Source organism: Tetrao urogallus (assembly GCF_951394365.1).
Source record: "Tetrao urogallus genome assembly, chromosome: 17".
In the NCBI taxonomy this organism is placed as follows: domain Eukaryota; kingdom Metazoa; phylum Chordata; class Aves; order Galliformes; family Phasianidae; genus Tetrao; species Tetrao urogallus.
Window position 1 is genome coordinate 7865528 of NC_136830.1, and position 52891 is coordinate 7918418.

General features: G+C 53.5%; 3 protein-coding genes and 1 pseudogene across 4 annotated transcripts; 1 reads left to right on the forward strand and 3 right to left on the reverse strand.

Annotated features, from left to right (window-relative positions):
* Positions 1–3054: 3054 nt before the first annotated feature.
* Positions 3055–6469, forward strand: LOC306952902 (carbonic anhydrase 15-like; the record flags this gene model as incomplete). Its single annotated transcript, XM_079543678.1, has 9 exons — positions 3055–3121; positions 4135–4170; positions 4689–4859; positions 4946–5106; positions 5212–5304; positions 5388–5454; positions 5557–5723; positions 6202–6334; positions 6441–6469. 9 exons carry the CDS (start codon positions 3055–3057, stop codon positions 6467–6469), a joined length of 924 nt encoding a protein of 307 aa, XP_079399804.1.
* Positions 6470–12884: 6415 nt separating this feature from the next.
* LOC306952903 (immunoglobulin lambda-1 light chain-like) lies at positions 12885–17064 on the reverse strand (the record flags this gene model as incomplete). Its single annotated transcript, XM_079543679.1, has 5 exons — positions 12885–13198; positions 14775–14925; positions 15238–15247; positions 16601–16898; positions 17019–17064. 5 exons carry the CDS (start codon positions 17062–17064, stop codon positions 12885–12887), a joined length of 819 nt encoding a protein of 272 aa, XP_079399805.1.
* A 23095-nt stretch (positions 17065–40159) lies between these two features.
* LOC306952905 (vacuolar protein sorting-associated protein 29 pseudogene) lies at positions 40160–41807 on the reverse strand (annotated as a pseudogene). Its single transcript has 3 exons — positions 41580–41807; positions 40819–41054; positions 40160–40277 (listed from the first exon to the last, which is right to left on the reverse strand). The product of its transcript is annotated as a vacuolar protein sorting-associated protein 29 pseudogene (transcript).
* A 1029-nt stretch (positions 41808–42836) lies between these two features.
* Positions 42837–43431, reverse strand: VPREB3 (V-set pre-B cell surrogate light chain 3; the record flags this gene model as incomplete). Its single annotated transcript, XM_079543881.1, has 2 exons — positions 42837–43165; positions 43383–43431. The coding sequence occupies 2 exons, from the start codon at positions 43429–43431 to the stop codon at positions 42837–42839; spliced, it is 378 nt and encodes a 125-aa protein (XP_079400007.1).
* Between the last annotated feature and the right edge of the window lie 9460 nt (positions 43432–52891).

Consider the following 52891-nt stretch of genomic DNA (forward strand, 5'->3'; position numbering starts at 1 on the left):
GTTCTGAAAAGCGCTGCTTGGAGGTTTCTCCTGTGCCAGTGGTTGGGACTGGATGGAGCTGTGGCTGCGTACAGAAGATTCTGATATTCTGTGAAAATATGGTGCAGAACTGAAATTGGGTGCTACGACGATTGGTTCCCGTGAGGATCTTCTCGCTGCTTTTAACTCCTATCTTGGCACTAAGGGTTGGCACTAAGCTCTCTTTTTCTCAAGATGCTGTGAGAACCATTTCATCCCCACGCCAAATAAATGCTTCTGTAAGACAAAGGTGCTGTGTCGGCATCTGTTTTTTTGGATTTTTGGGTTTTTTTTCTTTGCATCGATGCATTTCTTCGGCATCGCGATGGGAAATCCCGTCCAGCGGCGATTCGGGGCAGCAGGGGGCAGGAGCGGAGCGCGGAGCTGCGGCAGCCCGAGCCCGGCTCGTTGGGGCCGGCGGACTCGGGAGCTGTGGGTGCCCATCCCCGGCGGTGCCCCGTGTCTATGGGGCTGGGCAGCCCGTGCTGGTGGGGGTATCCAGCCCACGGTGGGCTTTAGGGATCTGTCAGGTCCCCTCCAGCGCAAGGCGTGCTACGGTTCTACAAAACGAGGTTTAGCAGTGTGAGTGAACATCTCTAGGTCGGGTTTCCGTGCTCTCCCACGTGCTGCCGGCACCGGTCCTTGGGATCAGAGTTGCTGTGCGTGTCCCTGTGCTGGTGCCACCCCTGTGCCCTCTGCACCAGGGTTCCTGCCTTCTGCTGCTGGGATCCAGCTCTGATCGCAAACACCGGGGTTCTGTGCGGGGTCACAAACCTGCTTTGCCTGGGGAGGTAAGGAGAATTTACAGCCATAGCCCAGGGCTGAGCTCAGAGCCAGGAAAGGAGCGGGGGCTGCTGGCGAGGGGCCGGCTGGCCTGGCTGAGGCCGGGGCTGAGCTCATGCTGTCCAGCTGCCCAGTGAGCAGCAGGAGTGCAGCCCGAGCTCTGCTGGTGGCTGCAAGATGCGCTCATCACTGAATGCTGTCCAGCACACGACGTCACCGCGGTGCCACCGGGCTCCTTGGCCCCTGCCCATGGGGCACAGCAAGGAGCTCACAGAGTTCCTCCAGCGCCTGGAGTTGTGCGCTGCTGCACTACAGGGCAATAGGAAGTAAGTACCACACACTGCCCGTGTCACAGATAGACAGAGGTCTCTGGGAGGCTGCAGGGCCCTGCGTGGCTCCTCTCGGTGCCCTGGCACAGCCACTATGCTGCACCCTCTGGCTGTGCCCACGCCCATGGATGTCAGTGTCTGGGTGCTGCAGCAGGAGCTCCTGCCAGCCCAAAGTGCATCACTCAGGGCCACGCTCTGCTCCCAACACTGGCAATCCCCCTCCGGGTGCCGGGCAGTGCCAGGGCCACATGCAGCTGCTGCCCACAGTGCTGTCTTTGTGTGGGCACTGCTGTGCTCCTGTCCGGACACTCTGGCTGCACCAGAAACAAACAAAGCTAGGACTGCCTAGGGTTTACTCTGCTTGGTCTCCATCTCCCCACTTTTTGCATGCCTACAGCCCTCATGCACCCATCCCTGGGTGAGCTGAGCTGTGCAGCTCCTCTCCCCCTTCTCCAGTCTCATCCCAGTCCCCCAGGTCCTCAGGCTGTGTTCCCAGCTGAGGATTCACCTCCAGGAACAGCTCCTGGCACTGCTGTGCACAGTGGGGGCTCCCAGCAGGGAGGCACGGTGCCCACGTTGGATCGATGGATGCCGCAGCAGTAACTATTTATATTTTTCAGCAAGCCCTTTTTTATCCCTGTAATGGCTCCTGCACCCGTGCGTACGGCTGTGGGAGCTCCCTGTCCTGCCCAGCACGACGATGGACATAGCCCCTCTGAGAGGATGGTGCAGCCGTGAGCATGCAGCAGCAGCAGCAATGGCAGCAGCAGGCTGGGAAGCACAGCGCGGTTCCTTGAAGGTTTGTTCTGGTTCCTATAGAAACTGGAGGCTGCTCCCAGTAGGAGGGCAGCAGGGACGGGTGGCAGTGGGTGTCCAGCAGGGCAGGGAGATGTTGGGATTCTGCTTGGAGCATGAACCGTGGGTGCTGAACGTGCCCCACAGAGCCCCCTGGCCAGCCCAGCCCTGTGCATGCAGTACACGGTAGCAGTGCTGAGCCACAGTGCCGTGGCCAAGATGCCAGCAGAATGTCCACTCTGTGCCCTGTGTGGTGCCAGGCTTTGCTCATCCTGGCAGCAGCTCCGAGTGCTGAGCCAGGTCAGTACCTGCGGGAGGAGAGGAGGAACATGCCCCGTGGCCTCCTTTTTTCTGCTGCTTTCAGGCAAGTGGGGATATTTTAGGATGATGTGACAACGCCACCATCCCGCGCACTCACCCCCTTCCTACCTCCCCTCTGCAGGAGGAGAACTTTTCCATTGGGATAACGGCTGCCCTGCACCACGCACCTGGGCTGTGCTGGGGGTATGGGTGCTGGGCTGGAATGCTGCAGTTCCCCAAACCCACCCTGGCTGAAGGATTGTAGGGTTAAGGGGGTTCTACCTGTGGGTCCCCGTAGCACTGCTCACTCCCAGCTCCTTCCCTGAGCTCCAGATCTGGGGGTGCCAGAGCTGTGCCAGAACCAAAGATGTCACACGTGGATCCCCATTGGCCCTGCAGAAGCCTTCCATGGCCCCACACAGGGCTGGCAGCACAGTGGGAATGCCGCAACCCATACCTTTAGGGATGGAGAGTAGCAGCTCACTGCAGCCCTCATTGCCACCCCCTCGGCCCCACAAAGCTCAGTGCAGCCCTGAGGAGCTCAGAGCAGCCCCATGGTGCCGGGAACTCCCACTGCTGCCTGCTGCCCACACGTGCCAGTCCGACCTGGCACAGCACACTGGGGCTGGCTGGGGGCCGGGCGCTCCCGCTCCCTCCTAGCAGGCGAGGAGTTAAAAACTCAGCCCTTGTGATGAATATTTAAAAGCAGTGTTCAAGCTGGAGCCGAGGATTTCTCCAGGGCTGGCAGCGCTGCATCCCTCTCCCCAGCCCTGCCGCCCGCCCGGGCGCACTGCGGAGGAGGACGGGGCGTTGCAGTGGGGCTGCCAGCATGGGGCCGCTGGGGCTGGGGGTAACTTTTGTCACTTTGCCTCTTGTCATCCGAGCGGCTGCAGGAGGTGAGATGCGCTGCCTGTCTGCTGCACCGTCGTGGTTGGGGCTGCGGAGGGATGGGCACGGGGTGCAGGTGGCTGGAGGTGATGGGGTGGCATGGTGCCGGGCAGGGGGTACAGCAGTGCCAGCCAGCCATTCTCTTTCATTACATGTGGGGGGAATGCATGTCTGTGGTGCTTGGGGTTTGGAGATGTGGTTCAGACCAGGAGCTGTGTTCTGTGCCCTCCTCATGGGACATCCCTGTCCCTGCTGTGCCGCTGGGCTCAGGGAAGTGTCAGCCCTGCTGGGAGGCATCTGGGATGTCAGATGGTCATTCAGACAGCTGGGATTGAGGTTTCAGCCCCTCTGCCCCATGTGCTCATAACCGGGGAAATGCCACTGAGGATGACTCCTCAGAGCAAGTGGGGCTGGGGCGTGCAGCACTCTGCTGTAGAGCAGAGCGCCCACCTGGCTCGTGCCAGGGATGCTCACAGTTGGGTGAAGGCAGCGCTTTGTGGCTCTGAGGGTGTGCAAGAGGCTCAGTTCCCACTGCATGGGAAGAAAAGCCTGAAGTCACTGCCCTGGGACAGTTCCCATTCCCAGCCCTATGTCTGCAGCCTCACATAGCAGCGCGGTGAGGAGCTGGATGCGAAGCCAGCAGCACAGGCGGTGCACACAGCACTGCCTGCGGCCTGTGTAACAAAAGCGGGGTGACAGGGGAACCATCCCTGCAGGCAGGGAGTGCTGGGGTGGCTGAGTTCCCCCACAGGGATTCGGACGGGTTGGTGGGACACGAGTGGAGCAGAGCGGTCGTGGGCAGCAGCGGCGCTCCTCACCACGCTCCCAGCGCAGCACAGAGCGAGCTGTCCCTGCACTGACAGCAGCGAGGTGGGAGGGAAGCGGCTCCGTAGCGCTGCTCCGGGCGGTGTGGGCGCACCTCTGCCCACGGCCACGCTGTGTGCTGTGCAGAGATCTGCAATATGGGGGGGCTTAGGGAGTGGGGGCCTCTGCAGCCCCTGATTACAGCTTTCTCCTGCAGGGCAGTGGTGCTACGACTCACAAGACCCGAAGTGCGGTGAGTGGGGATGGTCACAGTTCTGTTTGGTGCTTCCCTGCCTGGTGCCCGAAGGCACTTTGGAAGCACACATATAATAGCTTGTAAGAGGTTAATTAAGGATCAGGGAGCATGTAATCAGCAGTTACAGCCCAATTGCTTTATAGCCCTCAGGTGTGTGCTCACTGTGCTGCAGGTCAGCCGTGTCCGGCAGCGCTCCAAGCATTGCTGCCCGGCACAGACCCGGCTCCAGCAGCAATTAAACCGTGCTGGGGCTGGCGGGGGGCGGTTGGGACAGCACAGAACAGGCACGTGTTGAGGGCACCATCCCTTAATGAGGGCAGTGGGTAATAGGGAGCTCATGGGGTGGGCTGCAGCTCCACAGGTGTCCAAGGAAAACCTTCCTGGAGTAGTGGGGAGAGAAGGCATGGAGATGGGGCAGGGCCTATGGTGGGGACAGGGCTGCCCTTGGCTTTGTGTTCCCCTTGAGGGTGGTGGTGATGGCACTGCAGGTGCACCCATGGCTGTGCTCCCTGCAGGCCCCAGCCACTGGAAAGAGCTGCAGGCCACCTGCGGCGGTGACAAGCAGTCTCCAGTTAACATTGACCGGCGCTGGCTGCAGCGGGACGGCAGCCTTGGGGACATCATCTTTGAGGGCTATGACCAGGCGCCCCCCGGCAAGTGGCGGCTGCTGAACGATGGGCACACGGGTGGGTGTTCTGCTCCAGCCAGGGCTCAGCTCCACAGCGGTGCTGCCCCACGGCACCCAGCCCTGTCCCTCTCCTATCATCTGCAGTGATGCTGAGCCTGGAGAGCGAGCCGGGTGCTGAGCACATTGCCATCAGTGGGGGGGGCCTCCCGGGCCGGTACCGTGCACTGCAGCTGCACTTCCACTGGGGCAGCCCATCTAGGAATGGCTCTGAGCACACCGTGGATGGGCATCAGCTCCCCATGGAGGTAGGCAAAAAGCCCGTTAGCACCACAGCCCTTTGATTTCCCATCCTGGTGCCTGTCTGCTGGAAAGACTGGGTGTCCATGCTGAGCTCTCCATACTTTCTCCAGCTGCACATCGTCCACATCAACGTCAAGTACCGCACCTTGGGGGAGGCCAAGGGGCACCCAAGCGGGCTGGCTGCGCTGGGCTGCTTCTTCCAGGTTGGCTGCAAGTGCACTGGATGGATGCTGCCGTGCATTGGTCTTAGCTGAGCACAACTGCAGGGCACGCTCACTCTTTGCAGGTCTCAGAAGCCGCGAACTCCAACTACAACACTATCATTGGGGGACTGAGGAACATCTCCCATGCTGGTGAGGTGCCCTGGGGCTCTGTGCTGGGGCACGGTGGGGAGGGGAGAGACCCTGGGGCATGCTGAGGGTGGTGGGGCTGAGTGCCCACGTCCTGCTGTGCAGGGCAGGCAGTGGACCTGGCCTCCACCTTCCGCCTTGGCACGCTGCTGCCACACGTCGCACAGCTCTCCCGGTACTACCGCTACCAGGGCTCCCTGACCACCCCTGACTGCAGCGAGGCCGTCATCTGGACCGTGTTTGAGGAGCCCGTGGGCATCAGCAGGGAGCAGGTAATGGGATTACCTGCCGTGGGATGGAAGGGCCCATCTGGCCAAAGCCGTGCTGTGAGCATCCCCAGTCCCTGTGCATTTTCTTGAGCCTTGCAGGCAAAGCAAAGGGGGACATCTGCAGAAATGTGGGGATGGAGAGCTTGAGAGGGGCACCGAGAAACTGGTTGGGTTGCTGGATGGCAGGGGGGCTGGGGAGGGGACTGGTGAGGATGGAAGAAGACCTCCTGCCTTTCCAGGGTATCTCAGTAGATGCATTTCCTGGCCGCTCTGTAAACGCTCCGCTGGGCTTCCTGCACCATCAGCTGCGAGGCGGCACAAAGCGCAGTGCGTGCAGAGCCGTGTGCTGGCCGTTAGGGGGAAAGACGGGGCTCCTGCGCTGCGCTCTGCTCGGCAGCATCTGCGTGTGCGCCTCGCTTCACCCCGTGAAGAGCCCGCAGTGCCCGCGGCGCTGCTCCCACCCGCTCCTCTCCCCCCGCAGCTGCAGGCGTTTGTCAGCACCGTTCACTTCCCGGCCTCGGGCGCTGCGCCCCTGAAGATGACCGACAACTTCCGTCCTCCACAACCGCTCCACAGCCGCAAGATCTTCTCCTCCCGGGATGCCACGGCCAGCTGTGGGTGTCCCCGCTGTCCCCTCGCCCCGCTGCTCCTGCTGCCCCTGCTCGGCCCCTTCTTGTCTTCCCTTTAGGGCCCGGGTTCCCTGTTGCCTCTTCTTTGCAGCGGTGAGGAAACTTCTGGTTTATGGGTGATGGGGAAAAAATGGTAAAAAGCAGCTGGGGCCATCAGCCGGGTGAGGATGCGGCAGCTCTGGCGTGGGCTCGGTCATGGGGCTGTCAGGGCTGCAATAAAGGTGAGCTCCTGGCCCCGTGTGCGGCCCCTGGCTCCGTGTCTCTGTGCAGTGCCGGTGCAGGGACACGGGCGGTGTGTGGCCATGGGGGAGCTGGGTGCTGCAGGAGGATGGGACGGCACCGGGTGACACATAGCGTGAACCCCAGCGAGACAAATCCCGGCCCAGCACGTGTCCTCGTGCTCAGCATACACACACACGGCCACGTTGCCTTCCCCAGCTCTGGCTTTGGGGACGTGGCACATCTCAGCCCTGCGCGGTGCAGCCTGGGGCCCTTTCTCAGGAGCTGATTTTAGGCTGCAGTTATGTCTGCCCCAGGTCCAGGCACTTCAGCCCCCTAAGTTATGGAATAAGGGCACAGGTCACAGTGGGACTGAGCAATGCCCTGGTGTGAGGCAACTTAGGTGCGCAGGTGATCCAGACAGTGTCTGGCAATGGTTCCCATGCACCCACTGCAGACTGGAGCAGGGGCCCAGCCCTCCACGTGCTGCTCCACAGGGGGCTGGGGGGACCCTGCTGTCACCCCTGCGTGGCTCTGCTTGGTTGTGGCTGCCGAGCTCCAGCCGCCTCCGGTTGGGAGCCACGGCCATGTTCGGGGGTTGTGGGTACTGACCTGCCCCAAGGGCTCCATAAGCACAGGGCCCAGCTGTGTGCCCATGCTGTGCTGCAGGTGGGAGTTCAGCTGGGGCAGGGTGAGCTGAGATACAAGGGGCCAAGCTCGTCCTTATGGAGCTGTGGTCACTGCTGGGCTTCTTGCCTTGGGCACTGCTGGGGATGGGGCACCTACAGCTTCTCTGGGCAGCCTGTGCCAGGGCCTCACCACCCTCTGAGTGAAGAATTTCTTCTTTACATCTAACTTAAACCCACCACCTTTCAGTTTAAAAATGTCATTGTTTCTTAGCACTACGTTTTGCAGCATTTGAGGTATTTCACAGAGTCACGGAACTGCTGGGGTTGAAAGAGACATCCAGAGATCCTCCAGTCCAACCCCCCTGCTGAATCAGGTTCCCTGCAGTAGGTTACACAGCAGAGTGTCCTGGCAGGATCTGAATGTTTCCAGAGGAGACTCCACCACCTCTCTGGGCAGCTTCTTCCAGTGCTCGGTCAGCCTCAAAGCGAAGCAGTTTTTGCTCATGTTCAGACGGAACTTCTTATATTCCAGCTTGTGCCTGCTGCCCCTTGTCCCGTCAATGGGCAATGCTGAAAAGAGCCTGGCCCTGTCCACTTGGCTCCTGCCCTTTGGTCTTCTCCAGGCTGAACAGTCCCAGGTCCCTCAGCCTTTCCTCATACGGGGGGTGCTCCAGGACCCTCATCATCTTTGCAGCCCTCTGCTGGGCTCTCTCCAGCAGTTCCCTGGTCTGTCTTGAACTGAGGAGCCCAAAACTGGGCATGGTGCTCCAAATGTGGCCTCACTTCTCTCACACTGCTGCTCACTCTCATTGCAGTGCTCCCCAGGATACCACTGGCCTTCTTGGCCACAGGGGCACACCACTGTCAGCAGACACCCAGGTCCTTCTCTTAGAGCCCGTTTGCAGCAGCTCAGCCCCTAACCTGAACTGATGCATGCTGTTATTCCTTCCCGGGTGTAGGATCCTACACTTGCTTTTGTTGAACCTCATCGGGTTACTCTCTGTCCAGCTCTCCACTCTGTCCACATCCTGCTGAATGGCAGCACAGCCTTCTGGTGCGTCAGCCACTCATCTAGGTCACTGTTGAAGATGTTGAACAAGACCGGAGCCATGCTGAACATGACAGGAGCCATTTCAGGTGTTTCTGTGAATTGCTGCAGTGCAAATGCCCTGGTGCCCTGCAGTGAGATGGGACCAGAGCCTGCTCTGGAAGGTGGGCAGTGGCTATTTCCTCCCCACCATTTCTCCAAGCCCCAACTACCAACACTGGTGAGCTTCCTGGAAGCTTCTTCTCTGAGCCATTACCAAAATGGGGCCCAAATCAGCGTTTCCTGCTCCTGGCTCTGCTTGCTGCTGTGCCGGGCAGTGGCACTCATGGTGCCACGTGCTGGAATGTTTGTGCTGAGGAAGCAGAGCGTGCCGTGGCCACGGCTATCTATTCCTGTCCTCCAGCTGCTGTTTGGCCAAAGTGGCCGCATGTTTTCGGCCCGGCTACAATTTTTAGCAAGAGAAACTGCTGCCCCCGGGCCCTGTGGCTGCGGTCAGCACATCTGGGAGATTGCAGGCTCAGCTGCGGGGCTGGCTGCACGTGGCAGTACCCACGCACCCACACCGCCCCTCCAAACATGCCAAAAACATGGCAGAAACGCTTAAACCTTGCATTCAGCCCATGCAAAGGCTGCGGAAGGATAGGAAGGCCATCTGCAAGCCCACGGATGGGGTTTGCTCAGCGCAGGGCAGCTGCTGGCTGCATCCTCCCGCCTCCTCCGTGCATGCTGTGATTGCCCCAGGGCTCAAACCCCTCCCCAAAAAGCTCAGTCAGACACCCCAGGCCAGCCCATGTCACCAGCCCTGTGCCATCCCCTGCCCAGCCCCTGCGCCCTGTCTGCTCCCAAGCCACAAGCCCTGAGGTGGGGGCTTAAACAGAGCTGAAGCTCAGCTCACGTTGTTTTCATTGCTTTGTGGCCCACCTGCATCGGGAAACATGGCTTCTAACAGGCAACATCAAGCAGAAAACAAGTGTTTGCTTCCCTTCCAAAGCAGGTGTGTCGCTCTTTTGGGAGTTTTATTTTATAAACCTGCTAAAATTGAGATGATAAATATTTTTCCGCAGCACAAAGGTGTTTATTTCAGCCTGTTTACAACCTGTTGACAAGCTCGGGGTCTCAGTTTGGAGCTGTTTACCCCTCACAGGCTGTGTACATTTCCAGATAACACCATCCCAGCTGTGCAACAGGCGGCTGCTGTTTTGCCACAGCCATGCAAATGCTCTCCTCTTTGCAAGCAGGCTGTTTCGGTCAGGTGGTGCTGGCAGCTGAGCCCGCCTAAAACATTTATTGATTTAATTTAATTTCTCTTTAATTGCGGCACTGATGGCTCTGCGATTCCTACAGCTGAGGCTCTGCTGCAGGGGAATACCCAAAACTCCGTTTCATCTACCAGATTCAGGGAAACCTGCTGCGTATTTTAGGCATCTCCAGCCTGCCGTGGACGGTGGAAACAGGCAGGAATCACAGGATTAACTCAGGATTTGGGATGACGCGTGATGGGAGTGGGCAGGGGTGGCACATAGGGGCAAAAGACACAGATGGAGCAGTGTGGACCCAGCCCCACATGTGTGGGTCTGCCTGGAGGGCACCCATCACCTGACGGTTTGGGGTTGTGTGTGTGTAAGCGTGTGTAAGCGTGTGTAAGTGTGTGTAAGTGTGTTTACGTGTGTACATGTGTGTAAGTGTGTGTACGTGTGCACCTCATGCCGTGTGCCCGGGCCGTGGGCACCCACCCAAGCAGTAGCAAGCTCAGTGTGGCAAAGCCCCAACCTGAGGCATGTGGCATGGCGGCCAGTTTGCGCGGCACTCGCTCTGCTTTACACGTCAGTGCTTTCTGGAGACTGTTTCATTTCCTTTTTTTGGCCAGCGTGGGCCCCCCAGCTTCAGTTTCTGATTGGAGACTGAGGAGTAAATTTAGCTCGGGGATGCCCCGGCCGCACAGCTGCACGGTGGGGCTGAGCGTGCTGCACCTCGGCAGAGCTGTGCCTTCCTGGAAGGGCTGGGTGGCCCTGGGCCTGGTGCTTGCCTTCACCCCAGGCCCTGCCTGTTCCCAGGGCTATTATGAGCCCCCAAGCTCTTGCTTTCGGGTTTCAGCCAGCTGTCCACAGTAACCCAGCTCTTTGTGTGGCCCCAGCTGTGCTGATGGAGCTGCACCACGCACCCTGCTCTGCTGCTGCCATGTCGCCAGGCGAGCTGAGCCCCATGTGCTGGTGGGATGTTGGGGCTCAACGGCTGCAAGACTGGGAGTGATGTGTGGGGAACAAAGCGCATCCCCTCTGGTCTGGGGCACGAATGTGGAAGGGACCCAGCCTGACTGTATTCTGGCAGTGGGGGTGCGCAGCCCCCTGTGCGATCGGGGCCCATGATAGCACTGCCTGCCTCCATCTGTAGCTAATTAAAGCCTTCCTGAAGCATCTCATTTACTAAATTAGGTCTCTCTTGGTTTGAAATTAATGGCAAGCCAGAAAAGAGAAGAAAAAAGAAGGTGACTGTTTAAAATTTCACCAAAGGACACGACAGAGCGAGAGCTGCAGCTGGGTGCAGAGCCCCAGGGTTGCTTTCTATCTGTGTTTCTGCTCGTTAGCAAAGCCCAGCACTGTCCAGAGGGCTCGTCCTGGGCTCAACTGTGTCCCCACTGCCAGACCCGGCTGTCCCAGCCCTGAGGTCCCACTGAGTGCCACTGTAGGTGCCATGCAGCCCTGCTGTGAGGGCCGGGGCCGTGGTGCGGTGATGAATAATTCAGCACGCGCTCCTCAGTGTGTTGTTGCTTCTGGAAATGGTTTAGCAAAATCTTTTAATCAATAATTAGTGAGGTTGTCCTCATGAGTGCGAGGCGCGAAGGCAGAGCTTGGCTTGCAGTCTGCAGCTTTCAAAGTGGAGCCCATGAGAAATCTCTGCCCAGCGCCTGGTTCCCCGTGCTTTGGTGATTTTATCCAGCATGAGCAGCTGCCTCAGGGCACAATTTGGTAAATCCATCACTAAGAACTAAGCTTTCAGCTTCCTGAGTGTGGAAAAAGCCCCAAAGTCACCATTTCTGTGCCACTCTCAGGGCTCATGTCAATCCAGCATGACAGTCTGCAGGGCTCAGCTTGGCAGGCATGGGCAGAGGGCAGTGATTTGGGCACAGGGGCATGAGGACAGCACAGCCCTGTGTGGTAGAGAGTCTACACACAGCAAGGGGAGAATGAAGACTGCTGATTCCCTGTGCAAATCCTGAAAAAAAAACAAGCTCATAGAGCAGAAAGCAGGAATTCACATTCCACTGCAAAAACTTTGTTGCTGGGGAAAGAAAATGAAGTTCAGCCACATCCCACCCATCAGACACTAAACCCACTGTCACAAATGCCTGCCCATGGAGCTGGGAGATCCCAGCTCTTCTCCAAGCTGGATAAAAGTCCCCTAGATTACAGAATTGTCACAACTCTACTGCAAAGAAAATGGCCAGCCAAGCTTTCAGTGCATATGCGGCCATGTAGAAACCTCAGTTCTGACAGCAGAACTGGCCCCATGTCCTGTATCCCACCAGTGGCTGGATGGAAACATAGGGTGGGTGGGATGGCTGGAGGTGCTGGAGTGGCTGGGATGGATGGACATCGGTGTAGACAGAATGGATGGTTGTGTAGGATTTGCTGAGGCAGATCAGCATGGTGGTGTAGATGGAAGGATAGGAGATGCTGGAGTGTGCAGGTTGGATGGAGGTGCTGCGATGGATGTGATGGACAGACGTGTTTGGGTGGGTGGGATGAATGGAGATATTGGTGTAGATTGAATAGATGGATAGATGTGTCAAGGTGGGCAGCATCGATGGAGATTGAGTGGGACAAGACTGATGGACTCAGTAAGGACAGATCCTCCTCAGCAAGGAGGACACACAGCTGGCAAGCTGTGCACAGCAGTGCTTTCTGCTTGCTGGCTTGCAAGCTGTGCTCAGAGCTGCCCTACAGGGGCCACTGCAAAATCTCCCTGGGGAATAGGGACGCGGATAGGGGACAGGGCTGGGGTGTACACAAGGCAGGTGGTGTGGAGAGTCAGGCTGCTGCAGGCACAGGGCACAAAGGAGTATTCACACTGACATCCCACCCAGGAGACACCAGGGTGTCTGAACACAAGGGTACAGAGCCAGAACTACTCGTGTTCCCAGCATAAAGTAAATCTCTGCAAAGGCCCTGGCGCAGATGGCAGTGGGTGGGAGATGAGGACAGCACGGCCACAACCACGTGCTCAGTGCCAGCACAGACCTTAGACTGCCCCCATATTGCCCCAAAGCATCCTGCCTTAGATGTTGGTGGTGCCTGGGTATACAGCAGTGTCTCCAGTGCTGAGCCATGGACCCCCCAACATTACCAGTATGTGTGTGTGCACCCCAGCCCTTCCCCATACTGGACCCCAGTCTGTGAGACGCAGACAGCACGCAAAGGGACACAGAGACATGGATGCAGAGTCAGCACTAGTTCAGTGTCATGTTTATTAATGTGACATCTGGAGGGATGGGGGCAAGAGGAGGCGACAGGCAGAGGCGGATGATGGGGGCACAGTGGGGGACATCTGAGTGGGAAGTGGGGGCTGCTGCCACCAGCAGCGGCCCAGGGGGACAGGGAGGGTGAGGAACCACCGTCCTCACATCGCATCCCCAGTGGGACTAAGAGCACTCGGACCTGTTCAGGGTCTTCGTGACAGTGGAGACTTCGTGTGTGACCTTGCAGGTGTAGGTCTCGTGGCTTGTCCAGTCGCTGGCAGTCAGTGACAGGTAGCTGCTGGCCATGTACTGGCTGTTGCTCTGCCGCTGCGCCGCTGTGGTCTCGCCACTGCGGGTGGAGCCATCGACCAGCCACTCCACAGTCACCGGGCTGGGGTAGAAGTCGCTTATCAGGCACACCAGGGTGGCCTTGTTCTGTTCCAGCTCCTCCTTTGATGGCGGGAAGATGGTGACGGTGGGGGCCACCTTGGGCTGGCCTGCAAAAGAGAGGCAGAGCGGCCACACGTGTGTGTATGGGTGTGCATGTGTGTGCATGCGCGTGTGTGCGTCTGTACAGCAAACACATCCACCCAGCCGTACCTATTTTCATGGATATTACACATGCATATACGTATATGCACATGTATATACATATATATCTGAATATGTATATGTATATGCATATATGAGTTTTATATTGTAGTTTTTTCTACAGATAAAATATATTATAGATATATAATCTATACACATAATATACATTACATCTATAAAAGTTACATAAAGCATACAGCCGACTACACATATACATATAAATGTGTTATATCTTATATACATATCTATAATAAATCTATATAATATATATAAATTTTTAAATATATAAGCAATTTTATTTTGTATACATATATATATTTATATATATGCACACATAAAATTTCAACCATATGTATTTGGGTGAATCTGATTCAGCTTCGGAACTCTGGTTAATTGCCATAGTCCCCTTTCTTTCCTGCTGCAAGGCTACTTTTAAATTTTAATTAAAGTTTTAAAGAAAAGCATTCAATTTTCTGGCTATTTCTGCCTCAAGACGTTCAGACTTGCCTCAGAAAAAGTACAATTAAAAATTGCCACGAGGAAGGCAAGATTTACTCTTTCTCAGAGCGTTCATCCAACAAATTACAGCCAAATCTTTATCTATATACACATCTATATCTTCATTCACATCTACACCAGAAAATGGGGGAGAACTGCCCCATTAAAAACTTTCCACTGAGGATTTGCTGAACTGCACTTTTTTTTGGACTTATGCCCTAGGTAATTTGGATCAGATTGGCTTTTTTTTCAGCCAATTTTTTCAAAAAGTCAAAAAACATATTTTTCTCTCTCTCTCTTTATATATATATAATATTTTATATATATACATATACATATATATATATATATATATATATATATACACGTATATATATATATATATACATACACACACACAAAAAAAATTACAAAATATTCCTGTCAGTTTTTTCAGCAGAATAACCTTTGATTTTTGACAGCACTTACCTGGACAGTGTGCTTGAAACCTCAGAAACATTGAATTTCACCCCAAGGACACTGTTTCAGTGACACTTGGGCTCCCCATGGCACTGGAGCCAACCAAAGTCCCCAGTGAGAGACCAGACCGGGGACAAAGGTCTTTGTCCTTCGGACTAAGAGGGAAGGACTAACAACTCACAACTAATTTCTTGACAAAGACAAAAACTTTGTCTTCTGATCAACCTAAACACAATTTCTGAAATCGTGTGTCAGAGACAGACCTCAGGCACATTTTCTGGTCAAATTTTAAGAATTTTCCATTGACAAAATAACCCCAAGTCCTCCAAGGCGCACATCAGAGTCCTCCTGGTCGGCAGGGACAAGACTCAGCCCAGGCTGCCGCGCTGAGCGCCCGTCCCTGCGCTGGGGGCAGACCCCAGCCTGCCGCCAAGACTGGGAAAAATCCCCAAATCGCCAAAAATCGGCCAAATGTCACAATTTCACAACGGGGGAAGAAAGACCGAGACGAGGTCAGCGACTCACCTAGGACGGTCAGGGTGGTCCCGGACCCGAATATACCACACAGTGATACGGAGCAATGCAAAAACCTCCCACTTTGTGGCAGGAGCAGCTCTGGGTCCCGTGGAGGTGGCAGGATGAGGGGACGTGTCAGAAGTGATGGGATGGCAGTGTCCTGATGGACAAAGCAGAAGGGAGATGATGGGCTGGACACAATAGGATGAAGGTGACTGAATGGACACAGGATGGTGGTGCTGGGGGCTGGTACTGGAGGCGTGTCCCTATGGCAGCCACGCAGAGCATCCAGGCGCTGCAGACAAGAAATGTCCCCGGGGATCCTGGTGCCATGCACTACTGCCTCCAGCCCCCCAGCTGCCTTCTGACAAAGTGAATAAGGATGTTCAGTACCAAGGACGCAATCAGGAGGGACTGCAGATTTCAGAGAACCAGAAGACACTTGCAACAGCACAGAGCATTCAGACCGTACAACCTTCTTTCTGCAAATCAGGGAAAGGTGCAAGAGCACATTTCAGTGTGGCTAGGCAGACCAAGGATGTACTGCCACAGCCACGGTTGGATAAAACAACAAAACCAACCAAAAAAAACAAAGCCTGTGAAGAGCCCAAGCACCCACTTGGTGCTGGGGAAGACTGTAAGTGAACACAGAGCAACTTCCTGAGGATGATCAGTTGATTCCTGAGGCCCACCAGGGAAATACTTGCAGTGATACACGGCCATGCAGAAGCAGCCTAAGCAGTGGCCCATTCCCAGCCTCATGAGTGGCTGAGCCCTGCTGCTTGCTGTAAATCACGGAGCGCAGATGGTGTTCGTGCACCCTCCTCATCTCTTCCAAGGGATTTCCAGTAGCTGTGCCATTGTTGGTCAAGGTCTTTACTGAAGGCATGTCAACCTGCCACAAGCACCCACCAAAAAATGTTCTTGCCTGTCAGCCAGTTTTAGTGCAGCCCCTCCACTTCAGGCCTGTCTGTTTTGATAGCTTTACTCTCATTGATGTTGTCCTTCCAGCTCACTGGGCCCAGCTTTATCCCATCGCTGCACCACTGCCCTGTCCCTGCTGCCCACATCTCCCCCAAGAGAGGAAAAGAAAATGTGAAGAGGATGTTGATGCCTAACCAGAGCTGCTAGAGCCAAGGCACTGGCTTAAAAATGAACTGACAAATGTGCAAATGTTGTGGTTTGTGCAAGTGGTTATAGAAAGAGGCAGAGTTGGTGAATCTCCTGAGTCACTAGAAAATGAATGATGCATCAAAGATTTTGTGGTTGGAAGCACTTTCTGTTACAAATGTTTGGTTTTTCTCTGGGAAGGCTTAGGTGAAACTGATTGCACCAAGTGACACAGATTCATTGAAACTGACTGTGCAAAGTATATAACTGAAGTATGTGATGCCATATGCTATGGATAAAAACAGTTTCTGGGTATTTCTGAGACTTTTGTGGGGTTTCAGTTTGATTTTAGGGGAGGACTCCAAGGGTACTCAGAAGTCCAGCTCTTTTCCTCAGAGGAATGCATGTAAGAGAACCAGTGCTGTGCTGATGTACCAGCTGAGTAGTGGTGGCCCTCCAGCAGGGACTGGGCAGGTGGTCTCAGTAGGAGCAGGGGCAGATGAGGAGCTTCCAGCCCAGTGCATGCAGGGAACGCTACAAATTGTGGATGTAGGATTGGAGGGAGGCAGCCAGCAGGGGCCAGGGTGCAGCCTGGCAGCACAAGAGGACATGCAGCACAGGGCAGAGATTGAGGTGGGACTTCTGAGACAGACAGTAAAAACCAAAAGCTGCTCCTTGCACTGAAAAGGAGGTTTTTGTATCATTTCCCCATTGCTTTGTGTCACCGTGCAGCAGTATTGCTGCTGTCGTAGCTCCCACAGTAATAGACAGCCTCGTCCTCGGCTTGGACCCCAGCGATGGTTAATGTGGCTGTGGAGCCAGATTTGGAACCGGAGAATCGTGAAGGGATGTTTGAGGGTCTGTTGGTGTTGTAATAGATCACAGTGACAGGGGCACTGCCAGGTGACTTCTGCTGGTACCAGCCATAGCTGTAACTACTCCCGGAGCAGGTGATCGTGACGGTGTCTCCCGGGTTCGCTGACAGCGAGGCCGACTGAGTCAGCGCTGCCTGCACCAGGGAACCTGGAGAGGGAGAGGAGAGAGGGAGAGGCCATCAGCGATTGCCCGACACGCACAGCCCTCCCCGCGCAGCAGTGGGACAGAGCCCCGTGCCCAAAGTCCCCGACCGGGCGCAACGAGTACCTGAGCTGTGGGCGAGCACCGCCAGGAGGAGAGGAGCCCAGGCCATGGCGCAATCCCAGTAGCTGTGTGTCCCCACGCCGATGGGGCTGCGCTGTGGACCTCGATGCCCTTTTATACCCACGTCCTTCCGCAGCACGCCCCCCATGCAAATAACTCCCTGTGCTCCCAGCCACATCCTACGCCTCTCCCCACACCTCCCTGCCCGCTCCTGGCCCAGCCCCTGCACTGTGGCACAGCAGGGTTGGCCAGGCGTTGCAGCAGGGACACGTGGCGGCACCCAGGCGCTCAGCAGCCCTAAAGTGAGCCCAAAGTGCTGTGGTGCCAAAGTGCCGGGGAGAGCCGGACCAGCGGGGCATGGCGGGAACAAGCCATGGCTCCCTTCATAGAATCACAGAATCACCGAATCACAGAATCACTGAATCACCAAGGTTAGAAAAGACCTCTAAGATCCTCCAGTCCAACCATCCACCTATCACCGATATTGTCCATTAAACCACATCCTCCGCTACAACATCTAAATGTTTCTTGAACCGCTGCCTGCAGCGCTGCCCCATTTCACCCTCAGACATGTGATGCCCTGCCCTGGGCATGCTGGGTTTTAGCAGGTGGTAGTGCCTGAGCAGAAAAGGCCCTGGGGGCTGGCAGGACCCTCAGCAGCAGCAGTGCAGCCAACAAAGGGCTTGTACTGGAAAGGAAGCTCTGTGGTGAAGGCCTCAGAGCATCACTTATCCATGGGATTACTGCTTTGGGGCAGGAATGAAACAGAGCTGAGTAGAATTATCCAGCAGTGGCACCAGAGTCAATAGGCAAAGGCTGAAATACAGGGAACAGCCAGAATATAGAATAGTTGGGCTAAGAGGGACCTCAAAGCCTACCCAGCTCCAAAGCCATGCCAGGCAGGGACACCTCCCACCAGAACAGGCTGCCCATAGCCCATCCAGCCTGGCCTTGGGCCCTGCCAGGAAGGAAGCATCCAATACTTCTCTGGTCAACTTGTTACAGTGCTTCATCACCTTTGAGTGAAGAATTTCTTCTTCATAGCTAACCTAAATCTACCCTCTTTCCATTTTAAACCATTTCTCCTTGTCATATTGCTACAGGTCCTTGTATAAAGTCTCTCTCCATCTTTCTCATGAGCCTCCTTTAAGCACTGACAGGCTGCAGGGAGGTTGCCCCAGAGCCTTCTCCAGACCCAGCTCTCGCAGCCTTTCTTCGTAGAAGAGGTGTTCCAGCCCACTGATCATTTTTGTTGAACACTGTTCAATAGAGCAAAACACTCTTTTTTGCTGCAAGGCTGATCAAACGTTGGAACACGTGTCCCAGATAGCTGTGAAGTCTCCATCCTTGGTGACCTTCACAACCTGCCTGGGCAGGTCCTGGTCAGCCTGCAGCAGCTGCCCCAGCATGGAGCGGGGTGCGAGGAGACGATCTCCAGCGGCTCCACCAGCTCCAGCCATTTGGGGCTTTCCCCAGCCCCAGCACCTGCACTTCTTCCTCTTTGCTCTGCTGCTCTCTTGCCTGGGCTCACAACCCTGGTATCAGCCCCATCTCAATGCCTTCCCCTCTCTCCAGGCCTCTGTCTGCCTGAACAACAGAGCCCTTGGTCCCAAAACCATGTCCCACACAGAGGCCAATGGGCCGGGGTCCCAGGGGTGATATCCCTGTGAGTGGCACAGAGGAGATGTGCTACAGTAGGTTCACAGGCAGCACAGCCTGATCCTCCACACAGGTACAAATGTTGCTCCGTGACCACGTCCAAGCTGCAGCAGCAGGCACCTGAGGAGCCCTGGAACCTCAGCAGCTCCGTCTTTCATTTCCCTGTTGCTAGAACTCTCTATGGCCATGGCCAGTGCCTCTTTCTCTGCCAAAGCAGTAAGAAACAGCTCTGTCTTGGGCTCCTGTGAAGATTAACATGACCACAGAGCAGAGCAGGTCTCTGTTGGTGCCAGGGTTATGGTCTGAGCAGAGCTGAGCCCTGGAGCACTGTTCATGCACAGGGTACTGCTATTACCCCAGGCAGGTGCTGCTCAAGCACAGCCAGAAGCCCCCACTACTACCGATGCCTGCAGGTCTCCCCAGGCACGTGCACACACCCCGGCTGCCAGGGATGGCTCAGCAGCCATGTCTGCCCTGCTTATGGGCTGTTGGGTATTTATGCACCAAGCTTGCCCAAGGCCTGGCTTTTGGCCACTTTCAGGAGGAAGAAACCAGCATGAGGCAGAAGCAACACTGCAACAGCAACACAGGGAGGCAAGATGGGTGGGCAGCAGGAGATGGGGTCCAGGGGCTATGTGCAGTGCAGGGCAGGGACAGGGATGCTGGAACCATCCCCTCCCTGAGTGATGGGCACAGTCCTGAGGCGCTACAGGAGGACAGAGCAGGGCACCTAGCGTAGCCACCTGCAGCACAGCACTGGGCCATGCCTGGGACTTGTGTCACCAGAATAATGGCACAGCAAAGGCTGCCAGCTGCTCCCTCAGATGTCAGGTTTGTGTATCCTTTTCCATTACTCTGTGTCACTGTGGCACCAGTACCACTGCTGTCTTCACTCCCACAGTAACAGACAGCCTCGTCCTTAGCTTGGACCCCAGTGATGGTTAACGTGCCCGTGGAACCGGAGAATCGTGAAGGGATACTTGAGGGTCTCTCATCATCATAGCAGATCACAGTGGCAGAAGCACTGCCAGGTGCCTTCTGCTGGTACCAGCCATATTTGTTGATAATCAGATTCTGATTATCTTAGATGTGGGTGTCTTGATATCCCATATGTGACTGTGGGCACAGGGCCTCATCCCACAGCCTGGGGAGGGCTGTGTGTGTCAGACACTGGCCGAGCTCCACTTTCTCCCCTCTCTCCTCTCGCTCTCCAGGTTCCCTGGTTCAGGCAGCGCTGACTCCGCCAGTCTCGGTGTCAGCAAACCTGGGAGGAACCGTCAAGATCACCTGCTCCGGGGGTTACAGCAACTATGAAGGCTGGCACCAACAGAAGACACCTGGCAGTGTCCCTGTCACTGTGATCTATGATAGCAGCAGCAGACCCTCAAACATCCCTTCACGATTCTCCGGTTCCTACTCCGGCTCCACGGCCACATTAACCATCGCTGGGGTCCAAGCCGAGGACGAGGCTGTCTATTACTGTGGTGGCAGGGACAGCAGCATCACAGCAATAACGCCACTGCCAGGTTTATGCTGCTGTAAATATGATGCCTGTTAACTGTGGATAGAGTTGGGAACCCTCACTACCAATCATGCCTTCAGGTCTCCTGGGGCATCCTCACAGGAACAGCAGAGACTGACAACTGCTCCCTGTGATGTTGTAGTGGAAATGCTGAGTCACAGCCTGCAGCAGTGATTGAGCACCTGGTAGAAAGACAGGGCCAACCCAGGGGAACTCAGGTGCATGCAATGTACCTGAGTGACCTGGGTCCTGGCTTCACCCCTTCTCAGACCTCATTTAAGGGTTGGCAGTGGAGGTGTGGGTACCTTGCTGGTGATCCCTGTGTTCTTGAGGTCTTCTAAAGGTAAGTAATTTTTATTTATCTGTTTCTGTGGCTGCTGCATTTGGGCTTGTTCTCATTTGCTGTAGCCTACAGTTGTGATGCTCTGCTTTTATTGCTTACTTCCCATCAGCTTGAGTGATACTCATTACAGATGTACAAAAGGTTATGTATCATTTTCCACTGCTCTGTGTCACCGTGATACCAACATAGCTGCTGTCGTAGCTCCCACAGTAATAGACAGCCTCGTCCTCAGCTTGGACCCCAGCGATGGTTAATGTGGCTGTGGAGCCAGATTTGGAACCGGAGAATCGTGAAGGGATGTCTGAGGGTCTGTTGGTGCTGCTATAGATCACAGTGACAGGGGCACTGCCAGGTGACTTCTGTTGGTACCAGCCATAGTTGTAGCTACTCCCAGAGCAGGTGATCTTCGTAGAATCGCTCAGAGTGATTTGGGCTGGAAGGGAGCTTTAAGACCATTTAGTTCCAATGCTTTAGGCAGGGTCACCACCCCCTAGAACAGGTTGCTCACAGCCCCATCCAGCCTGGCCTTGAATGCTTCCAGTGAGAGGGCAGCCATAGCTGCTTTGGGCAACCTGTTTCATTGTCTTGCTATCCTTACTGTAAAGACTTTCTTGTTATTATCTAAACTAAATCTACCCTCTTCCAGTTTAAAGCCATTTCTCCTTGTCCTGTTGCTACATGTCCCTATAGAAAGTCCCTCCCCAGCTTTCCTGTAGGCCCCCTTCAAGTACTGGAAGGCCACTGAAAGGTCCCCTGGTACCTTCTCTTCTGCAGGCTCAAAAACCCCAGGTCTCTCAGCCTGTCCTGTAAGGGAGGTGGTCCAGTCCTCTGATCATCTTTGTGGTCCTCCTCTGGACCTGCTCCAGTAGCTCCATGTCCTTTTTGTGTTGGTGGTACCAGAGCTGGATGCGGTACTCCAGGTGGGGACCCACGAGAGTAGAGCAGGGGGGTGGAATCGTATCAAATCTTAATGGCTTACTGCAGTTTTATTGACAACAAGGTGCAGCAAGCCTTCCCAGGATACCAGAGCTATGGGCAAGGGCCACCAGGAAAGGAGCCCAAGCTATGGTGCAATTCCTACAGCTGTGCATCCCAGTGTTGTTAGGGCTATGCTGTTAGGGCTATGCCATGGACCACAACTCACTCTTAAAAACTGCCCACTGTACAGGACCCTATGATCACTATTAGCTCCTACTGCAGTGCTCTCCCTGCTCACTACGCTCTTTTTCTTGGCTTACAGGAGCTGGCTGATCATGGTTAGCTATCACTGGGTTCCAAATTGGGGAACAGTGACACAGTGAGATGGACAACTCAGTTACTGACCTGAGTTCAAAATGGAGGCTTTCTGCACTTACTGACTTAAAGGCTGATCAGGGCTGTGGGGCTGAGGCAGATTTCTCCTCTCTGTGTGGCCATGTTCATAAATGCTCTACACCTAGATGTATGAGATATCACTCTGCCACTTAGCCACATTGTACCCATCCTTGCAAAGACACAGCAGTTTGTCATCCCCAGCCCTCCTCCATGGAGCTGCCTCTGTGCTGGGATGCTCTGGGCCGGGTTCTCTTCCTTTAATGAGCCTGTGGCCATGGCTGAAGTCCCTTCTCCTTTAATAGTGGTGTTCCCCATCCCACTGCTGCTTGGGAGGGCTGTGTGTGTCAAGCGCTTCTTGAGCACCATTTTCTCCCCTTGCTCCTCTCCCTTTCCTGGTTCCCTGGTGCAGGGAGCAGTGCCTCAGCTGGCCTCAGTGTCAGCGAACCTAGGAGAAACTGTCACGATCACCTGCTCTGGGAGTAGCAATGCTTATGGCTGGTACCAGCAGAAGTCACCTGGCAGTGCCCCTGTCACTGTGATCTATGGTAGCACTGGTAGACCCTCAAACATCCCTTCACGATTCTCCGGTTCCCGATCCGGCTCCACAGCCACATTAACCATCACTGGGGTCCAAGCCGAGGACGAGGCTGTCTATTACTGTGGGAACTACGACAGCAGCGGTACTGGTTATGGTGATACAGAGAGATGTTGCACTGAATTGATGCCAAGTCTTAAAAATGCCAGCAGAGGTGGGATGGGGCCCATTGCCCAAAGACCCCAGCTGGGCACAGTGAATCTTCCTAGGGCACCAGAGCTGTGGGTCAGCACTGCCAGCAGGAGAGGAGCACAGGCTGTGGCGTTATCCTAGCAGCTGCCCATCCTCATGGCAATGGGTCTATGCTATGGAATCAAACTCCTTTTCATATCCTGGACTGCCCACAACACAGCCCACTCGTGCAGAAGCTGCCCTCCCAGTGGTAGCTCCCATCAGATGCTCCCCCTGCCCAATGCAGCCATTTCCCTGGACCCCTGAAGACCAATTGTGGTTAGTTGTCACTAAGATCAGAAGATGAGGCTGTAGTGGCTAATATAGTAGCACTAATGCTGGTATAGAAACAAAGGAAGATGCAGAACTGAGCTGCAGACCTGAGTTAAAAACAGAGGTCTTCTGCACTTGCTGATGGGCTGAGCAAGCCTTTGGTGCTGAGGCAGATTTATGTCTTCTCTGCATGGCCATGTCTGTAAATGCCTGCCTTGGTGTACCTACGTGTATGAGAGGTTACTCTGGGTACTAAATTGCATTACCTGAAAAGGCACAGCTCTGTGTCTCCCCTCCCCCCCAGCCCTGCTCCATGTTGCTGCTACAAGCCCCATCCTCCCACTGCTGGAGCTGTCTCTGTATTGAGCTGGTCTGGTCTACGCTCTGTTCCTGCAATGTGCCACCGCCATCAGAGTGGAAGGGACCTCAGCTACTGCCGTGGGCACTCTAGAGGATCAGAGCTCGGCAAGGAGCCCCCCAGTATGGAGGCAGCTCCAGCAGAAACTGGACATGGGCATCAGCTGCTGATGGGCTCATGGGCCCAGCTACAGGCAGGGCTGGGTGTGCTGCAGTGCAGTGCATCTTGCTGGGATGTGCTCAGGACACTGCACAGCAACCCACGTTGCAGGACAGGGAGTGTAGGGCTGTGGTGGGGACCTGTGCCACCATCAAACAGAGGCAGCTAAGACTGCCAGCTGCTTCTTGCGCTGACAGGAGGTTTGTGTATCACTTCCTCACTGCTGTGTCACCATGGGACCAGCATCACTGCTGCCCTCACTCCCACAGTAGCAGTCAGGCTCAGTGATGCTTAATGTGGCTGTGGAGCCGGACCGGGAACCGGAGAATCGTGAAGGGATGTTTGAGGGTCTAGTGGTGCTAGCACAGATCATAGTGACTGGGGCGCTGCTGGGTGACTTCTGCTGGAACCAGCCATGGTTGTTGACAATCCTGGTGCAGATGTGGGTGTCCTGCTATTATATTTGTCCCTGTGGAATCAGGTGCCTTATCTGACAGCCTGGTGCGGGCTATGTATGTTGGGTACTTGCTGAGCCATATTTTCTCTCTTCTCCCTCACACAAACCTGAAGGGAGAATGTGAAGTTAACAGAGCCAGGCTTTTTCCAGCAGAATCCAGCAGCATGACAAGAGGCAATGGCACAAAATGCAGAGGTTCTGCCTGGATGGAGCCAGGAGTTCTTAATCCTTAATCCACAGGTAACGTAGCACTGAGAGGTTGCCTAGAGAGACCGTGGAGTCTCCTCCTTGGAGATCTGACAGCCACCTGCACACAGGCCTAGGCACTGTGCTGTTGGTGTTGCCACTTAAGCAGAGGTAGGAGTAGATCACAACAATCATCCTGACCTGAAAGATTCTGTGGCTGTGTTTCTCTTTTGGCACAAGAGCAGCCAGCCCTGCTCTATGCCAGCAGCCTTGTGCTATGGGAAACATACCCTCTAAGTGGAGAGCTTTGGCCTGCTTGCTCAGCAGCCCACATGCTCCTCGCTGTCAGTGCTGCGGTGTGATTTTTTGCCCTGCCATGTATAGTCCAGGGCAATGAGGGAAGGGCCTGAGTGGCATGGCTGAGTGTGAACCTGAGAGAGAAAGGCAGGAAACATCCATTTTTAATTCAAGGCTGTACTTCAATTTCATACCTCGCTGTGTCACTACCAGCAGTACCACTGCTGTCCCTGCTCCCACAGTAATCCCCTTATCAGCTTGGACCCCAGTGATGGTTAATGTGCCCGTGGAGCCGGAGTAGGAACCGGAGAATCGAGAAGGGATGTTTGAGGGTCTCTTGGTGTTTTCATAGATCACAGTGACAGGGGCACTGCCAGGTGACTTCTGCTGGTACCAGCCATAACCATAGATGCTGCTACCCCCAGAGCAGGTGATCTTGACAGTTTCTCCCAGGTTTGCTGATACTGAGGCTTGCGACTTACTGCTGCCTGCACCAGGGAACCTGGAGAGAGCGAGGAGTGAGGGGCTTATTGTGGAGGTATTATAGATTAAAGTGGCATAAAGTCAGGAGTCTTCTGCTTGTACAAGTCATAGTTGCTGTTAACCACGAAGTAGAAGTTGGGAATATTCTGTGTATGCCTGTGTGCTCAGGGGTGACCTCCCCATGAGGAGGAGGAGGGCTGTGTGTGTCAGGCACAGACTGAGCCCTGTTTTCTTCCCTCTCCAGGTTCCCTGGTACAGGCAGCGCTGACTCAGCCGGTCTCAGTGTCAACTAACCTGGGAGAAACCGTCACGATCACCTGCTCCGGGAGTAGCTACAGCTATGGCTGGTTCCAGCAGAAGTCACCTGGCAGTGCCCCTGTCACTGTGATCTATAACAACAACAACAGACCCTCAAACATCCCTTCACGATTCTCCGGTTCCTACTCTGACTCCACGGCCACATTAACCATCACTGGGGTCCAAGCTGAGGATGAGGAAGCTTGCATGGCAGTGTTGATTATAGCGGTGGTGGCCCAAGGACAGTTTCCCTCCTCCTTGTTGCTGTGTTCTTCCCTGCATGGGCAGAGCTGTTGAGAGGGCAGTCAGTTCTGCCCTCTGGGGCCTCAGCTGTTGTGTTGTTGCCTTTGCAGAGCCTCATTCATGTTCCTGTCCTACTGGGGTCTATGACAGCAGCTTTGTGGATATAAAAGCACAGGGAGACATGCAGTGACATGATGTCTAGGGATAAAAATGGCAGCCTTCTGTCTGTCTCCATTATGGCTGTGTTTGAGGTCTTGTCTCTTCCTCCCAGTGGTGTTCCCTGTCCCATGCTGCTGGATGGACAGTGTGTGCTGGGGAATCGCAGGGTGGCTCTGGGGGCAGCTCCCACTGCTGTGGTTAGAAGGAGCAGAAGGCATGGCAGGGGTCTTGCTGGGAGAGCTGGTGCTGGCAGGATAGTGGATGCCCCAAATGGAAGAGAGGGACACAGCTATGACCATTTTTGATGAGGGGTGTCCAGAACAGAGCAGCGCATCCCAGTGCCTCAGACATCTCCTGTGCCCCACGGTGTGAAAGGGAGGGCATCCATAGCCATGCGGATGGAGCAGGAAACTGTTGCAGCCACAGTTCTGCATGGCCAAAAGGAAGATGGACAGAAAACAGCCGTATTTATGTCAGTTCCTTTTAATCATTGTCACCACACAGCACTGGAGCAGCATTCCCAGCTCCCACAGTAATAGACAGCCTCGTCCTCGGCTTGGACCCCAGTGATGGTTAATGTGTGCGTGGAGCCGGATATGGAACCGGAGAATCGTGAAGGGATGTTTGAGGGTCTACCAGTGCTACCATAGATCACAGTGACAGGGGCACTGCCAGGTGACTTCTGCTGGTACCAGCCATAATAATAATTGCCAGCATAGCTGCTACCCCCGGAGCAGGTGATCGTGACGGTTTCTCCCAGGTTTGCTGATGCAGTGGCTGGCTGAGTCAGTGCTGCCTGCACCAGGGAACCTGGGGATGGACAAGGGCAATGGGGTCTAGACCCAGTATCATCCTCGTTGCTAGAATATTATTTGGGGTAACAGTCAAGGTCCTGGCCATTCAGATAGGACAAGGGCCTCTTGAATTCCCATCACAGTAATTCCCACCATGTTCTCACTACATACTGTCAAAATACAGCACAGCAGCTGTTCAGTCTCCACAGTAATAGACAACCTTGTCCTCAGCTTGGACCCCAGTGATGGTCAGCTTGTGCATGGAGCCAGATGTGGAACTGGAGAATTGTGAAAGGATGTTTGAGGGTCTCTTGGTGTCACTATGGATCACAGTCACAGCACCATTACCAGGTTTCTCCTGGAACCAGCCATACTGATGGCTACTCCCAGCGTGACCAATCCCTGGTCTTGATGCAGGGCCCCAGGCAATGCCTGCAGGAGCAGAAATACAGCGAAGCCATGGGACCTGAAGTGCAGGATGAAGGAGAGCAGTAGGAAGGAGGGGAGACCCTAGAGCCAGGCTGAGAGGAAGCAGCAGAGAAAAAAAGAACTTCTTTGTCTCACTACCCCAGGGATCGGTGTCATCCTCAGGCCACCATTCCTGTCATTGCCACCGCAGTAATGGGCAGTGTTGTCTGCAACTTGGACCACAGTTACAGTTAATATGTTAATGTGGTAATGTGATAATTCATGTGTGTGGGCCTTGACTGGACCCCAAAGAATTTTAAGGGAATGCATGTGGGTCTACCAGTGTTAGCATGGATCCCAGTGTAAATCGTAGAAAATCACAGTGACAGGGACACTGCCAGCTATCTTCTCCTGGTACCAGCCATAGATGATGTTAATCCTGGAGCAGATGTGGGTATCCTGTTGTCCCATGTGTGTCTGTGTGCTCAGCAGCCTCATCCCTCTGCTAAATGAGGACGCTGTGCATGTTGTAAGCTCACTGAGCCCCATTTTTTCTCCTTCTCCAGGTTCAGGCTGGTGCAGGCAGTGCTGACTCAGCCTGCCTTGGTGTCAGCAAACCTGGGAGAAACTGTCAAGATCACCTGCTCTGCCACTAGCAATAGCTATGGCTGGTTTCAGCAGAAGTCACCTGGCAGTGCCCTGGTCACTGTGATTTACTACGACAACAACAGACCCTCGAACATCCCTTCGTGATTCTCTGGTTCCAAATCTGGCTCCACAGGCACATTAACCATCACTGGGGTCCAAGCTGAGGATGAGGCTGTCTATTACTGTGGGAGCTTGGACAGCAGCACTGATACTGGTATAGTGTCACTGGGAGATGAGCAACTGATGGATTGATCAGGATTAAAAATAGAGGTTTTTCACCCTTGCTGGCTTACAGCTGAGCAGGCCTGTGGGGCTGAGGCAGATTTATGTCTTCTCTGCGTGGCCATGTCTGTAAATGCCTTCCTTGGTGTACCTACCTGTATGAGAGGTTACTCTGGGTACTAAATCACATTAGACCTGTCCCTGAAAAGGCACAGCTCTGTGTCTCCCCTCCACCCAGCCCTGCTCCACATTGCTGCTGCAAGGCCCATCCTCCCACTGCTGGAGCTGTCTCTGTATTGAGCTGGTCTGGTCTACGCTCTGTTCCTGCAATGTGCCCCCACCATCAGAGTGGAAGGGACCTCAGCCACAGCTGTGGCACACTAGAGAAACTCTGCAAGGAGCCCCCCAGTATGGAGGCAGCTCCAGCAGAAATAGGACAAGGGCATCAGCTGCTACAGGCAGGGCTGGGTGTGCTGCAGTGCAGTGCATCTTGTTGGGATGTGCTCAGGACACTGCACAGCAACCCACGTTGCAGGACAGGGAGTGTAGGGCTGTGGTGGGGACCTGTGCCACCATCAAACAGAGGCAGCTAAGACTGCCAGCTGCTTCTTGCGCTGACAGGAGGTTTGTGTATCACTTCCTCACTGCTGTGTCACCATGGGACCAGCATCACTGCTGCCCTCACTCCCACAGTAGCAGTCAGGCTCAGTGATGGTTAATGTGGCTGTGGAGCCGGACTGGGCACCGGAGAATCGTGAAGGGATGTTTGAGGGTCTTTTGTTATTCCAGTAGATCACAGTGACTGGGGCACTGCCGGGTGACTTCTGCTGGAACCAGCCATAAGCACTGCTGCTGCTACCCCCGGAGCAAGTGATCTTGACAGTTTCTTCCAGGTTTGCTGACACTGAGGCTGGCTGTCTGTACTGCCTGCACCAGGGAACCTGAAAAGGAGAGAGGGAAGAAAATGGGGTACCGCAGAGAGTCCAAGGGAGGGCCACCAAGGTGCTGTAGGGATGCTTGGGGAAGAACCTGTGCTATGCTGATATATCAACTGGGTGACTGTGGCCCTCCGGCAGGGACTGAGCAGTGAGGAACTGTTGCCCCAGTGCATGCAATGGACACTGTGTGTCCAAATAGTGATGTAGAAAGACAGGGAGGCAGCCAGCAGGACCTGGTATGCAGCCTGGCAGCACAAGAGGACCGGAGCCCTGCAGCATGGGGCAGAGATGGAGTTGGAACTTCTTAGACAGAGACAGTTAAGGGCATTAACTGCTCCTTGCACTGAAGGAGACTTATGTGACTTCTGAGTCACTATAGTACCAGTACTGCTGTCTGCACTCCCACAGTAATAGACAGCCTCGTCCTCAGCTTGGACCCCAGTGATGGTTAATGTGTTTGTGGAGCCGGATGTGGAACCGGAGAATCGTGAAGGGATGTCTGAGGGTCTCTTGGTGTTGTAATAGATCACAGTGACAGGGGCACTGCCAGGTGACTTCTGCTGGAACCAGCCATAAGCATAGCCACTGCTACCCCCGGAGCAGGTGATCGTGACGGTTTCTCCCAGGTTTGCTGACACTGAGGCAGACTGAGTCAGTGCTGCCTGCACCAGGGAACCTGGAGAGGGAGAGGAGAGAGGAGAGAGGGGAGAAAATGGGACTCAGCAAGTGCTTGACGCACACAGCCCTTGCCTGGCAGCGGTGGGATAAGGAACACCACCATTGTAGAAGAGACCTCACAGTCATCCATGCCTCTTCAGAAGCAGGAGGATGGAGCTGCCAGCAGTAACAGCAGACACAGTCTGGGCATGACACAGTGCTGTGTCTTTGCAGGGACAGAAAGAGGTGCCTTCTATACCCAGAATCTCCTCTTGCACCACAAGGTACAAGAGGTAGGCCATTTGCAGACAGCACTTTGCAGAGAGGTCAGGAACCTGCTTCAGCCCAGCTTGGCTGTGAGACAGAAGAGCAGAAATCCTCCATTTTCAACCACTCTGTATGCCTTTTTTTCCCCACGTCTCCTTATCACCATACCAGGATTACTGCTGCTGTCGTAGCCACCACAGTAATAGACAGCCTCGTCCTCGGCTTGGACCCCAGCGATGGTTAATGTGTTTGTGGAGCCGGATGTGGAAGCGGAGAATCGTGAAGGGATGTTCGAGGGTCTGATGGTGTTCCTATGGATTACAGTGACGGGGCACTGCCAGGTGACTTCTGCTGGTACCAGCCAAAATCATAGCTATCCCCAGAGCAGTTTCTCCTGACGGTTTCTCCCAGGTTTGCTGATACTGATTCTGGTTGAGTCAGTGCTGCCTGCACCAGGGAACTTGGAAAAGGAGAGGGGAGAAAATGGGACTCAGCAAGTGCCCAATTTGCACAGCCTCCCCCAAGAAATAGCAGGGGAGGGAGTGCTATCATTGGAGGAGAAGGGTTCACACCAATTGGAGGGTTAGAGCCCAGCCTGGAGCATCTCAGCACAGAGGCAGCTCCAGCAGGAGATAAGGGCTCACAGCAGCAACAGGGAGCAGGGCTGGGGCTAACAAACTGCTGTGCCTTGCTAGGGACAGGTACAATGTGGCTAAGTGCTAGAGTAATCTCCCATACATCTAGGTACAGAGAGGAGGGCATTTACAAAAATGGCCGTACAGAGAGAACGGAAACCTGCCTCAGTCCCACAGCCCTGGTCAGTCAAAGTCAGTAAGTGTGGAAAGCTTCCATTTTGAACTGGGGTCAGTAACTCAGTTTCCCATCTCCCTGTGCCATTCTGCCACCATAAGTGCTGTTTCCCAAGTCATCACAGTAGTACATATGCTTGTGCTCATTTTGGATCCCAGTAATGGCTAATCATGATTAGTCTTTTGGGATCAAGGAAAATGCCTACAGTAGGCAGGGGGAGCATGGAATGGGGAGGTGGCCAGTGTCCATCAGTGCCAGCTTTGTGCTGTGGAAGGGTGGGAGGCTAAGAGGGAGTTGGAGTCCATAGCACAACTGTTGGAGTAACACCATTCTCCTAGTGGTGGTCACTAAGGTCACCTGGGCAGTTGACCTGGGCATAATCACTGTGTGCAGCTGGGGCCTTATGGGCTTGGGGCCCCTGACCCACTGCTTTGCTGGGAAGGCTGTGTATGTCAGGCGCCCACTGAGACCGTTTTTCTTTTCCTCTCTCCACTCCCTTTTCAGGTTCCCTGTGCAGGCAGCACTGACTCAGTCAGACTCGCTGTCAGCGAACCCAGGAGACACCGTCACGATCACCTGCTCTGGGAGTAGTAGCAGCTATGGCTGGTATCAGCAGAAGTCACCTGGCAGTGCCCCTGTCACTGTGATCTATTGGGATGATGAAAGACCCTCAAACATCCCTTCACGATTCTCCGGTTCCACATCTGGCTCCACAAGCACATTAACCATCACTGGGGTCCAAGCCGAGGACGAGGCTGTCTATTACTGTGGGAGCTACGACAGCAGTGCTGGTTATGTTGGTTGCAGCACTGCAGGGTGGAACTGGAGAATTGTGAAGGGATGTTTGAGGGTCTCTTGGTGTTGCTATGGATCACAGTCTCAGCACCATTACCAGGTTTCTCCTGGAACCAGCCATATTCATGGCTACTCCCAGAGTGACCAACCCCAAGCCGCAGGGGCCCAGGCAATGCATGCAGGAGCAGAATGCAATGAAGCCCTGGGACCTGATGTACAGGTCAAAGGAGAGCAGTAGGAGGGAGGGGAGACCCTAAAGCCAGGCTGAGAGGAAGCAGCAGAGAAAAAGAGAACCTTTTGAACATGCACGGTCTCATTGTCTTAGGGATCAGTGCCATCTTCTGGCGCTGGGTGTTGTGTGTCAGGCACTTGCTAAGCCCTGTTTTCTCCCCTCTCTTCTCTCCCCCTCCAGGCTCCATGGTGCAGGCAGCACTGACAGCCAGAGTCAAGGTCAGTGAACCCAGGGGAAACGGTGAAGATCACCTGCTCTGGGATTAACAGTGCTTATGGCTGGTACCAGCACCTGGCAGTGCCCCTGTCACTGTCATCTATGGTAACACTGGGAGACTCTCAAGCATCCCTTCACTATTCTCCAGCTCCACAGCCACATTAACCATCACTGGGGTCCAAGCCGAGGATGAGGCTGTCTTACTGTGGGAGCAAGGACAGCAGCATTCCTGCTGTTATAGTGATATGGAAGTGAGGCAGAGATCACAGCTATAAGCAAAGGTTTTTTGTTGTTCTCTCTTATAGCTGATCAGACTAATGGGACTAAGGCAGATGACCATCCTGAAGATGGCCACAGTTCTTTATGTCCTCCCTGCTGTGTTTTTTGTTGCAGGTGATTCTGGGGACAGAGCACCTTGTCCTCCTACAGCCGTTTGGGTGGAAGATATCTTCATGATCATGAAACTGAACCATCAGCCTGTTACAACGAGACCCTTCAATAACTCATCTCTTGTGCCTCCACTAATGCTTCGGGTTGTTATGACCTAAGTGCAGAACCTGGCCCTTACCCTTCTTGAATGTCAAGGGGTTGGACATAGCTCATTGATCTTGCCTATCCTGCTCTGTCTACAAGGCCTTCCTACCCTCAAGCAAATCAATACAGTTTGATGCCTAGCACTAGTGTTTGTAATGTCATGTCAAACAAAGAGGAGTCCTGGGGACTATCTGTGCTGACAGCCTGCCAGCTGCTTCACGATGATTGAACTCCAGCTGTAGCCATTCCCACAAAGGACGTGCAGGCACTGTGCCCAGCCCTCGTCCTTGCTGCTTTTCTGATGTTCTGTGTTTCAGCGATGCAGAGCTTGTTGTAGGCACGTTCCTGTTCCCTCGCTGTGGTCATGGCTTTGACTGTTCTCACTTCCACACCCTAGGGCACTGCAGAAGTAGACATCACAGCTATGTTTCCCTGTGTCACTATACCAGCATCACTGCTGTAGTAGCTAAACAAACTAAACAGCCTCATCCTTGGTTTCAACATCAGTAATGGTTAACTTGCTCTTGAAGTTAGATGCATAAAGAGAATCATAGCGGGATGCCTGATGTGCTCCTCCTGTTGCTATACCACACCGTGACAGAGGCACTGCCCAAGATTATCCGCTGGTACCAGCCATAACCATAGCCACTGCTAGCCCTGGAGGAAATGATATTTATGGTTTCTCCAGCATAACGGGGAGATTAACCTCCCATACAATGAGGTAGAACAGGTAAGATGTTCAAGGCCATGGCTATGCAGGGAGAAACTTGGCTGAGTGGCACAGCCCATCACGATCCTGAGGGAGAAAGGCAGAAAACATAAATTTTTAATTCAGAACTATCTCTCTTTCACATCCCCCGTTTTACTACCAGCAGTACTGCTGCTGTCCTGGCTCCCACAGTAATAGACAGCCTCGTCCTCGGCTTGGACCCCAGCGATGGTTAATGTGTGTGTGGAGCCGGATTTGGAACCGGAGAATCGTGAAGGGATGTCTGAGGGTCTGTTGGTGTTGCTATAGATCACAGTGACAGGGGCACTGCCAGGTGACTTCTGCTGGTACCAGCCATAATAGTTGTTAAGCCGGGAACAGATGTGGGTGTCGGTGGAAACTGTTCCCAGCCCTGATAGGGGGTTTGTATATCACATCTCCATTGCTCTCTGTCACTGTGGTACTAGTACTGCTGCTGTCTTCATTCCTGCAGTAATAGACAGCCTTGTCCTCAGCTTGGACCCCAGTTAACGTGAGTGCGGAGCCCAAATTGGAACTACAGAATTGTGGGGGGATGTTCGAAGGTCTCTCGGTGTTGAGATAGATCACAGAGAAAGGAGTGCTGGCAGAGGTCTTCTTCTGGTGCTCCCTTAACAGTAGCTGCCATAGTAGCCACTACTCCCAGAGCAGGTGATCGTGACGGTTTCTCCCAGGTTCGCTGACACTGAGGCCGGCTGAGTCAGTGCTGCCTGCACCAGGGAACCTGGAAAGGGAAAGCAAAGAGGGGAGAAAAATGAAGCTCAGCAAGTGCCCCCCACACACAGCCCTTGCCGGGCAGCAGTTGACCAGGGAACAATACCAGTGGAGGAGAAGGGACCTCAGCCACAGCCATGCCACTCCAGCAGCAGGGAGCGGTGCTTGGGATGGCACAGTGCTGAGCCTTTGTAGTGTGGCAGGGAGAAATGCCTTCTGTCCCACCACAGCATACAATAGAGAGGCCACTAATAGACTGTGCTCTGCAGAGGGAACAGGAACCCACCTCAGCTGTACAGTCCAGCTCAGCCAGGAGAGAGAAAGGCTGTGTGTGTTGGGCACTCACTGAGCTCCATTTTCTTCCCTCTCTCTCTCTCTCTTCAGGTTCCCTGGTGCAGGCAGCACTGCTCAGCCAGCCTCAGTGTCAGCAAACGTGGGAGAAACCGTCACGATCACCTGCTCCGGGGGTAGCAGTAGCTCTGCTGGCAATTATTATTATGGCTGGTACCAGCAGAAGTCACCTGGCAGTGCCCCTGTCACTGTGATCTATAGCAACACCAACAGACCCTCAAACATCCCTTCACGATTCTCCGGTTCCATATCCGGCTCCACGCACACATTAACCATCACTGGGGTCCAAGCCGAGGACGAGGCTGTCTATTACTGTGGGAGCAGGGACAGCAGCACTAGTGCTGTATGGTGACAGTGATTAATTGGAGAAGAGAGAGAAAACTTAGAACTGTAGGAAGATTTTTCTGTCCTTCTTCCTCTTCTATGCGCAGAATTACTGCAGTAAGCATGTTACTCTTACCTCCACATGGCCATGGCTATGAATGCACTCCCCTTCATGCCACAGGAGAGGTCTTAGGCACTGGTATGTGTTGTTCTGCTTTGGACACCTATCATCACAAATGGCCACAGCTGTGTCCCTCTCTTCCATTTAGGGCATTCACTATCCCTGCTAGAGCCAGCTCTCCCACCAAGACCCTTGCCCGTGCCTTCTGCTCTTCAAAACACAGGAAAAGCAGGCAATACCACCACAGGAAGAGGAAAAACCTCAATAAAAATCATAATGGAGAAGGGCAGAAATCCATTATTTTTAGCTCTGTACAACAGTTCACCCACCTCATCTCCCCATTTCTCTATATCAGTACTGCTGCCGCCGTAGGCACCACAGTAATAGACAGCCTCGTCCTCGGCTTGGACCCCAGCGATGGTTAATGTGTGCGTGGAGCCGGAGAGGGAACCGGAGAATCGTGAAGGGATGTCTGAGGGTCTGTTGGTGTTATCATAGATCACAGTGACAAGGGCACTGCCAGGTGACTTCTGCTGGTACCAGCCATAATAGTTGGTACTACCCCCGGAGCAGGTGATCGTGACGGTTTCTCCCAGGTTCCTTGACAGTGAGGCCAACTGAGTCACTGCTGCCTGCACCAGGGAACCTGGAGAGATAGAGGGGAAAAATGGTGCTCAGTCAGTGCCCAACACGGACACTCCTCTGCATGCAACAGTGGGAAAGAGAACACCACCATTAAAGGAGAAGAAACCTCAGCCATGGCCACTAGAACACTGGAGGATGAGGGTCCAGACCAGAGCATCCCAGCACAGAGACAGCTCCAGCAGGAGAATGGGGCTCAAAGCAACATCATGGAGCAAGGCTGGGAACGACATGGTGCTGTACTTTTGTAGGGGCAGGTACAGTTTGGCTCCGGACCCAAAGTAACCTCCCATATATCTAAACACACTGAGAACATTTTCAAACATGCCCACATGGAGAGGACAGAAATCTGCCTCAGTCCCAGCCCTACTAATTCATAAGTCAGCAAGTGCAGAAAACCTCAACTTTTAACTAAGGTCTGTAACTCGTTCCCCACCTCTGAGTCACTACTCCTCTGCTTCAAACCCAGTGATGGCTAGGCTAGCCATGAGTGCGGTGGGAGCACTGCAATGGGGATTGCTACATACTATCGGGGCTAGCTTCGCATGGAGAGGCTGTGCTAGGGGCAGCTTGGGGCTTAAGAGAAAATGATGGTCTGCAGCACAGCCCCATTGGTGTGGGGACACACAGCTGCTGGGATCACAGCATTGTTTTGGTCCCTCTTCTGACAGTACTTGCCCACAGCTAAGGTGAACAGGGCAGATTTACTGCATGCAGTTGGGGACTTCAGGCATGGGGCTCAGTCCCACTGCTGTATGCTGAGGACTGAGTATCAGCCACTCACTGAACCCTATTTTCTCCACTCTCTCCTCTCCAGGTTCCCTGTGCAGGCAGCGCTGACTCAGTCGGACTCGCTGTCAGCGAACCCGGGAGAAACCGTCACGCTCACCTGCACCGGGGGTAGCAGCAGCTATTATGGCTGGTACCAGCAGAAGTCACCTGGCAGTGCCCTCGTCACTGTGATCTATACCAACACCAACAGACCCTCAGACATCCCTTCACGATTCCCCAGTTCCCTCTCCAGCTCCACGCACACATTAACCATCAGTGGGATCTAAGCGAAGACAAGGCTGTCTATTACTGTGGTGGCTGGGACAGCAGCAGTAGTGCTGGTGTAACGACATGGGGAGATGTGGGGTAACAAACAGACTGCAATTCAAAACCAAGGCTTTCTGCCCTTGCTGAGTCATGGCTGAGGTAGGATCCAGTTCTTTCTGCCAGGCTGTACATGTAAGTGTCCTCCCTTACTGAACCTTTTCAATCAGTAATCAATTCTGGGTCCAGTGCCTCATTATCCCCATTCCTGCACAGGCACAGCACTGCGTTGTTCCCATCCTCAATGCCTCCTACCACAGGTGCCAGCCACTCCAGCTGCCACCCCCGGAGCAGGTGATCTTGACAGCTTCTCCCAGGTTTGCTGACACCGAGGCTGGCTGAGTCAGTGCTGCCTGCACCAGGGAACCTGGAGAGAGAAAGGGGAAAAACAGGACTCAGTGAGTGCCCAACTCACACAACTCTCCCTGCACAGCAGTGCAATGAGGAATACCATCAGAAGAGAAGAGACCACTGCCATTTTGGAGGAGCAGAGCCAAACCCACAGCATCCCAGCATGGAGACAGCCACATCAGGACTACAGGGCAGACAATGTAACTGGGAGCAGAGCTGGGAATGACAGTGTTGCCACTTCTCAGAGACAGGGAGGAGTGCCTTCTATCCCCAGAATGCCCTCATGCACCACAACACACAACAGAGACCATTCACAGACAGTGCTTTGTATAGGGGACAGGAACTCATCTCACTGTACAGCCCAGCTCAGCCATCAGAGAAAAGGGCACAAAACCTCCATTTTTAATCCCTGACCATTTTCTTGTCATCACAGTAACAGACATTCTCATCCTTGACTCAAACCCCAGTTAACATGTTAACAAAGCCAGATGTGGAACCAGAAAAGTATTAAGAGATATACCTGAAGGTCTCTCAGTGTTCTGATAGATCACAGTGACAGGGGCACTGCCAGGTGTCTTCTGCTGGTACCAGCCATAGCTGTTGTCGCTACTCCCAGAGCAGCTGCACATGTCCACTTCTCTGCACTCTGGCACTGTTAAGCACCACCACAGCCATGAGCAAGGGCCTAGGGCTAGCAGAAGCACTTTGCCATCCTACATTGCAAAGCATTTGCGGAAGCAGCCTTCTCTGAGATACCTGAGGGTCTCTTGGTGTTCTGATAGATCACAGTGACAAGTGACAAGGGCACTGCCAGGTGACTTCTGCTGGTACCAACCATAGTTGTTGCTACTCCCGGAGCAGGTGATCTTGACTGTTTCTCCCAGGTTTGCTGACACTCAGTCCAGCTCAGTCAGTGCTGCCTGCACCAGGGAACCTGGAGAGGGAGAGGAGAGAAAATGGGACTCAGCAAATGCCTGACAGCCCTCACCTGGCAGCAGTGGGATGAGGACCACCACCATTGCAGAAGAGACCTCAGAAGAGACTTCTGAAGCAACATCCATGCCTCTTCAGAAACAGGAGGATGGAGCTGCCAGCAGTAACAGCAGACACAGTCTGGGCATGACACAGTGCTGTGTCTTTGCAGGGACAGAAAGGGCTGTCTTCTGTACCCAGAAGCTCCTCCTGCACCACAAGGTACAAGAGGGAGGCCATTTGCAGACAGTGCTTTGCAGAGCGGGCAGGTACCCGCCTCAGCTGTACAGCCCAGCTTGGCTGTGAGACAGATGAGCAGAAATCCTCCATTTTTAATCCCTTTATCTACCCTTTTTTCCCCCCCACATCTCCGTGTATCACCATATGAGAATTACTGCTGATGTCCCAGGCACCACAGTAACAGACAGTCTCACCCTTGGCTTGAATATCGACAACAGTTTGTGCATGGCACAGGATTTGGAACAGGAAAAGTATGAAGCAACGTCTGAGGGTCTCTTGCTGGCCCCCAATATCAGAGCAACAATAGCACTGCCAGGAGCCTGCTGCTGGGAGCAGCCATAGATGTTAATGCTGGAGCAGATGAGGGAGTCCTGAGGTTGCATTTGGGACTGCATGCTCAGAAGTGTTATCCCACTGCAGTATGCTGAGGGCTGTGTGTCCCACACTCACTGAGCTCCATTTTCTCCCCTCTCTCCCTCTCCAGGTTCCCTGGTGCAGGCAGCACTGACTCAGCTGGCCTCAATGTGAGCAAACCCAGGAGAAACTGTCAAGATCACCTGCTCCGGGGGTAGTGGCAACTATGTCTGGGTCCAGCAGAAGTCACCTGGCAGTGCCCCTGTCACTGTGATCTATTACAACACCAACAGACCCTCGAACATCCCTTCACAATTCTCCAGCTCCACAAACACATTAACCATCACTGGGGTCCAAGCCAAGGCTGTCTATTACTGTGGGAACTGGGATGACAGCACTAGTGCTGTGCGGTGACAGTGATTGGAGGAGAGAGATAAAACTTAGGAAGTTTTGGGGGGGGGTGGGGAAGGGGGGTGATGGTCTGCAGCACAGCCCCATTGGCGTGGGGGCACAGAGCCATCGGGATTTTACCATGGCCTGGGTCCCTCTCCTGGCAGTACTTGCCCACAGCTCAGGTGCCCTGGGCAGATTTACTGTACACAGCCAGGGACTTCAGGCCTTTGTAGGGACGGACAGAAGTGTCCCCTGTCCTCAGAATCTCCTCATGCACCACAACACACAATAGAGAGACCATTCATAGACAGCACTTCATAGAGGGGACAGGAACTCATCTCACTGTACAGCCCAGCTCAGCCATGAGAGAAAAAGGCACAAAAACCTCCATTTTTAACCTCTGTACATTTTTTTTTTTGACATCTCCCTGTATCACTGCACCAGGCTTACCACTGCTGTCCCTACTGCCACAGGGATAGGCAGCCACATCCTCAGCTTGAATTCCCACAATGGTTAATGTGCTCATGAAGCTGCATCAGGAGATGGAGAAAGGTGAGAAGCTGTCCCAGGTGTTGGTAGGTCTGTTGGTGTCAGCATAGATCACAGTGACAGTCACTGCAAGGGGTCTTCTGCTGGAACCAGCCATAGTACCAGATGGCCTGTAGGCTCAGCAGTCTTAATCCACTGCCTAGTGTAGACTGTGTATCAGGCACTCACTGAGCTCCATTTTCTCCCCTCACTCCTCTCCAGTTCCCTGGTGCAGGCAGCACTGACCAAACAGCACCCATCCCAATCACCACAGTAACAGACATCCTCATCTTGGCTCAGACCCCAGTTAACATGTTAACAAAGCCAGATGTGGAACCAGAAAAGTATAAAGAGATACCTGAAGGTCTCTTGGTGTTTTGATAGATCACAGTGACAGGGGCACTGCCAGGTGTCTTCTGCTGGTACCAGCCATAGCTGTTGTCGCTACTCCCAGAGCAGCTGCACATGTCCATTTCTCTGCACACTGGCACTGTTAAGCACCACCACAGCCATGAGCAAAGGCCTAGGGCTAGCAGAAGCACTTTGCCATCCTGCATTGCACAGCACTTGCAGAAGCAGCCTTCTTCCTCACAGCAGCAGTGGCACCACCTGCTATTCACATCATTCCCCAGCCCTGCTCCTCCCACCAAGTCCCCTGGCCAGCTCCCAGGCTATTTAGCTGGCCTAGCCTCACCCACAGCACTGCAACAGCCTCCCACAGCTCTTCAACACAAGCATACCAGCCAGGAAGGGAGCCTGGAGGCAGCAGGAGGTCAGGTGCCACAGTCAGTGCTGTTAAGAGTCCATTGAGCATCTCTGATAAAGCCAGAGAGGTTTCAGTAGTACACACTGGGAAGCAAAGAGCAGCTCCCTTCCAGCCCCGAGACTGAATTCCTGTCCTCTTCTCAGTTAACAAACAATTAATAGGATCCAGAAACATGAAAATACTGTTTTATTCTATGCTCATTTTACAGAGGTTCAGTCCCAAGCAATCACTAGCTGCAACTCCACAAGGCCAGGAACAACAGCAACTCCTTCTTAAATATAGGATATATATACTTTTTTAATATAATATTTTTATTTTTTTTTTTTAATATAAGCCCATTTCTCTTACTCAGTTTCTCCTGTTCTAAACCCTTCTTGGGAACTTCACAAGCTCACGTGGCTGCAGATTTACAACCCAACACGCCGCTGCAGCAGCACCCCCACGTGGCTGGATTCAGCTTTAACTGAAAGAGGAGGAATGAGAGATGGTGAGCAGATTCAAACACATATCAGTGTTTCTTGAACTCAATTCTTTCTACTTTCACATCGTCCTCAATTAGCTGGTATACATAAGTCACAACTGTGGAAGACTGGATATCCATCAGTACAAACGAAGGAATGACATTCCTGGGGGAAAAAAAAAAAAAAAAAAAAAAAAAAGACATACTTTGTCAATCACCCTTTATAGCTTACACCTCTTACCAAGATGTCTTATGGAAATATATTACAAAACATTAAATTGCAAAGAGCTGCAGTCATCTGGGAAGTACCACAGCTCAGAGGCTGCAATTAGCCAGAGCAGCTCTCAGGGCTGAATGCCCCAGCTTCTGGAAGGCTCAGATGCTGGCAGTGCCCTGAGGGGCTCCTTCCCAACAAAAGTTCAGCACACAGCTTCTGGAAAACACCTGGAGGCAATGCAACTCTAAGAAACAACAGCATCACAACATCGTATGGGTTTAGGATTGTGACCATGACACATCAGTGCCAGGCTGTCCAGGCCAGCTCATGAGCTAATCAAAGCCTTATGAACAGTAGGAGCTAGGCAGCGTTCTTGGGGGAAGGGTAGAGATGGCCTGCATGGCGCTGCATCTCACCAGTGCTCTGCAACACTTGGGCAGCACTCTTAAGGGCAGATACACATCTGAGGTTCAAGGCTCATTGCACTCACGTTTCTAAAGCAGTGTAGGCTCCTGTAGCTGATCCCGGGTTGATGTAGAACTTATTTTCGTGCTCAAATGCTTCAAATCTGTGTGTGTGTCCTGAGATAAGAATGTCTACATCCAGCTGCCTCCGTAGCAATGCCAAGCTTGCGACATCCCCCCAGGGAATGACTTGATGGCCATGAATCAACCCAATTCTGAATTGCCCAACAGTTACAACCTTCTGTTCAGGATAATTCAGACTCTGAGAAAGAGAAATACACAAGTTAGAAATCAGACAGAGAACCTCACCAATACAATGAAGGTTCACAACACAAGTCTGCCTTTTACTACCAAGATTGTACAGTGATCCAGATGCTTGCACCATGTATTAAGAGTAACTGCAGAGCAAAGAACTGGGATCTTGAGCCTGACTGGAACCACATGGAGAGCAGGAGCTTCAAGGCTATTCAACAGTAAAGAAGCTCCCTGTTCCTGCAGCAATCTGAAGGACTGCAGCAACATCACAGCAGTCATAAGCAGATTCATGTAGAACTTGAGAAGTTGAGTGCATGTATCACCACTACACATCATTCCTCCCTTACCACAAGTGCAATAAGAAAAGCCTTAGAAAGTCATTTTGCTTCTTCAGCCTTATTCATTCCTACTTCCTGGCCCCACACCTTAGTGGTCATGAATTGCAAATGCTGAAGGTCTTCCCAGGTTTCAATGGGACAACTACAGTTTACAAGATGGAGGACAGAGGAATTAACAACAGCGAGAACATTACCTCACAGTCCCCCTTAACAACATGAATGTCCCCAGCCAAAGTCCTGAGGTACTCATAGCTTTCCTTGGTGCAGAGGTTTCCTGTGCACAAAATATGCTGAATTTTCCCCGGAACCAGGAGGCTCTTGAACTTCGCTGGCAGACCACTGCATCGGTGTGGGATGTGCAGGTCTCCTAGCACTAACACCAGCTTCACACACAGCACGAGGAAAGAGAGAGTTTTAACCATATCACTCAATAGTACAAAGGCAGTCAGCAGCTCCAGTGCGTTTGATTTTTCCAACAACAGAGGCAGCAGGGATTTCTTCCAGAATTAGCTTCCAGGGAAGCACCCTCAACACACACAAAGAGCCCACACTGCACCACAGGACTACTCCTAATAGGACACACCCATGGGCTCTCACCACCCAGCTGAGGGAATTCACGACCCAGTGACACCAAAGGACAGCGAGCACCACACCAAACACCACTAAAGTCCGGTCCCGGAGCCACCGCGCCAGCCCAGCAGGGCAAGGAGGTGGCCTCAAGACCCTCGCTCACCATCCTGCTCCACCACAGAGCTCCAACCAACCCGTTACCCTCGACGCGCACTACAGTAGCCAGGAAGTAGCGCGCCTCATTTTCTCCTCCCCCAGGCCAATGGCAGCTCTCGAATTGCCCCACGTGACACCGCCATACAGCTCTGGCCCCGCCCCCAAAGCCAGTTTCAGTGCGTGCCCGGCTGTGCTGCGCATGCGTAGTGCGGAGGCGGCCGTTGTCATCGTGTTGGGCGCGAAGCGTTGAGGTGTTGCTGTCTTCGCGCTGTGAAAGTTATCTGAGAATTTAATAGAAAACGCAGTACCCCCCTGCGTGACAGCGTTCGTACAAAGCGCCCAGCAATGCCCGTACAATTACACCCGTCCTTTACCCTCAGAAGCGGTAGGGAACCGTGAGGGGCGTGCAGACTTCTGTGAAGGGGAGAGGGGCGCGACAAAATGGCGGACGAGGGGGAGGGGGGGTGCGTGAGGCGCGACAAAATGGCGGCCGGGGGGGTGGGGGGGCGCGTGAGGTCCGAGGCTATCTAGAGACTAAGCAGCGTGTGAGGACAAATCTTTATTACATTTATTGTACTGATTACATTTATTACCATTATTAAACCGCGCCAGAGCCTCAGCCTGCAGGGAGGCCTTGTCCGTTCTTTCCGCGGCTGCCATTCTGTCTGCTGACAGCATCGCATCATATTTGTGTGGGGTGAGCTAGCTGGGTTTGCTCCCTGCTTCTACAGCCAGTTGGTGGTGAGGGGCAATGAGCAGAAATAGCGACCGTTGTCTTCCTCCTGGGCAGCAGCAATGATGAGGATGCAGGCGTTGAGGGCAAGGTCTTTGGTAGCAGAGAAGCGATCAGGAATCCTGGCGGGCTTGTGCTTGTCTCGCTCCGAGTTGTAGTAGAGCAGGTACCTTAGGGCCTGCCCTGGGCGCTGCTGGTACCAGGTGATGCCAAAGTCGCTGATGTTGTACTGGGGGCTGAGGACACAGGACAGCTGGGCAGTTTCCCCAGGCAGCACCTGCACGGCAGCTGGCTGGGTCAGCACCGGCTGGGCCCTGCAGGCTGTGCACACCAAGGATGTGGTTACTGATACGGAGCTGTGTCCTGACACCCCCAGCCTCAAAACATTCCCCTACCCCCATGAGGCATCCCCATCGCCCAGACCCACCGGTCACTCCATGCTTGGAACAAACTGCCCTTTTTAGCTGATGGTCCCCTGTGCAAAGCTCAGTCCTGCCTGCCATCCCCAGTGTCAGTGCAGCTATGCTGCTGATCTTACCTGACCCTGCTGTCCCCACCAGCAACAGGAGCATGAAGCCCAGGACCATGGTAGGATTCAGGAGCAGAGGACTGGAGGCTGTTTTGAGACAGACTGCAGTGCTGCACAAGCCCGGGCTACTGTGTGTGCTGCTTGTGCTGGTGAGGCATATGTAAATGACACAAGGGGCTGGGGGACTCCAGCTCACCGCATTGCTCTATTTGCTGCAACGGAGCTTTAGCAGTCGGGCTCTAATCATTGGGGCGAGGGTCCCAATGCATCTTCACTTCCAGTCACATCCTTAGACATGCAGCCCTCCCCAGAAACAGGGTACAGAGTGGGGTCAACACTGAAACCTGATCAGCCTACCAGAGGGACATGGTTTCAGGGGCTCTGGCTGCTGCACAATTGGTGCCCACTGCAGAAGGACTACAGATTGGAAAAGCAAAAAGCTGCCAGAGTCAACAGGGATGAAGGCCCACCTGTCTACCACCACCACAGTGCAAGAAGACTCTGCAGCCCAGCTCCCAAGGCATCTCCAAGCCCAAGAGATGATTGCAAATTCTCCACACAGCCCTAGTTGTGCTCTGGCTGTGAGGGAGGGAAAACAGAGCCGCGAGATCTGGGAAGGGTCCTGTCTTGTTAGGCCACCCTGGCACTGCATCTTTGGTCCCAGAGATGGACAGGTGTGGCACAACAAACCAGACACTATGGTGATACGCTGCAGTGCTCTCAACAGGGGCTCACGTGCCCAACGGCTTATCTATTTTTTCCACCTTCTATATCAGTTTGTCTAACAAAAGCAATGACTTCCCTCTATGTGACCTTGACCAATTTTCTGTGACACAGTCTCCCTGGGGAGGAGTGAGAGAAAAACAAGAGTGAAAAGTGATGGCCGATGCTCCTCAGAGCCACTGTAACATGACCACCTCAAAGCATGGTGTGTCTGCAGCACAGGAGGCAGCAGGGTACTCCAAAGTGGAGTGGAGGCAGGGTTTTTCTGGATGCATCCCACGAGGAACAGAAATACCCAACTGGTTATGAAACACCCTGCTGAGAGCAGCAGCCTCATCAGCATGGGCACAGAGCGCTGTGGTGCTCAGCCACAGCCAGCACATATCAGAGGAAATTGTGAGGTGGCAGAGGAAACCCAAACACCACCTTACACAAAAGCAGCACAATCATCTTGATGTGATTTCATCAACCACAGAGAGATTTGATCACAAAACCAAGGTCACAACAATAGAGGCTTGTTTCGGAAGGCCTTCACCTCTTCTGCCTTGTGCCATGCATCAGCTGAGCCCAGAGGCACTGACTGATGCAGCACCACAGCTGCCCAAGCAGCTGGTTTGGCAACGACAGTGAGAATTGGTGCTTTATTCCCTGCTCCAGAATTTTGCATTCTTGAGGGGACAGCGGTAAGAACAGAGACAACAGCACCTCTCCCTCCCTCCTTCAGCAAGAAAAGCTGCCATGTAGGCGTTGCTCCACCCCAAAAAACAGCCGAGCATTTCCTCCATGGGAGGAGGATGTGGCAGTGTCTGGCAGGTGGTAACAGCCCTAGAGGGTGATGCAAGATTTTGTCTGAGCTAGGCTAGATGCACAGTAGCCAAAAGCCAGTTCCACCAGGAGCCAAAACAGCCAAGTACAGCAGAAACTGAACAAACATTCACAGGGTTTGCTCTCAAGAGGATTTAATTGAACAGGAGAAACAACTGCTGAAGGAGAGAGGAGTTTGCTAGAGACCTTTGCGTGATACACAATGGAGAAGAATTATCCATGGTGCCATGAACACAGCATGTGCAGCACAGATCCCTGTGTCCTGCTGGGCCCTTCTGGGCTGTCATCTTTGTCCCACGTCCCCTGCTGCAGGGTTCCTTCCTGGGAAAGTGAGGAGCTGTGAACAAACAAAACGGCCTTGGTTACCCCATGGCAGCAGAGGAACCTCACATCTGCTGCTGTCCCGCATGCAAGGCAGGAGCATGGCCACAGCTTCCTCCTCAGGGCTCCTGGCCACCAGCTCCTGTACCACTGCAGTGGGGAATCAGCAATCCCTGGGCTTTGGCTGCCTCCAGAGCTCTGTGATGCCTGGGGCCACACTCACGCTGTACTCCGTGCTGCCAGTGCTGACGTAGATGGCTTCCCTGCTCGTGGTCTCCCTGCCCATGGTCTCTGAAGGCCCACAGTGGGGATGCAGTCCATCTGCCAAGGTGTTCTGTCTCTTCAGCTGGACATAACACCTGTCTGAAACAGAGCAGAGAGGATTCACAGCTCTGCAGAAGCAGCCCATGCTGAAATAGCACAAATGAGTTATACTGCAGTCTCTGCTCACAGAGGCAGATCACAAAGGTTTTTTGCTGACAGTTTTTTCCCCGCTATAAAGGTCCGCTTTACTCCTTCTTACAGTCCAAAGGCAGTTCCTTTGGCTGAATCCTGCATCATGCTAACTGCCAAAAGACATTTTACCAGGGCTTGGAGAAGCCTTCAGCCTCCTGCTGCACTCCTCCCAGTGACAGCACGGGAGAGCAGTGACCTGATGATGTAGTGCCACCCAGATGAGTCACTGCTGTTCCCAGTGCATCACACCTGGCTGAGACCACAGGGCATGCAGTGAGGTGTCAGCAGAGGGCAACATAAATCAGATGAGGGATTGGACCAGGCCATGCTGCTGAAGAGCCAGCGTTGTCACAGAGCTGGCCACTGCCACTGTAAGGTGTGAGGTGTTGTCTGGGTGGAGATGTGTTCCTTGCCCAGTATTACTTACACAGAACATACAAGCACGGAGCAATCGCAGCAAACGCAGCGCTCCTCAAACACACCAGCAGGACAGATGAAGAGCCTAGAAAGGAGAACGTAAGCTGGTACTTGTGCTGTTCATATTGTAATATCTACTGGGATGTGCAAACCTGCAAGTGGGTTTGTGGTTTCAGTGAAAACGCAGCAGGCTCTGACCTCTGCAGCTCAGAAACGCAAGTAAGACATTGAAGAAAAAAAGGCTAACAGCATGGAGCAGGCAGGCTGTGCCCATCCTGTCATGCAGGGTGCTTCTCTCAGCATGAGGATGCAGAAAGAAGAACACAAGGAACCAGCCTAACTTTTAAGAATGTCTTCTGAAATATGAGTCGCATTTCTTTTGGCTCCAAATCAGCACAGACATGGCACGTCCCACAGCTCAAGACAGGGTCATGTTTTATCCTCACATCATATATTTATCAGGTGAGTCATGGTGAGCCCAAATTACTGTGTAATCTTAACTAACCGTGTTAATTGGCCGGGCTGGGTTTTGTGACTGAGTTACACTGCATAAAAGATGCTTTGCACACTAAACTGCATGCATTAAAAATCTATGTTGTCATTAGGTACAGATTAAATTTGTTCATGGAAGAGTCACATCACCCGCGATCAACAGCTTTTACAGATAACATCTGCAGCAACAGGCACATAACCTCGCAGATGAACTTCTGTGGTTGTGTGGGTGCTTTAAATATATCTGTGCATCTTGCACTGATGTTCTGTGACTTTGCAAAGCCTTGCCATTGCACCATAACAGCAGCTTGTACTTTGGGCTGCCAGCCCCCTCAGGCAATGCAGGTACAAGTGTGCTGCAGATGCAGCTCCAGCTCTTGCCTACCTGCACTCCCCCAACTCCCCAAACAGGGTGGTGGCAAGGTGAATGAGGAGCACCGTGCACAGTAAGATGTGTCCTAGATGAGAAAACTCACACCCATCCTGTCACTGAACCCATAGATGAGATGGAGTGACTGACATAGAAAGGCTAAGAGGCACAGAAGGATTTTCACTTGCCCCATGAGGTCCCTGGAAACACACTCACCTTTCACAGTGAGGTTGGTTCCCCTCCCTCTCTGCCCGCCAGCCGGCTCTCCCAGGCCTCTCTGACACTGGTACCAGCCACTGTCCTTCTCTTCCAACCCAGTAATGGTGAGACGGCTCCGGTGATTTTCCAGATCTAATGAGCTCTGGAAACGACTTCCAATGCTGCCGTTCTCAACCTGGAAACTGGACCGGAGGTGCCATGCTATGAGTCGGGATGGGCTCTGGTCTCGTTTGTGCAGCCAAAAGAGGTCTGTGAAGTTGCCAGTCAGGTTAGTGGGGAAATCACAGTCCAAGGTGACTTTACTGCCCTGAATTGCAGAGTAGCTGAGGTCCCCAGGGGCCACCCAGGGCTGCTGACCTGCAAAGAAAAGAGGTTCATAGGGGTGGCCAGGTCCCTTGTCCACCGAGCTCAATTCAACAGTGCTAACAATTCCCAGGGGCTTTGTGAAATCACTCAGACTGGAGAGGATCACAGTTCTGAGGGACACAAGAGTGCGGTGTTGAAAGAAAGAGCCGGACTCACCTCTCACGAGCAGGAAAATCATCTTTCTAGTCGGATCGCTGTTCCCTATCTTCACATAGCAAAAGTAAGGGCCAGTGTCATTCATAAGCACGGTTGAGATGTTGAGAAAGCTCACGCTGCTTCCAAAATCCAGAACGCCGCTGAAGTGGCCTTTGCTGTCATACACACAGGAATGATTGGACCGTGTCATCCTAAATTGCAGGACCCTTCTCAAGTCATTCCTATGGCTCCAGAGGATCTCATAGAATGGATTGCTAGCGCTGTTGTACTTGTGGAAAGGACACTCCATCGACACGGGCTCTCCTAATGTCACAAGAACCACTTGACTCTTGAGAATCCCTGAACCTAAAACAGAAAATAAGAGCTGGAAATCTGTCCTGAGCTCCAGTTCCTGCTCCTGGGCAGGGAACAGTCACTCTCACTCCATTCCACACCATAGTGATTGCTTCAGCTATTGTGCAAGTGCCCCTTGGTGCAGGCCTGACAGCTGCCTTATCACCTTCATCTCTCGGGGGTTCACAGGGCACATGGAAGCCCTGACTGAAATTCCTAGCCCTAAACCTCTCTGTCTAGCTCCAGACAGAGCCACAGGAAGCCTGGGAATCATCTGCATGCTCAGTGGTCCCTAAAGCCTCAGGACCCCTCCCCAGTTACTGTGGCCTGTGCATTCCCACTCAGAAACAACAGGAAGCATTGCTGAGCACAGCTCCTACCCAGTGCTAACAGACAGTAATGACTCTGCAGAAGGTAAGATTTCAAGAGATGAATAAGCAGTGGGGAAGCAGTAGGGAACATTTCACCCCAGGGACTGTCACAACCTCGCAGTCTTATTTTCTTTTTGGCTATTAGCACACTAGATCATGTCCAACAAACGGATGTTCTCAAGCTCCTGCACGTTAAGTGCCACTGGGTGTTTCTGTCCATCTCTCTGTTCAGCATCCAGAAACTTTTTCAAAATACATCAGGAGCTGTTTGTTCTTTTTTGCCTTGATTTCAGTAGGCTCTGAAGAGACCCAGCATAACGGGATCACGAGCAGTGCGAGGGAGTAATGGTTTCAAAGCAACATCCACCCCAAAAAAAAAAACAAACCAGCGAAAGGGCTGAAGTGGGACAGTCCCAGTGCTTCCCACCAGGGAGAGAGAACAGAGCAGGCACTTACCCCAGGACAGGAGCAGCAGGGTGAGGAAGGCGAGCAGCACATAGGAGAGGGTGAGCGCCATGCCCTGCCGGCAGCGGAGACAGGAGGCAGCCCCTTGTTTTTCACCTCGCACAGAGGTACCGCCCGCACAGCGCGCAGAACGGTGTGAAACAGCTCCACCGAGAGCTGTCAGCACCAGCCGGCCTCGTCCTGCAGCATGGCTGTGTCCGTGTCGTGTCGCTGCTTCAGACCGCATCCAGGGGGCGGGAGGCTGCAGGCACCACCATGCTGGGGTCCGCCCAGTGGCGTGGGGTCACTCGAGGCCTCTCAGCTAAAGAGGGGCCGCGGTCTGTTCCCTGTTCCCTGCATTCAGAAGCAGGAGAAAAGCCTGCGAGCAGGCAGCCGCGGCCCTGGGGGCAGGGGGCAAAGCTCCTTCATAATGCTTCACCATCTGCTCCAGCTTCCCACCAAGCTGCCTTCAGCACAAGGCTGAGGCCACAGGACAGGGCGCGGGGCAGGGGTGCTAATGCTGGAGCAAGGGGGCAATTTCCTTTAATAAGCAGCTTTTTATTTACAGGAACGTGCTCTCTGGCTTGTTCTGCTTACTCCAGGGACTCTCCAGACACATGCTGCTCTCTAAATCACCTCCCTGAGAGCAGAAATACCAAGCGCTAGCACGGGAACTGTCCTGGTGCCTTGGAACGTGGCCCAGGGGAACCCAAACAACCCTCCTTGTCCCAGTCATCCACAGGCTCACGTGTGAGTGCTCACAAGACCTGTGCTGTACCACCCGAAGGGGAAAGATGAGTCCTCCATAGCCTGGTACAGCAGCAGCTGCTGCAACCTGCAGCACAGTGAGGCATCACTTAAAACGGATGTGAGCACTCAGATGTTTGATCTGGAAACCAAGGTCACAGGAAAACAAGGTTTTAGGCTAGCCCAGTAGTGAGAGCTGCAGCACCACCAGCCCCAGCTCTGAGGCTACTGCTAATCAGCCTTACGCTCTGCTCTGTGGCTTCACAGTTCCTCGTGGGAAACGTGAGATAAACAGAGCGGTGAGCACAGCTCTGCCCACATGCACCCTCTGCACCCTTTCAGGACCTTTCTCTGTGTGAGGAGGGGAGATGTGGAGAAAAGCAATTTGTCCGTGGCCCTGTGACACAGCACAGCTCTGCAGATCACTCCCTGGAACGGCATCAGTACTGGTTCCCACCATTCAGGTGCTCTGCAGCCAAGCTGTGGGACAGGATTTCACCTGCACATCTTGGCATCTCCACAGGAAAAGGGGATGATGCTACAGCACCTGCAAGCACTGCTGGGGAAACATCTATATGGCAACATCTGGAAACTCAGTGGAAGATGCAGCTGCTGCACATTTTGTTACCTTCACCACCTGCAGGACGGCGCCCAGCATGAGCAGCCCACACATCTCTGACAAGTGCTGTGTGTGTTGTGTTTGCTCGCAGGCAGTGTATGTGGGGAAAACACCAGCTTTGATTCAGCTCTTGGTGCCTGGCAGCAGCCCCCTGGAGAGGGAGCTATGTGCACAGCAGTGCAGAGGTCAGGGAGTAGGGCATAAGAGCTCTACCAGAGCACATCAGCATCCTTTACCTATTTATTAATTAAAAAAGTATGATGGACACATTTAACCCCTGCACGATGAGTCACACAGGAAAGCCATGCCACAGAGTTAAGCTACCTGCAGGAAGGGAGGCTGAGCAAGGGGTTGGTTACTGAGCAGCAGCCAAGATCGTGAGTGGTGGAACGGCCCCAGGTTGTCCTCACTGCACATTTCCGGCCTTGCAGCTCTGAGATCTTGCCAGCGGGGACTTTGCTGGTCTGAATGCAGCCAAAAAATCACTGGGCAACGACAGCTGCCAGCACAGCACCTCTGCTCCCGGGTTCATGGGAGGGCTCCCCTTGCTCTACTCCTGGCCCTCAGCTTCAGAGTGCAAGCACATGCAGCAGGGGAAGGAACGAGCAGGCTGTGCTGACATTCCCACACTTGGCAGGCAGCCTTTGCCTGACCTGAAGCACTCACTGCTGAAGCTGCCAGATGCACGTGGTCCAAAGCTTTTGCTCCCTCTGCTATTTGAGCTGAATGCCCAGCACTGACTGCTGACGTTGGTCAGCCCTGGCAGTTTTCTGTAGTGACACTGGGTGAAAGATCATGGCCAAAACATCCAGAATGACTCAGCTGAGATTTAACTCCTTCCCCTTGTGACCTGGACAAGTTCTTGGAAGCGGAACAGCAAGAGACAGGGCTCTTAGATATTTCCTACTCTGATTTAAGGAGACTAAGTTAAAGGACGTAGGTATTTCACGAAGCAGAATAGTTTTGCAGAATCAGAATGCTCATCCCAGCTCCTAAGCTGAAGCATTTCCAGCATCATGCACCGGCAGGATGGCCTGTAATGCTGCAGCTCAGAGTGCTGCTGAAAGGCCGTGCAGGGACCTCAGCTTTGCTGGCTGCGACCAGGCAGCTCCCAGCTGTGTCGGTGGGGGCCTGGATCCAAGGCAATCACACAGATCTCATTCTGTGCTTACAGCCAACCGCCAGGAGGTGGTGAACCTGCAGTGCTGCACCCTGATCCTCACTGCTCACCTGAAGAAGTGCCAGTTTGGGACAGAAGGCACCAAGCAGCGTGTGAGCAGTGATGACCGCCGGGACAGACATTCTCCCTTAAAGAAGGGGCCAAGGGTAACAGGTTGCATGAGAGTTGCAGGCTATCCCAAAATGCAGATAAAGCGTACCTCCCCCCTCTAGATCTCAGTACATCCTCTTTGTAGCACTAATTTGCCAAGGAAATACCTCTGAACCTTCTTCACCACATCCCTCTCTGCAGACTGTTTTGATCTTGTGGGTGATGTGGGGTGCAGATGAACTTGAGCAAAGCAGAAAGCACCACATCTGAATTTGCCAGTAAGCTGTGAAAGGCAGTGCTGCATCCTCACCAGAGATGTAAGCTCTCAGCGAGGTGGCACAGCTCAGCCACTGCACCACAAGGGGTCTGCTTCAGAGTGGGCAGCACTGCACAGCATTTCAGGTAACTCCCACACACCAGGGAAACCTCATCACTACCTGGAAACCATGACGCAGCTTTCAAGAGGGCTCTCAGCCAGTAGTTATTGGCAGGCTGCACAGAAACAAGCTCACATTAAAAGCGTCTGAGATGGCAGGGAACTTCTCACAACAGAGCCTCCTGTCCCATTTACAAGCATTGAGTTCAGGTTTTAGTGAAGAGATTAATTCACTTTTCCTATTCTGTCAGGAAGAGAAAGCACTGCAGCTACCTGCTATGAATCCTTACTGGGGAAGGTGGGGAAAACACTACTCTGAGCTAGCAGGCAAGGGCCAGGCAGCCATCTCATCTCCATGGGAGCTGATGGTGCAGGCATGGCTTCCCTCACACACCATCCACAGGACAGCCCTGCTCCACATCACAGCCCTCTGCACAGCTCCACGGCTGTTCTGGCTCTAACAGGTGAACTCAGGCAGCAGCCAGAGCTGCAATGCAGAACTGAGGTTGGCTGTCTCTCAGAAGAGCACAGGGCACCACTGGGAGAGGATGGGGCAGCTCAGGACACCATCTACTGCCAAGCATCTAGGCTCTGACATTTGAAAGGGGCAGCACCTCCAAACACTGCAGCCAACTTGAAGCATCTCCATCTGGCCTTCTTCACAACTCCGAACTCCAGCAAGGCCCAGAAATTGCTCAGCATTCAGCAGCTGGAGGTCAGCAGAGTTTCCAGATCCATTCTGACGTGAAAGCTCACAGGTCAAGTATTTGAAATTGTTACACTCTCATTGCTGTGTAATAAAGAATATGGAGTGATCTAAGATAAGAACCAGAATCTCCCAAAGACAGCACGCAGGCAGCAGTAATGAGACTTGTTCTGCTGCCACGACTGTAAATAGAAAGCAGCCCTGAACTCCGCTCGATGCTGATGACCTTGAGAACATTGCATAACACACTAAGACCAGCCAAACACATCCCAGTCACACCTTGCCAGCTCGTCAGAACAGCTCTTCA